At 44.7% G+C, this 55,235-nt stretch overlaps 1 protein-coding gene across 1 annotated transcript; it reads left to right on the forward strand.

The window, feature by feature from the left end:
• The first annotated feature begins 20,486 nt into the window (after nt 1–20,486).
• FSCN2 (fascin actin-bundling protein 2, retinal) lies at nt 20,487–46,146 on the forward strand. Its single transcript, XM_048492158.1, has 5 exons — nt 20,487–21,609; nt 35,546–35,702; nt 41,923–42,044; nt 43,194–43,361; nt 45,614–46,146. The coding sequence occupies exons 1-5, from the start codon at nt 20,790–20,792 to the stop codon at nt 45,817–45,819; spliced, it is 1,473 nt and encodes a 490-aa protein (XP_048348115.1). The 5' UTR covers nt 20,487–20,789; the 3' UTR covers nt 45,820–46,146.
• Nucleotides 46,147–55,235: the final 9,089 nt, after the last annotated feature.

A 55,235-nucleotide genomic window follows, 5' to 3' on the forward strand; every position in this document is an offset into this window, starting at 1 on the left:
GTTCAGGGAGTCCAAAGTTATGGACTCCCAAAGGGGATGCCCCTATCCCCCATTGTTTCCAATGGGAGCTAATAGGAGATGGGGGCTACAGTTTTGAGGGTCCCTAACTTTGGCCCCCCTGAACCAAACTGCACCTAATTTGTATGCCATTAAAGGTTAAAATGAAAATGAAAATGAACCAAACTGCACCAAACTTGGGGGGTATCATTAGGGAAGTCTCCTGATGAGACTCCGAAAGTTTTGAGACTGTGCCTTCAGAAATGTGCCCCCCCCACAGCCTGCAACCCCCATTGACAGCAATGCAGAAAACTCAATGCAGAACAAAGATTCTTGGGCACATTTCTAGAATGTTCCTGCAGGGGGTGCATTTTTGGATGTATCGGCACCAAAATTTCAGGGTATCATCTGGAGATAATGGCACCCCCTAAGTTTGGTGCAGTTTGGTTCAGGGGGGCCAAAGTTATGGACCCTCAAAACTGTAGCCCCCATCTCCTATTAGCTCCCATTGGAAACAATGGTGGAATGAGGAGAACCAGTGGGATGCTGTTATCCCAGGTTACAGGCTCTACAGGAAGGATAGGACAGGGCGTATTGGGGGTGGGGTGGCCCTCTACATCAAAGAGAGCATAGTGTCACATAAAATAGACAATGCAGGGGGAGCTGATTCCTCTACAGAAGCACTGTGGATATCAATACCAGGGGTGAAGCAAAGTTTAACATTAGGAATATATTATGTCGTCCCCTGACCAAAGGGCACAAGAGGATTCTGAGATGGAAAAAGAAATTAGAGAGGCCAACAAAAGCAAAAATGTCGTGGTAATGGGCGCATTTTAACTATCCCCACATAAACTGGAAAAAATGCATGTCTGTGGCCATAGTAAGGGAGAGAACATTCCTGGATATGCTAGAAATGACTGTGGCTTAGAGGCAGATGGTTGTAGAACCCAACCACAGGGAGATGTGATCCCAGATCTAATTCTATGTGGGACCCAGGACCTGAGTAAAGCTTGGGAAGTCAGTGTTGTTGGAGCCGATAGGGAACAGCGCACCACAATGCTGTCAGATTCAGAGTATCTCTGCATGCGAACAAGTGACAACTACTGAACCGAAGTTACATTGCTTGCCTTCCAGAAAGGGAAATTTCTCAAAGATGAGGGGGGATAGTGCTTGGGAAGTTGAGAAGGGAAAATCAAGAGAGTCAAAATGTCCAAGGTGCTTGGAGGTTATTTAAAACACACAGTCTTAAAAGAAACTCAGCTGGAATGTGGGTTCCAAGAGGGTTAGAAAGGCAGCCCAGTCCAAAAGAAAGCCACCCATGGTTGGCACAAAGGAGGGAGGTTGAGGTAATTATTAGGAAAAAAAAAGATGCCTTTCAGAAAATGGAAGTCCAACTTAACTTCGATGAAAGAATACCAGAGAGAACACAAATGGTGGCAAAGAGAAGCAGAGTTAGCTGTAAGGGGAGGCAAAAAAAGGATTATGAGGGAACGACACAAGTAACAACATCAAGACTAGCAAAATAAACAGTTCTTCAAGTACATCAAAAGCAGGGAAGCCAGCTAGGGAAGCGGTAGGTCCGCTAGAGCGCATGAAGGAACAAAAGGTGTGCTAAAAGGTGACAGGGAGATTGCAGAGAAGCTGAATGAATTCTTTGCATCTGTCTTCACCCAAGAGGGGAGGTGAGGAAAATTCCTGCACCTGAACCAAGCTTCTTAGGAGGTGAACTGAGAACTAGCTTGAGAAGCTAGTGGTAGACAAGGGAAGAAGTTCCCACAGCCATTGATAAACTAAAATGCTACTCAAACTCTGGCCCAGATTGCATTCATCCAAGAGTTCTTAAAGAGCTCAAGCATGAAATTGCTGGGATGTTCTCCACATTAATATGCAACTGGTCCCTGAAATCAGGCTCCCATCCCCTGAAGACTGGAAGATGGCCAATGTCACACCAATCTTTTAAGAAAGGGTCTGAGGGGACCTGAAATTACAGGCCAGTCAGTTTGACATCTGTTCCTGGTAAATTAGTAGAATCTATCATTAAAGATAAAATTATTAAACAGGTAGGAAAGCAAGACCTGCTGAGGAAGAGTCAGCATGGCTTTGTAGAGGTAAGTCCCAGTCTTACAAACTTACTAGAGTCTCTTTGAGGGTGTAAACAGACATGTGGATAAGGGGGAATCCAGTGGACATTGTCTACTTGATTTCCAAAGGCTTTGACAAAGTTCCCTCACCAGAGACTGTTGGAGAAAACTCAGCAATGAAGGAATAAGAGGGGAAGTCCCTATGGATTAAAAAAACTGGTTGAGGAACAGGGAAACAAGGGTGGGTATAAATGGGAAGTTCTCACAATGGAGAGATGTAGGGAGTGGTGTCCCCCAAGGATCCGTTTTGGGACCAGTGCTCTTTAACCTATTCATAAAAATGACCTGGAAGTAGGGGTGGGTAGTGTGGTGGCCAAGTTTGCAGATGATACCCACTATGTAGGGGTGGTAAGAAACCACAAAAAGCGATTGCGAAAAGAGGCCCAAAGCGGACCTTGATAAATTAGGTCGAGTGGGCTAAGAATGGCCAAATGCAGTTCAATGTAGCGAATGTAAAGTGATGCACGTAGGGGCAAAAAAAATCCAAACTTCACATACACGCCACAGCAGGGTCAGTGCTATCAGTCACAGACCAGGAAAGGGATTTAAGGCCTTAGTTGATAGTTCCATGGGAATGTCAACCCAATGCATGGTAAAGCGGTGAAAAAAGGCAAACTCTATGCTGGGGATAATTGTGGAAAGGAATTCAGAATAAAACTGCAAAAGATTGTCATGCTGTACCTTATATAAAGCACGTGGTCGCGACCGCATTCTTGAGTACTGTATGTCTGCCCCTGGTCGCCACATCTTAAAAAGGGGATATCGAAGAGATAGAAAAAAAAGAAGTGCAGAGAAGGGCAACTTGAGGATGATTGGATACAAGTTGGAGCACCTTCCTTTATGAGGAGAGGCTGCAGCGCTTGGGACTCCTTTAGTTTGGAGAGGAGACGGCCTGAGGGGGGGATATGGGATTGGAAGTCTATAAAATTATGCATGGGGTAGAAAATGCTGACAGAGAGAAATTTTCTCTCTTTCTCACAATACTAGAACCAGGGGCATTCCATTGCCAGAAAATGCTGGGGGGGGGAAGAATTGGAAGGACTAATAAAGGAGTCACCTCTTCAATGCTAACGTGTGATTGGTGTTGGCAATATGCTGCCACAGGAGGTGCCGATGGCTACTAACCTGGATAGCTTTAAAAGGGCTTCGGTCAGATTCATGGAGGAGGAAGTCACTCCATGGCTACCAATCTTGATCCTCCTTGATCTCCAGATTGTTAATGCCTTAGCAGACCAGGTGCTCAGGAGCAGCAGCAGCAGAAGGCCATTGCTTTCACATCCTGCATGTGAGCTCCCAAAGGCACCTGGTGGGCCACTGCGAGTAGCAGAATGCTGGACTAGATGGACTCTGGTCTGATCCAGCAGGCTAGTTCTTATGTTCTTATGTTCTTATGGGGCACCCCCTTTGGGAGTCCATAACTTTGGACTCCTTGAACCAAACCTTACCAAACTTGGGGAGTAGCATAAGGACAGTCTCCTGATGATATGCTGAAATTGTGGTGCTGATATGTCTAAAAATGCACCCCCTGCAGGCACCAATGTCCTGGTGCAAAACAATTTTTGGTCGTGGTGGAGTGGCCGCCCATGGGGGGGGGGCATCCAACTCAGGTTTTGCCCAGGGCTACAGTTTGCCCAGGGCTGCCTCCTTACACCCCTGCAGAAATCCGTAGATCTGGTTCTGGAAAAAGACCACCAAAGGAATATTGGAAAAGTCTTAAAACTTAGATCTACCAATTTACTTCCCCCTTCATGCTATCCACTTGACAACACCAGCAGGGAAATCCTAAGCACCCTTCTATGAAGTTCTATGGAGTTTTAAAACTGTACTTCTGTTCAGGACTTCCACTGCATTGCAGACCTCTAGCTTTTGGCTGTTTGTTCACTCTGATAGCTGAGTTCCTAGTACTCCAGAGGTAAACCTAATTCATGCTGGGAGCTGAACACCTCAGCTTTTCCAGCTTGGAAAGCCATGGCCAGTGAAAGCACCTCAGCACTTGCCAAGACCCAGTCTGGTTTTGGCGCACACCCAAACAACAGCATGTTGCAGAATGGATTGCACCGTCATTTAAGATGGGGGTGGTGGGGGTGGTGGTTCTCAGACAGTACAACAATTCAACAAGATTAAAAGAGAGAAAATGATGACCACAGTCTGGTAGCACATGCATCAGTGCACACCCTATCCTGTACTTCCATCTCCCGTGGGGACATAAAGCAAGGACGAGACAGGGCCCAGCGACAGTTTCTTGCTTAGGAACTCCAAACCCTTAACAATAGTTCTTCAGAAAGCTTATTTGAATTATATTACTTATATGGTCCCAAACTCATGATTTCTCCAGTACTACATTTTTGTTGAAGCTTCATGGCAAAAAAAAGTACATGTAAAAAAGAGCTTATTGTGGAATTTTTGACTTGGATCCAGACTAGCACTGCTGCATGTACAAGGATTTCTGCCTGCAGAGTGCAACTTCTTTACCTCTTCTTTCCTGCAGCTGCCCAAAATGCCGCTTAAAATCCTGCTCCTGGGCATCCCCTAGGAACAAGATATCAGGATCACATTTCAGACTGCCATGAAGGGGGTAAGAAAAGTATGGTTTGTGGGAGGAAATCCTTGTGTCCACAGAAATACTGATATTATCCATGGCCTAACACCAGGGTTTCGTTTTCAGCAATTTGATTTCCTCCTATCCACGCATAAGGGACTACCAATATCAGAATAAGAAAATGCATGGTCTGTGGGGAACATTCACATGCCATTGTTTAGAACATTGACTTCAGACATAGAAGATGTGAGTCACATACCTGCTCAGTCAGAGGGAACTACTCAGTTGCACATTACTGTGCTTTTGCCATGGGACCTTGCTTCTACCAGGTGCATTGCTTTAGACGAAGCCCACTCACAATGATCAGCTGGTAAACCCAGAACAGCATGACAGGGATAATAATTACCCAATTCTCAGAATTGTTGTTAAAAGTAATTAGATCATTCTTTTCATATGAAATGTGCTGTATGTATTATTAGTTACATCATCATTGTCTCCTGTTGCCTGAGAATTCATTCTCTCCGCAGCTATTGGTGAGCATCTGAGGCACTTTGGCAGCAATTTTCTCCTTGCCTGGAGGTGCTGCAGTTTCTGTCCAATCCACAAGGTGGGTCCAGGGACTGACAATGCTCAGTCCAGTCCATCATAGAAGCCGTCCTCACTGAGGTACATGTCACAGCCTGATCTGACCTTCCCACAAGCTGAAGAGAGGAGGCAGATATAGGTGCTTGTTCCATCTCAGTAGATGGGATGTAAATGACTCTAGACTAGCTCTGGAAGGGTAGAAACAAGCAGAACAGGACCAAAAGGCAGAGCAGTGTGTAAAGGGAATAATCTAATGCCAATTCACAATGTGAGTTTATGGTAAATGAACTATGGTAGAAATAATGGAAGATCATAAGGGATTAAATGTACAGATGGACTGTTAAATATATAGGACTGTCTCTTAAGAATGGCTTCATATACGACAAAAATAACAGCACACGATAGTTTAGGTTAAGAACTCGGAGTAGTGGGAGATTCAGCTTTCTTCGCTGCAGTTAATAGTGAGATGCTATTTTCTCAGCATCAGCCCTCTCAATCTGTAATATGAGGAAAATTGCACTGGTCTACCTTGCAGGACAGCCGTAATGGTTACTGACATAAAATATGTGATTTTATTTACGTTATTTATTTGTACTTTGAACATCTCATTGTTTTAAAAATAACCAAGTTCGTTAATGGATTTGGACTCAAAACAGTATTATCATATTTTCCTTAAATGATATCAGTCATCCTGTGATTCTTATAAATAACATGTTCAAAAATTGGACTTGCTAATGATGGCCACAAAACTATTGTATGATTTGTATGTATTAGCTACTGCTAAGTGATTAAAACCAATGGTATGATTTCTGTGAAAAGCATTAATATACAATAGACCACACATTAGAACATATCCTGACTGAACTAGTATGTTTAACCTACTACTCCTGAATTTTTATTGTAAGTTAAGCTTAAAGAGTTGTAGAAGATTGAACTTACTCTGCTCACATTTGTTTTCTCTCATCAAGCACCCCCTGTGCTTGCAACAATAACTTCTTCACAATTTAAAACAAGCAATATTACACATGTCAATATTTTATTCATTTATTTTATTAGATTTTTATCCTGCCCCTCCCTCAGAATGGTGTTTGGGGAGACTAACAATGCAGCAATACAATAACAATAAAACCACAGACTCAATAAAATCCAATTAAAAACTCAGCACACAACAAACTGACTCCTTGGATATAAAAAAAAATCAGCAGCTTGGATAGTAGAGTCTACCAAAATTATGTTAGTGGAATGCTTGGTCGAGTAATTCTGTCTTACACTCCCTGCAGAATGCACACAGCTACTTCAGGGCCCAAGTCTCCTCAGACAAAGCATTTCAACCAGTCGGGGGGCCTTTAACCTTGCCACACTCAAATGGGTGACTGGAGGGCCAGGCCCCACCAAAAGCCCACAAGCATGACACACAGGAGGCCATGATGGGAGAGGTGATCCTTTAGATATGGTGGTCTCAGACCATTTAGGGCTTTAAAGGTAAGTATCTGGTGTTATTCATTATCACACAAGCAGCTGGATGGGGGAGCCTGCTCAGAATGGATTGGATTGCTGAACATGTTAGAAACTGTAACTTTCTTAATTTCAGTTAGCCTTAGTAGGAAGTCATGCTGGAGAAAACTGGGAAGGGTTATTTGCTGGATATAATAGATCCCAGTAGAAACCTAACCTCTTACACAGTCACTCACTGCTCTCTGGTGGGTTGGGGCAGGAGATGAGTGCACACGTAGGTACCCATGAATAGGCAAGCACATACAAACATTTTACAAAAGTTCCATTGAGCACTTGCAAATCCCTGTCAAATATTTTTCAGTGTTTGACAGGGATGCTTCTAAAATACAAGGCTTCAGGTTAAGCATGACGTGACTGATTCATCATTATGTTACATGGGGAGGCTTGTAGAGGCATCTTAGTTCCACTATAACTTAGGAGATGAGCCAGTGGATAGAACAGAAACAACAAAGCAAATATTTAGGTCAGCATTAATACTGACAGCATGTGTCAGTTTGCCAGCCTGACTGTGTGAGAATTGCATTAGTAACAACGTTTGGGGATCTTGACAATTGCACTGGCTTTGTGAACAAACACTTCTTTTGAATCAACATAAACCTTTTGCAGAGGATCAGAATATAAAGCTGTGGGCTTTTTAAAAGTGCAATAGAGGTTTCAGAGTACAAAGAAAGCATAAATGACCACAGTGTGCTGTCCTGCTTCCTATTAAGATTTTTTGATCCCTTTCTGTGGCCCATAAAGCATTTAATGCACAAGACAGCATAACAATCCATTGACAGAGAACTGTTCCAAGATTACAGTTCCTTTACTTCCCTAGGACCATTAACCTCTTGATCACACTGTCGCTATAAAAGTTACACCTAGCCCAGCCTGTCCTTGCTCCATCCCTGGAAAAATAATCCATGTGTCATGTATCTATTACAGTGCTCACTTAGGTACATTAAGTGTTACAGGAGGCTGTTATACTACACCATAGCTGTGCTGTCCAGGTAACCTACACCTGCCTTCAGGGAGGAGATCAGCCAGTCTCAGGCGACTGTAAGTGGAGCCTGTGGAGAAAGAGAATGCTCTCGAGCATGAAAAAATTATTAGGCAACCAATCCTCGGGACCTATTTTCAGCAACAATGCCTGCCTCTTGGTACCAATGAAACTTGAACTGCCCCTTCAGGGAGAAATCAGAGCCTAGGTCTTCCTGAGTGCCCACCTTGGGAGATGGGCCTACACAGGAAACATCAGATCACAAGCCCAACCTTATAATTATTTACTGACCTCTTGGGAACAAAATAACAGTGGAAGTTTTCAGTTCAGGGACTGCTTGAATTCTTTTTGTACTAGTAAACTAACCCTCAAATGTGCAAAACCAGAAGTACGTGGAAGCAATTTCACCTGCACCAGCTTTAGTGTCTTGGGGCTTGAAAAGTTTAGCATGAATCACAAGCTAACAGCTGCAATACATTTTGCTGGCTTAGCACCTTTCAAGATACCACCACATGGCTCTTTGTTAAGAGACATCTATTTCAGAATTTCACAGCTGACTAGCACAGAATACACACATGCATCACAGTCTTGGTATATATACCAGCTTTCCAAATATGTCCACCAATGGTACTAGGCCACAAAAAGGGTTTGCTAAGCAACACACGCATAAGACTATAAAAGACACCCTGCTGAATCAGACCAGTGAGTGACCCATCTAACTCAGCATACTGTTTTGCATGATAGCCAAATTAGTTATCTCGGAGGGCTAACAAATAGGGCATAGAGGCCAAGGCCTTCCCATGATGCTGCCCTTCTATCACTGGTATTCAGAAGTTTGCTGCCTCTGCTTATGGATGTTCCCTTTAGTCACCATTGATGGTCATTTCTCCATTAATCTTTCTTCGACACCTATGTTCATGGCCATCACTATCTACTGGCAGCAAATTCCACAGTTTACTCATTGATCTAAACCATTCCTTTTCACTCTCTTGAACCTAATGCCCAACAACTTCATTGGCTTCTTCTGAATTGCAGTATTATGGAAAAAAGAACAGGTTCTCTCTATCCTGGTTCCCCCTGCCTCAATGCATAGTTTTATAAATCTCTGTAATGACCCCAAATGTCTTAACTCCCAGATTATTTCGCTTTTCTTAATAGGAAAGGCTCTCTAACCACTTAATCATTTTACAGATTAGCAATAGCTTTTTTCCAATGTGATGACCAGAACTGTACACAATATTCGAAATGGGGCCTCACTATAGAGCTAAACCAGGATATTAAAATATTGGCTGTTTTATTTTAAATCTGTTTCCTGAAAATCCAAAGAATGGTGTTTGCCTTTTAAAACTGATGCTACACTGAATTTACATTTTCATCAAGCTGTCTGTTACAACCCCAAAATCCCTTTCAATCTCAATATCAGTCAGTTCAAACCCCTTCAGTTACTTAATGTTATGATTTTTTTTGTTCCAGTGCATCACCTTAATTGATTAACACTGAACTTGATTTACCACATTTTATTTATGTAATTTATAGTGCACCTTTCTCCCCAGTGGGGATCCAAGCAATTTATACAATTTTCCTTTCCTCTACTGCCACTCACCCAGTTTAAAGAGATCCTCTTAGATCTGTTGCCCAAATTATTTTGGCCAACTTTATTGTCAATTTACATTTGCTTTTCCAGAACCTATGCTTCTTTCTGTTTACCTCACTTCTACTTTTCAAAGGGAGCATTTTTTCTTTATGACTTCCTTGACTTGAATTGTTGACTATGTAGGCGTCCTTTTTTGCTTGGTACTGCCTTTCCTAACTTGCCGTATGTGTTCTAGCTGAACTTGAGATATGTGTTCTAGCTTAAATTAGTGCTGTTTTAAATAATTTCCAGGTATCCTGAAGGGATTTCACTTATTCTTCCTTTAACTTATTTCTGAATAGTCACCTCATATTTGCACTGAAATTGTACTCCTCATTTTTGTGATGTTCTCTCCTTTGAAAACAAATTGATTGTTTTAGACTTTGGGGCAACTTTCAATTGACAGGGATGCTGAACTTTAGCATTGCGGTGACTATCTCCAATTAGTGCAACAACATTCCCATCTTGTACCAGGCGTGAGCCCTACCTAGAACCAAGTTCAGAGTCACAACACCTCTAGTTGGCTCTGTGACCTGGTTGCTCCAATGCACAGCCATTTATGAGGTCTAGAAACCTCATTTGTATAGCATGACTTGAATAACCATTTGCCCAGTTAATGCGTGGATAATTGAATTAAGATAGCATTTTCCACTTTAGTCACCTCCCTTATTTTCCTTCTCCATCTTGATATCTGCCTCATGGTTTTGATCAATTAGGTAATAGTACGTGCCCACTTTTAAGTAATCCATAGGGCCTAATAACTTCACCAAAGCAATTCTGTGGGGAAGTGTATTCCCCTGATGCTTTCTAGCTTATGTAACTCTATGCTCTCTTAGCTATACAGATCAACCCTGCTCCAAATAATTCAACCTTATCTTGTCTATAGAGTTTATATACAGAAATAACTATCCCATTGATTTCCCCCATTCCATCAACTTTCTGAAATGCCCATTGTATCTAAATCATCATTAATCACCAAGCACTCAGTCTTTTGGCTCGGAGGCTTCTAGTATTGGTATTCCCTCTGTAAGGGCCTCCCCTCTAGACTTCCTCACAGCCTCCCCCCACCCCCCAAATAATGTCAAGGACAGATGGTGTTTAGCCATTGGCCTGAGGCCTAGCCATCTGCCAGAGAGCCAGCAGCCACAGCAAGTTGACTGACCATTCCTTTGTTAGGTTAATGGTTCAGAATGGTCAGCTGATCTTTCTTCAATGAGCTCTAATTGTTAAGGGATATTCCTCTTATCGCCCTATTAAGTGCCTTGGTGAGAGGACATGAAATAAATATCTATGTAAATAAACAAGTAGGCTTGATAAAATTGTCGGTAGCTAGCTGTCTTTGGGGAGGGGAAGAATCCCCCAAACAAAAAATAATGTACTACCTGTTTATTAGAACCAATCAAAATGTCACAAAATAATGAGTACAAGGCTCTAAGTTTCCCAAAACTCTCCATAAGGTTGGATGATAATGACACACATGAAAAGGTAGAGGGATTAGGTTAGTCATAACAGAAAAGCCCAAAGCCTATTTGCAGTTTGTAATTTTCAGAAGATGAGAACTGGGAGATGCTGCAGACTTATTGTGATAGGCATAAATCAGATGTCAAACCTTTTCTGTTTGGAAACCGGCAGAGGGAATGCTGTGAGCTGGCAGGTTGTCTTGGCGTTGCAGGATGTTTCTCTGGGTCTCGGGAGATCTGCTGTGGGCTAGCAGATCTGCTTCTTTGTGTGAGAACCTCTCTGCCTCCATTTGTACATTGGTAAATCAAGTGACTACTACAAATACACCAAAATTCTCCAAATGTTCCTTTTCCCAAAGGGAACCACACACCCAACTGTTGCTGAAACTTCTCACCTCCTGGAGAAGCGGAGAGCATTTGAAACACTTTCTTCCCCCTTCCCTACCAGAAGAACTGTGTTCTATCTGCTATCTGCTATGGGACTACAAAAGCAGGAAAGTCAGCACAGTGTCGTAGCTAAAGTTGTGGACTGAGACTGAGGAGACCTGGAGTTAAATCCATGCTTGCCTGAAACTTTTCAGTCATTTTCTCTCAGTTTGACCTACCTCACAGGGCTGCTGTGAGGATAAGTGAAGGGGTGAGGTCCGTGTATGCTACCCTGACTTCCTTGGTGGAATGGTAGGATAAAAATGCACTGAGGAAAAAAACACACCAGAGGACTACAGGCTAATTGTACCACCTCCTTCTTAACAAGAACCTCAGTGCAGGAAGGCCAGCCCAATCCCCAACTGACATTGACACGGTCAAACTCATTTTCCTCTTCTACTCCCCTTCATTTCTCTTGTATGTCTTTCCCTTTTTATTTTGTAAGGCTGTGAGCAGGGCCTTTGTTTCTTGAGCCATTTTAGGAGAACTGTCTGAAAAGCAAGATATAAATATAATAAGCAAATCAAACAACTTATGTTTGCATGCCTTGCAGCTGGAGTTCCCAATCTTGTTGGTCCTGAGGGCACATTTGGAATTCTGAAACAGGGAATGGGACCTCAGTAAAATGGTTGCCCACTGTCACAAAATGGCTGCCATGGAATGCTGGGGCCAGTCATAAAATGTTGGGATGTTGCAAGCTGAGTTTCCTATGATGGAGGTAATCGTTTTCGAATGGCTGTTCCCTGAAGACACAAGTTAAGTCTTCCTGAGTTCTTTCAAAGCACATTCTGCTCCAATAAGATGGAGGAAAGCCAGGATTTGTTCTTCGTTGGGGGACGAGATACTTTGTTGAAGAAATAAATCAGACCAGGAAGCCCACTGGAGGATACCATGTTGGAGTTCAATCTTATGGTATATGCAATGAGAAGATCACTACCAATGGTATATGTAAAAAGGGCTGCTGCATTACTGTCTTCAGCCTCTGTTCATTTCATACAGCTGTTCATTTTTAAAGGCAGCATCTAGGAACAGCATCTAGGAATTCCAGGAACAGTAGCGTTGTGTGGCTTGAGAAGAATGGGGATTAGTAGCTGAAAGGTCCATTCCTGAGTTGAGGTACCAAAAAAAAGGAAATTGAGGCAAGGCCAGCAGCTGTTGAATTTGTTCAGAATACAGAATCAAGACTGCAATTAGTAGCAAAGCAAGATCTGTCGCTGAACAGGTAGTCCAGCTGTACAGGTTACAGGTGCTGGTGGAGGACAGGCCAGCATTGATCCAGAAAACCCCCCACCAATGACTGAAACACAGGTACAAACGAAGGAGTGAAGGAAAGCAAGGCTTAAGAACTAGGCAAGGCTACCTGTTCTTATGCACTGAATGTAGACTCAAGAATCAGGCTTCAAGCTGGTTTGCAATAGGCTATATGTCAGGGCAAAAAGCCTTTGATGGATCTACTGTACACAGCCAAGAAGATTTACACATACTTTCATCCATTCAGAAAACAATTCCAATCCTATCAATTTCCTGCCTCTTCCAAAGTAAGGGGTCAATATATTTGTAGTGGGGAAAAATTCGTTTTCCATTTTCATTATTTTTCTATTCACCTTTCACAAAGGCAGGCACAGTTACATATTGTCGGATGGGAGGGAGAAATCCTATTAAAGGGACGGAAACAGGCGCTGCTGGCAAAAATAACTGTGGTTTCCTTCAAGCAGTAACTGAGGAAGCCACAATGGTTGAAACAAAAGGCTTCCAAGCTACCATTGGGAAATGTCTTCTGTGAAGATTAGGTTCACATGTCCCTTGGAAACTTCCTGTTTGTTAACAAAGACAATGCTCACTTTTTACAAGTCTGAAGGGGGCTGGGGAGAAGGCTGGGTAATCAGTATGTGGAATAGGCCTGGACTGGGAGATGCTCAAACATAAACATGCTAAAAGAATTGTAAACCAAACTTGATGCTGGACTTCAGCAAACTTTTTAGAATTCAGGTTGACAACTTCCAGGTATAGCTTGTTGATTTCCTGCAATTGCAACTGATCCTGCAATTGCAACTGACTACAGAGATCAATTCCCCTGGATAAAATGGCTGCCTTGGAAGGTAGAGCAGCAATGGCGTAGGAGGTTAAGAGCTCGTGTATCTAATCTGGAGGAACCGGGTTTGATTCCCCGCTCTGTCGCCTGAGCTGTGGAGGCTTATCTGGGGAATTCAGTTTAGCCTGTACACTCCCACACACGCCAGCTGGGTGACCTTGGGCTAGTCACAGCTTCTCGGAGCTCTCTCAGCCTCACTCACCTCACAGGGTGTTTGTTGTGAGGAGGGAAGGGCAAGGAGATTGTAAGCCCCTTTGAGTCTCCTACAGGGGAGAAAGGGGGGATATACATCCAAACTCTTCCACCTCACTCCATAGCTTCATACCCAGAAAACCCCCTCCTCAATCCACCAGTCCCCTTTCCCCAGACCTCACCCTCAAATTTCCAGGAATTTCCCAACCAGGATCTGGCAATTCTAGGTTAGATGTGGGCCCTTCTGGAATGAAGAACTATTTCTATTTTTAGACAGAGATCAGGATGAAATAGTTGGTGTATCTACCTGTATTTACTCAAAAAGAGGAAGATCCTAAATATAAGGTAGTTTCCTTTTTAAAAGGTTACAAAATAGGTTTTTTTTAAAAAAAAATTGCTGTACATAATTGGAACTTGTCTGCAAATTTAAAATGGCCCTCTCTTGCTGGCACATTTGGAACAATTTGTAGTTTTTCAGTTAAATAGGACACTAGTACATTTTTATTCTGGTCCTTCTCCAAGGAACTCTGGGTTACATACATGATTGCCTGTTTTTGTTTCATCCTCCCATTGCCACTGTGAGATCAGTTAGGCCAGGGGTAGGGAACCTGCGGCTCTCCAGATGTTCAGGAACTACAATTCCCATCAGCCTCTGTCAGCATGGCCAATTGGCCATGCTGGTAGGGGCTGATGGGAATTGTAGTTCCTGAACATCTGGAGAGCCGCAGGTTCCCTACCCCTGAGTTAGGCAGAGAAAATGTGACTGGCCCAAGGTCACCCAGCAAGCTTTGTGGCCGCATAGGAATTTGAGCCCAGGAACTCTTGAATCCTAGTCCAATGTTCCACTCACTGTATCAGACTGACCGATTAGGCACAAAGTGTCTGCTGCGCGATGGGGCAGCAAGATTACTTGTACAGATGTATTTCCTCAAGCCCCACTTTCACTTTCCATTCTCTCCATGGTAAACGAGACCACTTGTAGCACGATTTTAATTTTCTTCACCTCTAGAGCAGGACAGATTTGCCACTGAGCGTACTTTGCCCTGGAATTCTTCCCTCTGCCCACAGCCAATATGCCTAGCTTTACCCCTCCCACTGCTTTGCATGCCTGCCCCGTCACCCCCTCCCTGTTGCCAACTTCTTCCTGCTTCTTGTCCTGCTCGATCATTTTTATTTCCCATGACCTCCCCCCTGCTGTATATCTTTAGATCTTTTTTAATTTTAAATTTCTCATTTCAATATATCAATATCTCGATGCAAACATAACAACACTAGTCAGTTCCTCCAAACACCCGATTTGCCCTTGCATTGTCTCCCATTGTCCCTATTCCTTCTCACTGTTCAACAGACTGGGACGTCTCCAGCCCTCCTAGTTTCATACATAAGCAATCAATTATTTAAGACTACAGTGGGAAAAAGTCGTCGGTCTCAATGCTTGTGTTTACAGCACATCAGGAGAGGAACGATTGAGTCTTCCAGAAAAAAGCGGGGTATACATGTAATAAATAATAATAAATAAACCTGAAGAGTTCAGCAAAAGGTGGTTCGGGTTGTCCTTTTGCTGTTTGCACACCGCCATTACTCCCCCACCATTTTCTGCCATAGAAAACTATCAGTGATCGGGCAAAGTGTGCAGATGCCATATTCAAAACTTTTCTGTAATGGTTCACCTTTTTTATATCCACATATATGAGAACCTAAAGATTACATTACATAAAAAATTAATGCACATATGTGCGATAGAGAACCTGTGAAAACAAGCATAGATTGCCCTCCCTTGGACACATGAAAAAACCAGCCAGTAGGTAATGCTTGCTCCACTGTAAAGCGGGTAGTAGGTAATAATGCTGAATAATGCCAAATATGCTTCGAAATAAAGATTCTGCAATAAATTCTCGTTGGGGTCACAGGAAATTCTGCCACTGACTCTTGATGCAGAACGTCAGATCCTCAGTAAATGGTACTGATTACCCTTGATTACGCTAAGAACAATAATGATGCAGTTTTGTAGACTGACCAGAAGCAATGAAAGGCTTTTATGAAAGAAATCACAGATGTAGTTATGAAAAAGTTATGAGGAAGTGAAGACTACCTTTCTCAGTGGCTCCTTTTAAATGTACAACCAACAGACAAGGAAAGCACCATGTAAGTTTTAAAGCAACTACAAATTAAAGCTGTGCTGAAAAAGAAGTTGACAATTGTTTGATCCAGCTATTTGTATGTGTTTATTTTGAATAGAGAAGGTCTTGAGCAGAGTTTACAAATGGTAGTTCAAAAAAAAAGTGTGACTTCTAACGGCTTACAAGCCTTTTTATTTTGGCCTGTAAAAAGTCTCATTCAGAATTTATCATAACACAGTATCCAAAGAAGGTGAGCTTTCCGGATAAGAACCTGTTCTGATATCTTCATCAGGAGATCAATTTTTACCGTTCTTAAAATTAGACATTACAAAACCTCGACACCTGACACCCAGTCCTCAGGCACACTCCTAACCTTATCAACTTTTTACAATTCAAATAAAAAGTCTCCTTTTAAATGTGTGAATTATATGCCATCAAGCCACGTCCAAGTTATGGTGACCTAATGAATTAATAATGACCTCCAAAACATCTTATCCTTAATAGCCTCTGGTCTTGCAAACTGAAGGCCATGGCTTTTTAAATAGTGCTTGAATTCTGCCTTTCCATTTCTTCCAAATCTGAGGAGCCAGCTCTGGAAACTCTAGGAGAAAGAGGCAGTCAGCCATAGCTCCACCTTCTCAGGTGATCAAATAATCCATCCAGCTGCCCTTCTGCTAGTAAGCAGGCCTTTAGTTCCACCCAACAGCAGTACAAATGGTCTGTTTTAGCTTTGGGGCAGAATGTGCTGTTTTTGCTGCATCTGACAAGGACCTACCCAGTTGTTACATTTCCCCCCTTTCCATCTCCTTCCTTATTACATGCATTCCAATTGTACATATAAGTATGTATATTTTCCATCACATTAGCGATTCTCTCCAGTCACGCTCCAGCTTTGGATGTCTACTGAGGCGATTCATTATCATGGTGCTATCCCGGGTTTCCTTTCAATCTGGAGTGTGCTGCTTAGCTTCTTTTGAGAAGAATTTACCTTGAAGCTTCAGCTACAGCGTGGGCGTATCAGTAGAACAGACTAAAAATAGTTTAATGTTCATTCCCTCTCCCAAACAATCACAGAACTGTAGGTCAGTGACACAGACCTAAGGCTCCCTAACAAAAAACCCACAAGAAAATACAATTCCAGGAATTTTTTGATGAAAGTCAAGACTATTAAAGTGGTACAAAAAAGGGACAGGCTGTGTTTCTTTGCTTGATGTTTGTTTTGTGTAGTGTGTGTAAAGAAAAAGTGCTGATATTTGTTACTCCGTTGTCTACTTGTCTGTTCTTTGCTAACGTAAAAAAAATTGATATGTTTATAATGTACCTATGCCCTCTGGATCTGGATGTAGCAACCCCATTCGGTGTTCATATCTGAGGGTAAAACTACACATTATGGTTTTTTAACATGTACTTTCACAGTTCCTCTGACTTGGTTGTGACACAAACTATGATTCCGTGTATGTAGACCAACCTGGACATCCAGTCTTATCCAAGGCCTGAATAAGGACCTCCTTTGGTGAACCTTGCCCTCTGGTAGCTTTCCCTTGCTCTTGGTAAATTCCATACACCCATACATCTCCAAATGTGAGTTGGTCCCCAAACTTAAATGGATTGTAATTCTCTTATAGGTGGGTTGCAAGCAAGCCATAGCCCGAAAATTTTCATTCGGTGGGTAGCTGGGGGAATGACTATAGAGGTGGTCCGCCCATTATAATTTATTATTATTATTATTTATTTGTGTTTTATTCTTTATTTACCAATTTTGTACTTGAGATTTAAGGTGGATTCATGTATAAAACAACATAATTGAATTGCATGAGGGATCTAATAAGCAGTGCAGTAGATCTTAGATTACAAAAGTTAGAAAAATGCAAAAACTTTCAGACATCCCATGTCACCTTCCCCACCAAGGTTTTTTTTAATTAGGGCTCTTCAGTCCTGCTAATTCTGTTCTAGCTGATTGCACAGAGAATTCACATTTGGAAGATTTAGGATAGGATTCACACCTTGTTACCTCAGCTCCTTCCTTTTTAACATGGAGAATTTACATTTGAAAGGCTTGTGATGGGTTTCATACCAACCCCAGTGCTAATTGGATGGGCTTGACAAATGATTGATGGGACTCATCCCCCTTTTGCACACCCTGACTACAGGCCTGGTTACAAGGCTAGGTGAAAGGACAAGGGACAGGGTAAGATGGTAATGAAGGCTCAGGGCTCATCTCCTCCCAGTGAGTGGCAGGAGATGAAGTGAGGGAGGTGGGGCTAAGTGCCCTCCTTTCCCTCTCTCTCTTTTTTATCTTGCCCCTCCCACTCCATTTTCTTAATAAGGGAGAGAAAGAGAAGGGGCCTGGCAAGGACTAAATGCAAAGTGAATGTCCCACATGCTAAGGTGAGACCTGGCAACTTGGAAGGAGATGAGCACTGCAGACAATGTCCTCCCCCCCACCACTTGCTGCCTGTTATATCCAGATTGCTACCATGGCTGAGTCTGAAGTGAGCCTTGATGGTGGAATTAGAAACTCTCCCCTCAACTAGGGTAACCAACCTCTAGCTGGGACATGGAGCAGAGGCGTAGCTGGGCCAAACTGCGCCCGGTGTGCATTCTAATTTTCCGTGCCCCATTCCCCTCCCGTGCCCCCCCCCCCCCGCGGCATCCCCCCTTCCCACACCTTTCTTAGTTCCTTTCCTTTTTCAGAACTTTTTCAGGCTGCAAAAGTAAAAACACAGTAAAAACAGCCTGATGGGAACTATACTTCCCAGGAGACTTTGTGAGCCCCAAGGTCTCCTGGGAACTGTAGTTCCTCAGGCCGTTTTTACTGCAAACAGGCCTTTTGCAGCCTGAAAAAGGAAAGGAACTAAGGTAAGTGTGGGAAGGGGGGACCTGGGGGTGATTTTCTGCACCCCCAGGCATGTGCACGATGCACCCTCCCGTCCCCTTGTAGCTCCGCGACTGACCTGGAGATCTCCCAGAATTACAACTGGTCCCCAGATGACACAGATCAGTTCCATGGAGAAAATGGGTGCTTTGGAGGGTGGACTGTATGGCACTATACTCTACTGAGATCCCCAACTCCACCTTTGAATCTTCAGAAATTTCCTAACCTGGAGTTGGCAATCCTACCCTTAGCCCAAACTACTGTGTGAACAGACTGCTGGACTTGATAGGCCTTGCCTGATTCAGCGTGGCTTTTCTTATGTTCTTACTTCATGCAGTTGGCTTGGGATAAAATGGAGATGGAAGAATAGTGTGTGCTCCTTGGGGTGGGATAGGTTTACTATATGACAAAATAGTCAGTTCTGTTCAGGTGTAGCTCAAGACAACTTAGATCATGATGATCAGAAAGTTATGATTGTCTGCAGTTCCTTTCGAGTGTATTCCTTGAGACCTTTGTGTAGCCTATTGCTCAATGTTATTCTATAATTACAAATATTAAAATGAAAAATAAAATATGAAATTAGGGTGTTGTGTGGTTTCCAGGCCCTGGTGATTCCAGCCATGAAAGCCTTTGACAAAATATGAAATTGTTCAATGGTAAACTGATCTGAATGAGAATCAGATGTTTAATGTTGTGGAGGGATAAATGAGTTACTTCGCAATTGGTTTCTCTGAAAGAAGTACTTAGTAAAGGGATTAAAGATGTGGACCCAAACAAGAAACCAAGAGGAGAGAAGGCTTGAGGAGACCAATGGCACACCACTGTTAGTTGCTCCTAGACACACTAATGAAAAGGACTGATGGTGCTTATAGCAATTTTAAATCTTATTCCTGCTTGACAGATCACAATTTGGTCTTCATCATCCACTACCATGTTTTCCATGGCCCAGTTTTTGTTGATTGTCAGTGTGGCTTCATCAATGGAGCCTTTCTGTATGTCAGCCTTTTTCTGACTAAGTGTTGCCCAAAGAGGCATCTTACATGTCAATCTCAAAGTCTTGGCAGGAGAGGGAAAGAGGCCTCGCTACTATCAATGATGAAACAAGAGACCTAAAGTATTCAACATGGCCTCCAAATTGTTGTTCAACAATTGTTCAACAATTTTTGCTTTAGCAGAGTTTAGATGGCTGTGTTTAATCTTCATTCATTCCCTCAACATACCCTCAGTGGAACAGACCTGGCTCCATTTTCCTGGCTGCCTGCCTTTCCTGGTTCGATTCTTGGCTGTGCTGTTCATTGGCTGCCAGGATCCATTCAATTATCCTTTAATAGAACTGTGGATTTGGGGCTACAGGACAGATGGAGGCAAAGGGGCCAAAGAAGGATCAAAGGTTTACACTAATAGAAATGCCTGGCTAATTGTTAAGGAGATTAGAGGCTGGACTGGAAAAGCATGTGGCTCGGAGGTGACCTACGCACGGAATCAGAGAGCCATGTAGCTTTACCGAAGTGCAAAAAGGGGAATAACTCCACCATCCAGGGTAGTCAGCAGTGGGAGGTGGCAGTTTGGGTTGCCAGGCAAATTTTCAACCTTGGCAGGGAGGATCTGTCAAGCATGAGAGGAATTGAGACTGGCAAAGGCACAAGAGATATAGATACAGTATAGAGCGCTACAACCACGGAGAGGCGAGCTAACCGGGAAGAATAGACCTCTTCAAAAGACCATTGTGTTGTCTGTCAACCCCCTTCTCTTTGTAGCTTATGCAGAAGCCCCACTATTGGTTACAGGAAGCTGGCAGCTCATTGAGAGCTTTGTAATCCTAGCTGTGCTAATTAAGCAAGGCTGCGGAGCCTAAGCAGCGTGCATTTTCTGAGCTTTCTCCCCACTCCCGCCATGTCAGAGAAGAGGAGGAGGAGGAGGAGGAGGAAGAGATCAGTGTGAGTTGTACAGCAGGCAACAGTGCTGCCAGCAGGGGGGAAGACACAACCGAAGGAGATTGGCTTTATGGGCTGCAGATTAAATGAAGGAAGAGCCGGCATTGAGAGACTGGGAACTGGGGCAGCTGCACGTCACTGTGGCTTTGACTGAGGTGTAAGGTTCATTTTGCATTAATCCATTTCTCCCGGTCGTGAGGGTGTACATATGTACACACACATTTTTGTACCTTAGAAAGGACTGGGGGAAAAACTCAACTTTCACCCAGATCCTTAGGGATATTTGCTCTCCCAACGGAAGATGCCAACGAATGGGATCCACCAGGTCCTGAAGATCCAGTTTGGCTTAATCAACTGTGACAATCGATACCTAACGGCAGAGAGCTTTGGCTACAAGGTCAATGCCTCTGCATCCAGCCTGAAAAGGAAGCAAATATGGACCTTGGAGCAAGATGGAGACAGCTCTGTGGTCTTCTTGAAGAGTCACCTAGGTAGGTACTTATCTGCTGACAAGGATGGCAAGGTCTCATGTGAAGCTGAGAAGCCGGGAAGCGACGAGCGTTTTATTAGTATCACTCAGTCAGATGGTCGCTGGGCGCTCCAGTCAGAACCACACAAGCGTTTCTTCGGTGGTTCTGAAGATAAATTGTCCTGCTTTGCCCAAACCATCACTGAAACAGAGCTCTGGACGGTCCACTTGGCCATCCACCCTCAAGCTAATCTTTTGAGTGTCAGCAGGAGAAGATATGCCCATCTCAGCGCCCAAGAGGACGAGATCTCCACTGACAGCAACATTCCCTGGGGTGTGGACTCCCTCATCACACTCACTTTCCAGAACAAGAAGTATTGCCTGCGAACCTGCGACAATCGCTACTTGCGTAATGACGGTACCCTGGTAAAGGAGCCTGACCTTCATGCTGGCTATACACTGGAGTTCAAGGCAGGCAAGCTGGCCTTCAAGGATTGTGATGGGAAATACCTTGCTCCCATGGGTCCTACTGGCACTCTCAAATCTGGCAGGAGCTCCAAGCCAGGCAAAGATGAACTCTTTGACCTGGAAGAGAGTCACCCACAAGTAGTTTTCATTGCCTCCAATGGCAGATACGTCTCCATCCGGCAAGGTAAATCCATGACCTTTTTGCTTTTTGGGACTATGCGCAGCTGGGGACAGGCTCCTCACCCCTCTTGTCTCAGTGATTAAAAAGCCAATGTCCCACTGTTTACCTGTCTTGTAAAACAGAAACTCCTACCTAACTGTGAGTAACTGTATGCATATTAATGGAGTGATGATGATGGGGAGGGGGCATTATCTTCAGTTTCCTGGTGCTTCTGTGAGATTTGTCTACCTTTGACGTTCAAAAGCCTTCCCAGCCATTGCCATCTTGGTAGTCATGTCTGTTTGCTGAGGGGAATAGAGAGAAATTTAGTTTGTAGGGTATGTAACGTAGCTTCCCTTTCGTTCCCATCAACTCCGTGTCTGAGTATCTCAGCCCTTCGAGGACAGGAGAGATAAGGACAGGACTCTTGCCCCAATTTACACAGACAGCGGGTGATAGTCTTAGAAAGAGACTGTAGCAGATGTTCATTCTCCTGATTCCAAGAGATGGACACTAATCCCCAGGCCAGCAGGTCCCTCCTCTTTGCACTTGGGCAGCTCTTCTGTTTCCAAATTTTCCACATTCTGCATGCCTCTGCAGTGTTTGAGTTTACCCAGCATTCATTACATATTCAGGTACTGCGGGGGCGGGGAGAGAGGAGAGGAGCCTATTGGCTGTGTGTGTGTAATGGAACAGTGGTTCAGATTTCTTGCTGTCTGTAGGGCTATGTGTCCTCCTCGAGAGTACCTCCCTAGTCCACGCCTGAGAGCCACTGTTGAGCTCCAGACCACCACAGAAGCAGTAGGCCAATTCATGATTAAGAAACAGGGACAGTTGTGGACTCCTTCATACCTCAAGAATGGGGCACAGAATGCAGTGAAACCCACGACCTTAGTCTACACTGAGGCTCATTCCGCACATGCAGAATAATGCACTTTCAAACTGCTTTCAGTGCTCTTTAAAGCTGTGTGGAATGGCAAAATCCACTTGCAAACAGTTGTGAAAGTGGTTTGAAAATGCATTATTTTGCGTGTGCGGAAGGGGCCTAAGACTTGTTATGGTGTCTGCCAGTGATATGCCACCAATCGGGGGGGGGAGGGGGGTTAGCACGAAAGACCTCCCACATTTTAACTAACTAGCTGCTGTTTCCCAGCATATACCACACCACATTACACCACATCACACTGGAAAACTGTGCCCCTCCACCAATGAAACACAACTGGAGACAATCCACAGCGACATGTTTCTACACTGATCCTACTGAAGAGGCATGGGATTTTTTATGAGTGCTCCCACGTAATTCCCATCGATTTCAATGGCATCTGTCCAGAGGATGTGCTCATGATATTTAAAGATTCTTCTGAACCATTAGGCAATGGCCCTTGGATCATATCATCGAAAAACTGTCTTCCTTCAGTATATAAAAAAATGTCTTGTTCCATTTGGTAATCCATTTCTGATCAGCCACAGTGCAGCAACAGCTCTTCCGTTCTTTCCAGGTTGACTACTGCACCCTCCATAGGTGGACATCAGTATTGCTCTTATCACTGTTGGATAAAGGGAAATGTAGTTCTTGTCCCTTTTCCCTTCGTGCAAAGCCATGATGGGAGTCACCTTTATTCTTTATCACTACGCTTGACTGGTTTCTTTCCTGTATTCAACAATTTGACATTCTTCGTTGCTCAGGGGTTTTTCCCCCCTGCAAATTCTTTAGGAAGAAGTGACCCCATCAGGAATACTGGATGTAAACTGTAAAACATGATGTAATTTTTCAAGGAATTTTAATGTTAAAATACAAGGGTAACTCAACTTTTTTTTTACCTGTTCCACAAAAGCCTCACAATCCAACTCTACTGTTTTTAGAGATACTGCTCAATTAGCCCTGAGTCCCCTCTAACTGCTGTCATAGATTTTAAGCAAAATGTTAGGCAAATATTTACAATAGTAGACATTTCTTGATGGCTCTGTTGTTTCCTTTGTCCTGCCCCAATGGCTGTATAAAAATAGTATAAGTGTGAGATTAAATTGACCACTGTTTTCTTTTAATATATTGTTTTATGTAGCTCAAACTGTTTGTAAGAGATTGTTGAGGGCTTTCATGGCTGGATTCAACTGGTTGTTGTGAGTTTTCCAGCCTGTGTGGCCATGGGCTGGTAGATCTTGCTCCTAACGTTTCGCCTGCATCTGTGGCTGGCATCTTCAGAGGTGTATCACAGAGAGAAGTCTGTTATAAGAGAAGTCTGGACACAGTGTATAACAGACTTCTCTCTATGATACACCTCTGGAATTGCCAGCCACAGATGCAGGTGGAAAGTTAGGAATAAGATCTACCACAGCATGGCCACACAGCCCAGAAAACTCACAACAACCTGTTTGTAAGAGAGTTTATTATCTATTATATGCCAATATAATTATTGGATGCTCATCATTTAAAAAAACAAGAATTTTCCTGTAAATTCCAAAAAGTCTCCAATTGCCTACATCATTAAATCTAGTAGATGATTTGCTGTCAACATGTTAACAAATAAAATATCAAAGAAATATATATATATATAATGTATATATATAAAAGGAATACTGGATTTGAGCCCATAGACAACAAAGTGTCAGTCATTTTTCCTTACTGGGGATCTGCTTTGATTCTACCAGCAGGGGACATGATAAGGCCCTGTTTCAATATAATCTGCCCAACATTATTTCAAGTGCAGTTCACATTCCTTGCTGAGGTTGCCATCTCTGGCTGCCTGTTCCTATTACCATCCCTAATCATTTCTGAGTCAGTCCTTAATTAAATAGCATGGGAGACTTCCCACATCCTACCAAGTCCAACAGAATGGCTCCTCACTTTCAGACTGTTTCCAACAATCAGTCTTCATGGAGCACATTTCAATCAGTTCTGTCCAAAAACTATAGACTAATGCCTCAAGGAAAAGAGGAATAGGTCCAAAGGTGCTGTAGCAGTGTGGTTCTGTTTCTGATCCATTTTGAGTTTTGCAGTTCTTTTTTCGAAGGCATTTCCTCCCCCCCCCCCAACTTTTTCCACAAGAAGCAAGTTCTTCTGAAAATGCGCCTGTTTTCTTGTCCTATGAAAGGAAGAGAGGCCCTTTTGGCAATGGTAGAATTCCCAGAGTTTGGCCCTTATGAAAACAAAGCACCTTGGTAGCAAAACTACATTAGCAAAAGGATGATGCTCGTAGCAACCCTTTAGAGCAACATGGGCTGCCATCTCTTATGTAGACTCCTACATAAGAGTGTGCCTTATCATTCCAGGTAAACAGGCTCTTCTCCAATAACAGTATTTAATTTAACATGTGAAACTGTCCTCATTGTTTTTCCTTATCAAGGAAAGCTTTACTTGCGTCTAGCTGATATTAGCACCATAGGAGCAGGGTAGTAAGAAAGGCACATGAATCTAAAGCAATCACTGTTGTCTGCTTCTGCCCTAAGGTTGCAGCCTGGGTTTACTGGCCACGATCCAGTGCTTTCACAGTCACCCAACAAATAAATTGTTTCCTGAGACAAAGGAAACTGCACTTGATGGCAGTGTGTTGGTAAAGGCTCAGGGTTCAGAGTGGCAACCTTGCTTAAACCATAATATAGTTCAGAATTACAAACCTATAAGAGAGTAGAAAAAGTCAACCATTATTTAATTTAACTCTTTGACTGGGGTGTTCAGGAGGGTGGCGGACCTGATTTAGTGGGCAACTAATCCACGTTAAATGATCTTGAACTCCTGCCCTAAGTTGCTTATCTGGATTTCATGACTGTAATATGGCATGAACACTTATTTCACAGTAATTAGAGTAATTGTTTTCTTAGCCTGTAATGGAGTTTTTGGTTCTTACAAGAAAAAGGCCAATTTCTATTCATTAAAATGTATGCAAATATAAATTGTCCATTGCCTAGAACTGAGAATGAATCTAAAAACCAAGTCTACTTAGCTGAAATTGGAAAAAAAAAAGATTTACAGTGCAAGTCTAAACACTTACATTCTCCTAAGCATGGAGTAGCATAGTGGTTAAGACTCTAATCTGGAGGCCCAGGTTTGATTCCCCACTCCTCCTCATGAGCAGAGAAGTCTAATCTGGGGGACCAGGTTTGTTTTGCCGCTCCTAACACGTGAAGCCTGCTGGGTGACCTTGGGCTAGTCACAGTTCTCTCAGAACTCTCTCAGCCCCACCTGCCTCACAAGGTGTCTGTTGTGGGGAGAGGAAGGGAATGAGTTTGTAAGCCACTTTGAGACCCCTTATGGTTGAGGAAAGCAGGATATAAATCCAGACTCTTCTTCTAGATGGCTGTAACTCTGTTTAGCATTGTACTGTAAAAGGGTCTAATTAGATGGTGAAAAATATCTGTGTTGTCTCAAACCAAATAAGACTGATTTAAGCCCCTTCTGTCTCCCTCCTGGGGAAAAAACCGATCCTTTAATTGGGGCTCTTTTCATATCCCCATGTCATTCACATTCTATGAGAGCAGGCTCTTGACCAATCTTGCTAATGCAATGAAGACTCGGAATTCTGTGCCTAAAGTAAAACCACAATTCTAAAATCAGAATATAGGCTTTAATGGTTGGCCACATTTGAATCAAAATCTGTAGCAATTAGCAGGTAATTATGTTTAGCTCCCATATCTGGTGTGGGACATGAGAAAACAGAAATGCAAAGGAGCAAAAGGTCTCATTTTATCTGCCTTAGTAAACTAAGGAAATTTCTGTTATTCTGGAACTTGGCTGTCTCTAGTTTAGAATGGCTGTCGCTGAGGAGGAGAAAGTGTCTAGTCAGCAATATTGCACATGCATCTTAGCTCCCAAAAGGAGTGTGCCAATAGGTCTGCTTTTCCAAGTGATGCTAACATCAATCCCATTTCTCGTTCACTGGCTGGGGGAAGCACTATTTGTTTACTGAGCCTGTGAGCAGAACATTGGCATATATAAATAAATAAATATTCTGTTTTCCATGGTGCTGCACCCGTTAGCTAATGGGAAAACATGATGCTTGCTCAACTTTGCCTCTAGGACAGACTGAAGATGTGCAGGTTATGGTAAATGATATACCTGCCACCTTCCCAGCAATAGGCAGTGCTCCAGTGCGTGAAACTCCCACTCCCCACTCCCAGAGGCGTAGCAAGGGGGGAAAGCGCCTGGTGCACTGGTGCATCCTCCACCCCGCCCCGGAACGCCCTCACCACACCCCCACAGGGGCGCACGCCTGGTGCATCGCGCCCCCATCCCCTTGGAGCTACGCCTCTGCCCAACCCCCATTCAGGATTTTTGCTAGCATCAGAGCAGGGCTGGAAGAAAAGGTGCGGGAGGGGGCAGGATTTCCCACTCTAGTCACATTCTTTATTTCTTAAATTATAAACAGCAACAACTGTCACACATATAGTGGTTACTTCCATGTGCGTTTGTCCTATAATAGCACATGTGCATCTTTGTCTGTTAGTGGGTCTGTGGGCCTCCCCAGACAACCTGTTTATAGCACAAAGAGCGCCTGATTTAGTGCATGAGATCCAGTTGTCTCCCCCTTGGTAGCCTGAACTCTCCCTAGAAGATAAATTGAGCAAACTGAGGCTATCACATTTTGATCACATTTTAAGACAAGAGTCAGTGGAAAAGACAATAACGCTAGGAAAAGTTGAATGCAGCAGGAAAAAAGGAAGACCCAACATTGACTCAAAGGAGGAAGCCATGGCCCACAGTTTGGAAGACCTGAGCAAGGCTGTCAAAGATAAGACAGTTTGGAGGTTATTAATACATAGGGTCCCCATAAGTTGGAAGCAACTTGACGGCACTGAACATACAGGATAGTATTTGTGGTGGTATTGTATTTTTCCACCATTAAAATCCAGTCTCTAGTCTGTGAAAAAGTGATCCTTCTTTTAGTTGGCATATGCATTGCTGATTTTTAAATGTGTGTTGGAAACAATGTTATTAACGCCTATCAGCCTTGGTACATAAATGGAACCTTCATGTTCAGAGGCATAAATGGAACCTTCATGTTCTCCAAACAGCAATTGGAAAAGGACCAAACAGGGAAGGCTTTCGTACTCCACTTGTAGATTTCCCAGAAACATCTGGTATGCACAGTGTGCAACACAGTTTAATGCCATGGCTAGCGTGTTGGATTGCGACTGGGGAAATCTGGTTTCAAAGTTCCACTCAGCTATGAAGCTCTCCAGGTGACCCTGGGTCCGTCATACTCTCTCAGCCTTACCTACCTCCAGGGTTGTTGTGAGGGTAAATGGAAGTGGGGATTGTGTACACCACTCTGATCATCTCAGAGGAGTTGTGGGATAAGGGTATATATAATAGAGCAGGATGATTGATCTGATTCAGCACAGCTCTTCTAATAAGAACCTATTGGATATAGTCTGTGATGTCATGACGAGGGCAACGTAGCCCTTGCCATTTCATGAGCTTTTGGAACTTTGGTGTCTGTGCAGTCTGCTGGTCTGCATTCATTACCACCTATGCCTGCCATGCAAGGTTACTTTCCTTGAAAAGTTTTTTTAAAAAAAGATTTCACTGCAAAAGAAGAAGAGTTTGGATTTATACCCCCACCTTTCTCTCCTGTAAGGAGACTCAAGGGGGCTTACAATCTCCTTTTCCTTCCTCTCCCCACAACAGACACCTTGTGAGGTAGGTGGGGCTGAGAGTGTTTCAAAGAACTGTGACTAGTCCAAGGTCACCCAGCAGGAATGTATGCATGCGAAAACCCATCTGGTCCACCAGATAAGCCTCCGCCACTAAGGTGGAGGAGTGGGGAATCAAACCCGGTTCTCCAGTTTAGAATCCACCTGCTCTTAACTGCTACACCAATGCTGTCCTCATCCCAAAAGAGAAAAACAACAACAAAATAGGTAGCCTCACTTAATGGCTAGCCCTCATTGATTCCTCAGGGATGGAGTATTGTGCTGTTATCATAATCACCAAATCAAACAAGAAGCCAGAAGAACTGTGATTAGATTTTCCATGCACTTTGAGCAGCAAACATGGAGGGGCCCATTTGGATCAGGGCAGCTGAATGGGTAGGGGGGACAGGAAGAGAACTCAACTCTTCCTCCTCTGTCCTTTTCTGAACCTGAAATGGCTCCTAGGTGCTGCTGTTTGCTGTGGGAAATGGGCAAGCAAAATATACAACGTATTTTGCCCAGTTGAGCAAATACAGATCAGAGGAAGGTGATACTTGAGCTCAGGAAATGACCTGGGATAAAGTGAAACTCCTCTGAAACCCCATGTTCAGAGCCCCCTCCCTCCCCCATAGCTGCTATTTAACAATTCTGAAATGTGCTCAAAAGCCATTCATGGATCTTCCAATGTATTCTTTGGTTTGCTTCTTAAGATGCATGCATGCAAAGGAGGAAAGAGGGATGCCAGGTGGATGGCTGTTCCAATGGTGCTAGTGCAGTGTTTCCCAACCTTTTTGACGTTGTGGTACCCTTGACCTCGCTCTTCATATCTCAGAGTACCCTTGAGGTTCATTTGATTTTTGCATTTTTAAGGGTTTTTTCTGTTTTTGGCTTGTAGGTGGGGGGAGTGGCAAGCAGGGGAGGGGAGGGGAGGGAAAGCAGCGTTGACAGCCGTGTTGTTTGTTTGCCTAAATTCGGCATGGATTGGCGGGATTTAAAGGGAGAGCTCCCTTTAAATCTACCCTCCCCAATCCACACCGAATTTAGGCAAATAAAACAATGCCGTTTTTCAATGTTGTTTAAACATTTAAACATTTGATTCTGGTGGCGGGGGGCAGGCGGTAGCATTGTCATGGTACCCCTGGGACGTGCTCATGGTACCCCAGGGTACCACAGAACCCTGGTTGGGAATCACTGTGCTAGTGCATGAGCAGGGGATTGTTCCTGGCTCTGAATCAGGGACAGTGTAGCACTAGAGGTAAAAGCCCTATGAGTTTCAAAGGCTCTGTTAGTGCTTTGTTGGTCTGTTTCATTTATGCATTCGTATCCTCTTGTACTTAAAAATTAATACCTGTGGCTCTGAGTATATTTGCCCTTAAACCCTGATCCAAACCTCATATACAACAGTGGATCAGGATCCAATTTTTAGGCGTGAGAATGAGCAGTACTGAGCTCTCCCTCCTCCAAATACATTTCTTCCTGCTGGGTTAGGAGAGCCTGTCTGAGAAATAAAGATGAGATGTCAGAGGACAAACTGCAAAGAAGTAAACCTTGGGCAGTGGGAGGGTTCATCACTGCTCGCTTGCCCATTCGTCACAATCAGACAGCCCCATGCCCTAGTTTTGAAGTGATTAGAGTTGATTGAGTCAGGTAGATGAATCCCAACACAAGTGCAGTTCTGGTCTTATATTTTTTGAAAAGTATCTGGTTACCGTAGTTTTTCTGTCTATCAATTAGCATCTGAAGTTGTGACACAGGGAAGATTGCAGCAGCTACTTCAGTGACTAGGAAAAGACTGATAATAGCCATCGTATTCCCAATCATGACATATGGTTGTGAGACATGGACACTGTCAAAAACAGGTAAAAGAAAAGTAGATGTCTTTTTGCTGTGGTGTTGGAGAAGACTTTTACAAACCCCATGGACAGCTAGAGTCACCGACAAAGCTGTCCTGGAGCGTATTAACCCAGAGATGTCCCTGGAGAGCAAGATCACTAGACAGAAGCTGACCTACTTGTGATGAGGGCAAATTCACTGGAAAAAGAGATGCTACTCGGAATGGACAGTGGTAAACAGAAACGGGGTAGGCCAATGACACGTTGGTTGGAACCATTAAGAGGGACATGGGCATGAACATCAACCAATTGAAAGACGTTGTGGCAAACAGGGAAGCATGGAGGGGACTGGTTTACAGAGTATCCAAGAGTCGGACACAACTAAACGGATAAAGAAGAAGAAGTCAGAGAAGTAGTGTCTGCTATCCTCTATGTTACCACACTGCAGACAAGACTTTGCTCATGCAAGCAGATCCCTTGTAGTTAACTGGCTGCAGTAATGTCCATACCTGCTCCGAAACTTGGGACAACATGAAAGTATCCAAAAGAACCCTGGATTGGCTTGACAGTAATCCTCTCTGCAGCCCGTTAATCCCACCCTGTAGTTTCCTTCTCTCTAATCCTGTTGTGCTTGCTTTGCCAATAGCACTTAGCTCCATTCAGCCATTGGAAAAGGCAAGCTGTGGCTCAGTTGCAGAGTGCTGGTTATTTCCTCAGCATATCTCAGGTTCAAACACCAGCATACCCAGTTAAATGATCTCTTTTAGCAGGTGTTGGTGAAAGACCTTTTTCCTGCCTGGAAAACTGAGCTGCTTCCAGTCAGATAATCAGCTAGATACACTAACGGTATAACTCCGTATAAGGCAGCTTCGTCTGTTTAAAGTCCAGCATTAACTGATATATAGTGATGGCAGCATGAACAAGGAGCAAAACGATACTCAGAGAAAGGGCTAGCTGAACGCTATCCACAAGCTAGGATGCCAGCATCTTTCACTAGGATTATCATGTAGTCACACACTGGTGCCGCCTCTGCCCACCTGGCCCAAGGCACATAAATATGCCTCACTACCTTCCCCCCAAATTCATGCCACGTCCAGTTCATACCCATGGGGAATGCAGGATGGCAGCGACATCAACATATTTGGCAAGAGCGCCAAATACGTTGGCAACAAGCAGTAACCAGAGCAGAGCTGCCTCTTCCAAACCACTTAGGAGCTGTTGACGTTGGCTGGCAAGTTATTAATAGGGGGCTTGTGTGTCAGCCAGATGGAAACAACAGCAGTCAGATTAATCTGGCCAATTAACACAATTGTTTGGGGATTTGCTGTTAACTCAGCAGTAAGAGAAGGGGATGCCCATAGATCAGTCCTACAAGAGTGGGCCCTGGGTGTTGGGGGAGTTTGATGTGGGTATAATTTTAGGTGGCTGGCAGGGGAAGTCACATCCCCTTCATTTTGGAGGCTGAATCAATTCTTTTTTAGTCTGTAAACTGTTCAAAGACACTTATGTGGATTCACATATATTCCCCCCCACCAACTCATGTGGTCTTTTGAGCAGCGTCTCCCCCCCTCCCCTTGTTGTCAAGTTGCCCTTTAGGGTTTCAAGGCAAGAGACATTCAGAGGTGGTTTCCTGTTGCCTGCCCCTGTGGAGTGACCTTGGTATTCCTTGGTGGTCTCCCATCCAAATACTGACCAGGGCCAGCCCTGCTTAACATCTGAGATCTGACAAGATCAGGCTACCCTGGGTTATCCAGGGCAGGGTCACATGCATTGGGGATGGAAATCTAATTAATTTGCCTGAAGGGGTCCACTCTGCAATGTTCTTTAAAGCAGTTAAGACTGATCGGATGAATGGACAAAATCTAACTCACCCACAGAGGCAAATCCCTTCAGAGTAAAAAGGCCAGCCATGGCTTCAGGGAACAGATTCCAGAGATATGCTAGTTTTGTCTCCAAGGACATATATGTCATTAGGGCGGAAAAAAACAACACATTCACTTGCAGGATATTTGTTCATTTATTATTTTCCCTTATAGTCTGCCTTTCCCACTGGGACTCCAGGAAGACTACAAGTGCTATAGACTTATTCAGTTTATCAGCTGATTACAAAATATGATAATATTTCAATGATATCATTTGAATCTAGCCACAAAGGTTCCCAATAAAAGAAAACTATCCAAGTTAGGTCCATTTGATTGATAAAGTTGTGTTTGATGATTGCAGAAGGATACTATGGAGAGCTATGGCTTGGACCAGGAAGGGAGGGAAATGGGGAGATATTCAGGAGGAACTATGGAGTCCAAGATTATGTCTGCATCTTGGAGAGTAAAGTATACAGTTGAGATGTGGTTGCCAGACTGACCGCCCCCTCCCCAGTTGCTATTGGGGGATTGAGAAGTAGAGTTGCTGCCTCAAAACGGGGCAGCTGCTGGAGGTTTGGGAGGTGGGGCCTGGGAAGGACAGGAACCTCACTTGGGCACAATTCCATAGAGTCCACCCCACAAAGCATCCATTTACTCCAGGGGAATCGAGCTCTGTAACCTGAAGATGAGGTGTAATTTTGAGGGATTTCCAGGCTGGCATCCATAGGTTGAGATCTCAGGTGTGAGCTACTAGCAGTCCAGCCCTCTGAATATTCCCTCCAAAGAAGGACAAGTAATAAGTAAAAGTCAGATAGTAAGTATAAATTTTGTGTGTTTTGTGTTTATGTTTTATTTGTTTTGTTTTGTAAATGCTTTTAAATATTTTAATGTTTTCTGCCTTTGGGACCCTGAACTGTGTGGAATTGCAGTAGAGAATTTTTTAAGTAAACAAATAAATGTTTCCTGCCTGAGTTTGGATTCCCACTGCTATGGAACTTGCTGAGTGATCTTGGGGCAATTGCTCGGTGTCAACATAACTCACCTCATGGGTTGCTGTTGTGAAGGTAAAATAGAGGAGGGGGAAATGGCATTGTAAGATGGAGAGAAAAGAAGGGTATTAATATCTTTTTAAATTATGGTTTAATGTGAGGAAGGGCCAGGGAATTCTTTTAAAATGAAAAACAGTCACTGGAGGCAGGTGTGGAGGAATCAAGTGTTTAACCTTTTTTTGGCCAATTGTCTCCCCTCTCAAAATTACCTTCCAGGTTGCTCCCTTTTATACCTCCATATGCCCAAGCAAAGCACTTGGGATAGGGAGAGAAAAATAAAAGCAGTTTTTAAAAATATGGAAGGATTCAAGAAGGGAACAAAAGTGGTGAGTAGAGAAATCCAAAGAAAGATCTATAAAAAGTAAAGAGAACTAATAAGAGAAGGAACCAATGAGGAAACAAAGGGGTGAGCCAGGATTCAACATCTGAGGCAAAATGTGAACGGGAAGCAGGGGAAGATTTGTAATAAGTTAAACAGACAATAAAGACAGATCATGGGAACTTTAGAAGCAGAAAATATATAAGAAAGTGGAAACTAGCCGAGGGCTGCAGTCCCCCACAAGTAGCGCAGCCTCTGCTGGGTACACAGTTTAGTTTCCTGAGAATTACAATGTTAATTTAATTCCCCTCTCCTATGCTTTCTGGGTTGTGATATGTGTATAAACTTGTGGGCGAGGGATGACGAAATGTCAGAAGCTAGAGTGGGGGTTTCAGTGCCCTGCAGACCTACTTGCCCCTACCTCAGGGCCAGGAGAAACAGAATAGAGTGCAGAATAGTAAATCTTGCAGAACCAGTTATGCAGCCAGATAGGCAAATTTGCTTAATATCTGTAATTCATAGAAGTCACATCATTCAATATAATTCTTAGCACAATAAGCTGTAATCAGTGATTCATCAGCAGAACGTACAGGTCCCGGTCTTCCCTGACCCCCCCACACTCACATAGTACTCTCTGACCCCTGGAAAAGTTGATCATGGGTATTGGGGGCCCTATGCAGAATTATGGCATTATAGGTCAGTGGGATTACTTTACATGGGCCCTGCAAACCCAGTAATTCACTTTCCTAGAGCTGGACAGTACTTCTGGCAGAGGTGGGAGCACGGAGGATCCACAGTTTTTGCACAAGTGGATTGCTGGATTCAGCTGAATATTTTTATTTTAGTTTTTTTCTGGAGAACCTAAGGAACATTGTGCGTAGTAGAACAGTCAAATAGCACTCAATAAACACATTACGTTTTTAAAGTCAAAGAACTTCCTCCAAAGAACTGAGGGAAGCATATGTGCCTCTTTCCTCCTCCATTTTATCTTAGGATGGGTTAAAGAAGCGGGATCAGGGCAAAGGTCACATAGCTGAGTACAGATATGAACTCCCAGGCCTAGTTCGAAACTCAAATGTATTTCTTTAATTTTTTTTATATCCAGCCTTCTTCCCTGGTGGAGACCCAGAGAGGCTTACATTATTCTCCTCTTATGGCTTTTATCTTCACCACAGGTCTGAGAGGTAGATTAGATTGAGTGCGCATGATTGGCTCAGGGTCACCTAGAAAGTTTACGTGACAGAGATTCTCCCCTGGGTTTCTGAGATCCTTGTCTGACACCAACCACTCTGGCTTTCCCCCCTTATACTGCACTGGTTCTCCCAACAGGCCGAAAGTCTTGTTACCCAAGCTTCAGGCATGTTGTCTTAGAAGACTGATTTCTTCCCAAAATAGCCTGTGCCTTTTGTCTGCAACCTTATGTACTGAATCAGTTTGCCTCTCGTATGCATTTCTATGATAAGGATTACAAGCTGACAGGAAAGATATGAGAGAGGTTAAAATATATACCAGTATGCCAACACACATGAATCAATTGTGGAATTATGATCAAGTGACATAGTACTTCATTTGGTACCTTGCCTCTTGCTCCCTCAAGGTAACACTGACAAGCAATAAGGAGAAGGCATCATTTCAGTTATGTGTACACTCCAGGAAAACTAGGCGAACTGTTCAGGGCAGGTCTGAACCACAAGACTTGCTTGAGAGTTCTGTGCTAAGATAAGGACTGATTTAAATGCCAGTCAAGCAAGATGATTTGACACAGTGTATGTCCAGTATTTGTTGTCTCAAAATGTTGTCTCACCTGCATGCGCACTGATAGTACATTTGGTCCCAGGCAACTGAAGCTGTTTCCTGGAAGTTCCAGTTCTTTGCCCCAGCGACCTCTGCCAGTGTGCTGATGAGTCGTCAAGGAGATACAGTTTTCCACACGCAACCAAAGAGGTCAGAATAGGATCCAGTAGGTGGCAGAGTAATCAGTTGAGTGTGCGGTTGAGAAACAGAGAGAGAGATCAACCTTAATCCAGACCTGCTAGTTTATGTTTTGGGAGCCCATTTGCCCAACAATGGAATCTATCATCAAGTGGAAAATTAGGCAAATCCTGCATGTCACACACCCAGAACTAATTGCAAAATTACAAAAATCACACACATATCCTTCCTTCCAGTGGATCTGAGCCAATTCCTCCTGTCATGGGGTTTTGTGAAGGTGCTAACGATGCATCATCTGTCAATCAGCATCTCAGATAAGAATGTCCTCTCTTCTAGGTGTCAACATCTCAGCCAATCAGGATGAAGAGACACACCACGAGACCTTCCAGATGCAGATTGACAAAGAAACGAAGAAATGCATCTTCCATTCCCACACAGGCAACTACTGGACTCTGGTGTCACATGGTGGGATTCAAGCCATGGCCACAGAAGTGTGAGTTGGACTGCATGCTTGTTTCCCTTGCAGGGCCTTAAAATATTCAGGTTCTTGGAAGTCAGACTAAGCTTTCACTAAAAATCATGGCCAAAGGAGAGCCTGAACATAGAGAAAACAGCTGTAAGAGTCAGCACAGGGCATCAGGGAAGGGAGAGGGTGGATTTAGTACATTCCATATGGGAATTTTCAGATCACAATCAATCCAAGATATAACAGTCTTACTACAAGACACTAACCATAACTGAGGCATGCTCAGGACAGTGCTACTTTTGGAATTGACTTTTTTGGAAGAGCAGCAAAACTTTATTTCTACGATGTTCCTACTATGGCTGGTGAATTTCAGCTGAAAGTGTGCTGGTTGCAAGGGAGGGGTTTTTTCCCTACTGTGCTGTAACACCAGCTCCTACAGCAACAATTATATATGACTAAGTGATTCCCTTCCTCTCATTTTGTCTAGATTCTCTCCCCAACCTTCACTCTATAAAAGAGTTTTGTTCAAAATCAAAAAACAGCTGGAGTTGTATAGTGTCTATATAACTGGGGAAGGTTGAGGGATGAGCAGCACAAACAGTTGAAATTGCGTGTGTATAAGGCAAAATCTGTCTTACTTCCCAGTGCAAAAAGTTAGTATGGGGGGGGATGCATTTCAAGATGGCTGTGGCTAAAGCCAATATCATAGGCCAAGAAATCCAAATTCTGTGTTTCCAGTAAATGGTAAACATATGAACAGTTTGTTCTCATTGCAGTATCTGTCATTATGCAAGTCTTACTATATAAACGAGCAGTGTGTTCCTGGCAACGAACCAGAAAAAGCAAAGGACTCTGGGAAATGTAGGCCAGACTCCTCCTCACTCAGCCAGTAACACTTCTTAAGGCTCTGGGTCCTCACAGGGCTGTCCTATTCCCTGTCTGAGACAACTTTTGAGTAATTCAGCAGCAAGCCCAGTACTAGTGGCCAGGACTAAACAGGTCACCCCACCCCAGGTTGTTTGGGGGAGGGGAAGGTCTTGCCTCACCTGCAGTGGCTCGAGGTGAGGTGGTGACAGTGGAGCTGTGGGGGAAGAGCCCTCACCACACCCACCAAGAGCACTCCAGGGAAGCTACCAAGAATTGGTCTGAGGGAGGGGAAGAGAGAAAGAGGGAGAAGAAGCACAAAGAGAATGAATGCCAGAGAGAAGCAGAAAGTGAAAGAGACAGCTAGAGTAGATGGTCAGAAAGAGAGAATGAAAGCTGGGGTAGGGTGGCAGAAAGATAGAGAATAGAGAGTTGGGGTAGGGAGACAGAAAGTGTGGGCTGAAATAAGTGAGCAGACAGAGAGAGCAGGGGTGGGAGGGGCAGAAAGAGAGTTGGGATAACAGGGCAAAAATGGCGAAGACTAAGAGAAGGGGTGGCAGAATAGAGAGTGAGAGGCAGAGAAGAATGGGGAGAACAGAAGAAAAAAGGTGGGAGTAATGTCCTCTTGAGTCCCCACTTGCTAGAGTCCATTGTATTGTTTCACACAATGGGCTCCCCATCTTCTCAGGTAATCTGCTGGCTCCCCTCCCCTTTGTGAAGCCAGGATCCAGCTTTGCAAAAGGGGGCGCTATGAAGATGGGGATTGCTCTCTTCATCTTTACAGGCAACCTGCTGACTCCTCCCCGCTTTACAAAGCCGGGATCCAAAACACTGCTGCCCCTCCTTGGCAGAGCTGGGGTGTTTGGAGGGTGCAATTTCAGTGTTTGCACCAGGTGGCATTTCCAGTAGATATGCTGTCCACATCTCTTATCCTGGGAGGATTAGTTTTTTAGAGCCCTTTATATTTTTTCACACAGTGGGTTTTATTGCTATTTTGCAATTATCGCTATAAATTCTAAATGTGGAATAATAACATGACTGAAAGGAACAGGTCAAGGGAAGGGATTTAGGATAGATAAAGACTAACCAGAAGGGGAGAGTTGTTTAAGGGCTACTAAGAGAAAAAGAGGCAACTGTGCGACACCAATGGAAGCTCTGCCCAGCAGCTGCCTCTTCCCCCAATCCCCCCTCCCTGCTTGTTAATAGACACTGTTCACAATTGCTCATGTTTATTTCAATGTAATCATAAGGGCTAACAACAAATGGCAACATGAGATTATATGTCCAGTTCCAGGTGAACTCGTTGCTGGTGAAAAACCACTACATTAGTAGGCAAAGAAACCCTGAGATTTCCTTTTCTTGAGAACATTAAAAACCCATTTGAGCTATTTTCAGGAAGCATGATTTGGGTTTGCCATCCTGTGTAATGGAGAGGAAATTAGCTTTTGTGTCATTTGATTTTTACCACACTTAACTGGTTCAACTTCATTCAGGAAGGCTGCCAAACATATGCCCCAATCTGTTCACCACTGCTTTCACCAGCAAAGCAGACAGTTTATATCTTCTTATATTAGCTAGCATAATCTGCTAGAAATTACCAGGAAGTTTCCTCGCTCCTTTTCGGTACAGTTAAGCAAGACCTTGTTCCCAGTGACAGTCCTCTCAATTGTCTGCACAACAAAAGCCCCAGTAGGCAGAAGAAGCATGCTTCAGTTTGTCTGCTCAGAAGTTGGTTCCATTTTGGGTGCTGTGTGGTTTCCGGGCTGTATGGCCGTGTTCTAGCAGCATTCTCTCCTGACGTTTCGCCTGGATCTGTGGCTGGCATCTTCAGAGGATCATCTTCATCATTTGGTTCCATTTTATTCCATGGGGTCTACTTCAAAGAAACTTCTTTAAGGATTGCAGCCAGAGGTGGGATCCAACCAGTTCTCGCCACTTCTCTAGAAGTGGTTACTAATTTTTTCTGAGTGCCGAGAAGGGGTTACTAAAGCAACCTCCCTGCCCATTAGGGACTGGAGGTGCGTGTGTGCGACGGCGCCACTGTTTGAATCCCACCACCATCGGAACCTGTTATTAAAATGTTTGGATCCCACCACTGATTGCAGCCTCCCTTGACTATGTGGATAGGCTTCAATGCTGGCTTTGCAGACCTGGATCAAAAGCTTCCAGATTTTCATCTGATCATCAACCCTGGTTTCCCACCCTCTTGCTGTTACTGTCCCTTTTTAAAGAAACATTCCTAGCATCACTTCTAGTCACTTCTGGTCATCACGGGTGCATGGCAACATTTCACACTCTGCCTACATAACAGAGCTGCTGATTTTTAAACTGGTGCCTCTAGCTGCCCCTTTAATATTTGTTTGATTGCCTCTATTAAATGGACAGGACATTTTCCTCCTAGCTTGTTGGCAACCGCACTACAGTGCACACACACAAAAAATATCCCCACCATAATCAGAATAGATTCAGATGACCTTTTAGACACTGATTAGCAAGTGAGGCAGAATAAGATGCTTTTTAAGTTTTAACAGGAAGGGGGTTTCTAGAAGGAGCCTTTATATATGACAGCGGCAGAAACCACTTTTTCTGTGGGTTCATCTCATGGTGCCACCGTAACATTGAAAGGCCCTGCACCACATGGGGCCAGTCATATAGATCCTTACCGTTCAGTCATTCCTCAAACAAGATCAAGGGTCACAGTCAAATGGAAAATGCCTGTCAACATGTTGTCAGGCTTTTAGGAGACTCCTGCACAACTGTCATTACTTCTAAGAGGCCCTTGCATATTAATTTAAGGTGACTTATTAATAATAGCTAAAAACATTTTCAGTTTAAAAACAAAATTAAAATAAACTCTAGATCCTCTCCTTCCACCCTACTTTGGAAGATAGCTGCCAATTCAGACTCCCTCAAAATGCCTGGCAAATAGCCAGGCCTTGCAGTGCCTCCTGAAGATCTCCAAGGAGGGGGCCCCTTATGTCTTTAGGGAGACCATGCCACAAAGCCAGAACCTCAATGGAAAAGGCCCAGGCTCTGGCCAATCCCTGGCAAGCCACCCTGAGTGGAGGGATGGCCAACAGATGGCTGCCATGACTGTAGTTGGTGCTCAGGGACATAGAGAAGGAAACTGTCCTCCATTTCTGTGGCAAGTTACACTCCAACACACGCCAACTGGGTGACCTTGGGCTAGTCACAGTTCTTCGGAGCTCTCTCAGCCCCACCTACCTCACAGGGTGTTTGTTGTGAGTGGGGAAAGGAAAGGAGTTTGTAAGCCCCTTTGAGTTTCCTTTAGGAGAGAAAGGGGGGATATAAATCCAACTTCTCCTTCTCCTTCTTCTTCTGGTAAAGGGTTATCTGCAAAGCCCCAGACACAGCTGCACTTCTGATTTAGAGCAGTGTTTTCAAGCTTTCTAGCATGAACATAATTTTTCCACACTGACACTGGCAGAGGAATCTTTGTGTGTTGCAGATGATTTTGGGATCCAGTCTAGGATGCACTCTTGGACATGTGGAGGGCCAAACCAGCCTGTTGGATCTAGCTGATATGCCACCCAATCTGAGATTGAACCTTAGAACAGGTATCCCACTATGACTGCACATAGTGGGCAAATCAGCCATGGTGAGAAAGCTACCTTCCCAGGCAAACCTATTAGGTGGTTGCAGGAGGCATAGCTGCAACTTTCCAGGGTTTCAAGTCACCCTGGGATGCCAAGCAAGCTGCTGCTAAGGATCACAACGAGCATCTTGTGTATGTTCTGATCAAACCTCTAGAACCCCAGGAATCTCTGGGAAATTATCTTGGATTTAGAGTGCATGACCATTCCTCTCTCCTGAGCATTCAGCCACTAGGATATCCCACGAAGGGTAATTTGGCAGTCTCACACAGAAAGCCCTCTTGTGTAAAATGTCTGTGCAATGTCTGATGAGCTGTGGATCCTGAGGTAAGCTGGCACAAAGAACTCCTTGCCCACATGTCATTTGCCAGATACTGCGGGTTTTGTTGCCAACCGTACTGCAGTCACCAACAACAACCAAAATAGTCATAAGTGTGAGATATGTAAATGTGAAAGAAATCAGGGTCCTTGCAATATACGAGGGGCAGTTTACAAATATCAGATTTTATTTTAGGACAGTATTATAATTTCTCAAGCATTCGGACTCTATGATATATTTTATTGGACTCTCTTCCAACCACATGACAGCATCTTATGTCAAATCAATATACTCACTGCAGATGTCATGAGCAAGTCTACCCCACCCCTCAATACAGTTGGGCCTTTTAAATATTCTCTCATGGTGACACAGCTGTTAATGCAATTGGGAGAAAAAGCAAGGGGACCTCAGTTTAGTGGAAATACTTTTTTGAAAGCTGATTTTGTTGTGGGAAGGAAGTTCCAGAGCACTTAAGGAACACAGTCTGTCTAATAAACATCACACACCATGGATCAGTAATGACCCAGTATTTGCACAGGGACCTTTACATTTTTAAGGATTCTCTAACCCAGGAAAGCATGAACCAAAAGGTGATAGTTAATACTGAACAAATATTTATCACAGAGGAACGGGGATTTATTTTAGAGGGAGAGAGTAGTACATTGAGCCTTGAGAAGGATTTTCAAGCTACTCTAGAAATAGACACTCAGATTATCACAAAAATTGTGCCATTTTTCACCATTTGTAGCAAGGCTGCCTGCTGCAACATGCCTGTGTGAATGAATGTGTGCCACTGAGCATATAGAGAGTGCTTTGACTTCCCAATGAATAACATCATCAATCGTACTGCCAATGATCTGGAGCATGTCAAGCCCCAAAATTGCATCAGCACCCTCTTGGTTACACCACCCCAAACGGTCGCTTGCTCAGCTGCAGAGCCTGCGTTCTCCTTTCTCCCACACTTCTTATCGTTAACTAGAAAAACCTGAGTTCTTCTGAGATTCACTGTTTGTGAAGGAATTCAGGACCACCTATTTCCACTTCTCCATTTACGGGCCTCTCAATTACCTTTTCATCTCACCAGATGGAATATTATTACAGCCATGAATGAGATTGTGGATTTTATGTTTGTGAAGTGAAAAATTGTTTAGTTGCACAAGGCTCCTTTGGACAGATATAACCCCTCCTGTTTGGTATGGAACATCAATGTGTTGCCACTGTAAAATCTAGAGCCGGAGTACCTGGCACTTAAAACGCAACTCAGATTAAGCTAATGTTAGGTGACTTGAAGCATGTTGTTCTTAACAGTTAGAGGTTTGTTGCTATTACAGGTTGACCTACAATTTAGGCCCCATCATCACTACATGTTTAGGTGTGGGCTTGAATGAACATCTCTTCTTTGCTAATATTTCTACCTGATATGTGCTCTCCTCTCTGCCTTGGGCCCCAGATCAGCAAACACTATGTTTGATATTGAGTGGCGCGGTCGGCGTGTAGCCCTCAAAGCTGGCAATGGAAAATATATCTGCACCAAGAGAAATGGACAAATAGCTGCGGTCACTGACACAGTTGGTGAGTTTTACTGTTGGATACTGGGATAAACATTCCTAGTGCCTTAATTCCAGACCTTGATAGACTAAATATTGTGATAAAGCTTCATATTGTGATAAAGCTTGATACAGCAATGGAAGGCTAATCCTTTTTTCTTTTTTTTTGCTACTGCTATTCTTATTCAAAATGATGGCTGCAAAAATTAGGAAGGACACGGCTATGCTTGCTAGACAATCAGGAGGGAAACCTAAGCAGTTGTATTTTATGGTACTGGGGCAAAAACTAGCAACTTCGTCACAGCATAGGTTGGGGTATCAGAAATGAGAAACTGAGTCAGGAGGAAAGACTGTATGTGGCTGGGGTGGATCTAGAGGAGCTATCATGAGGCTGCATGGAAAGAAAGAAGGGCAGACAGTGTGGGGAATGGAAGAAATGTATAGTACGCAAGCGAGTGGGGAGAAATTCACTACTCTAAATTTTAGAGATGGTGACTGGGTGAACATCAGATGGCCATCCACTAGGGAGGCCACAGTTTCTCATCTAAAAGTTTATCAGTTAAGCCGGTTGCAAAATATGATAACATTTCAATCTAGCCACAAATGTTCCCAGTAAAAGAAAGCTAGGTCCATTTGATTTGTAAAGCTGGGTTTGATGATTGCAGAAGGATACTATGGAGAGCTATGGCTTGGACCAGGATGGGAGGGAAATGGGGAGATATTCAGGAGGAGCTATGGAGTCCAAGATCACGTCTGCATCTTGGAGAGTAAAGTATACAGTTGAGATGTGGTTGCCAGACCGCCCCCTCCCCAGTTGCTGTTGGGGGATTGAGAGGTAGAGTTACCACCTCAAGATTGGGGAGCTGCTGGAGGTTTGGGGGGATGGAGCCTGAGAAGGACAGGAACCTCACTGGGGCACAATTTCATAGAGTCCACCCCCGGAAGCATCCATTTACTCCAGGGGAATCGAGTTCTGTAATCTGAAGATGAGCTGTAATTTTGAGGGATTTCCAGGTCCTACCTGGAGGCTGGCATCCCTAGGTTGAGATCTCAGGTGTGAGCTACTAGCAGCCCAGCCCTCTGAATGTTCCCTCCAAAGTAGGACAGGTAATAAGTAAAACTAAGATAGTAAGTATACATTTTGTGTGTTTTTGTGTTTGTTATCTGACCACAGGGGAGGATGAGGAATTTGTTCTCAAGCTGATCAACCGTCCTATCCTGGTTCTTCATGGGGATCATGGCTTTGTGTGCTACCATCGCAATTCCAACTTGTTGGATGCCAACCGCTCCACCTACGATGTCTTCCAAATCATCTTCAATGATGGTGCATACCAGATCAAAGGTAGCAAGCTAGCTAGGCACAGAGGAATTGGGGGTGGGTTTGCTAACATTCTTCCTTCAGTGAAGTCATTTTGGTCTACATGCTGGACGGATGATAGGTTTACACCAACATTCCAGCTGGAAACACAATCGTGTGGTCTCTCCAAACTCCTTACAGCTCAGATGTAGCTTTCTCCAGTGGTACATACCTCAGACCATCACAACAGTAGCCCTGATCCCTCCCCTGTGCAGTTTTTACACGACGACATCCTTCTCTTTCTCAACTAACTTGCAGTAGCTTACTGTTCCCGCAGTCAGATTCAGCCTTTTGTGCATACCTTCCCAGTGGCCTAGATTTTGTTTTGGAAAGGCCCATGCTAGATTTTTAAGTGACAGATATATTTGTTTGCACTCCAGACTCCCTGAATGACCCAGAAGGCAGAGAGTTGGGTGAGGGTCTGATTTTTAAACACAAACACCTGAAACTTCCCCTGCTAGTACTTTATTTCCCCTACAGGCTGTCCCAGTTGAACCCATCAGACCATAGGTCTGTTAAAGTATGCACTGTTTATTTTGGCTGGAGATAGCCTTCCAGAGTTGTGGGTCGGCAGGACTTTCACATTACCTGATCCATTTAACTGGAGATGCCAGGACTAAATGTGAGACCTCTCTTACATACAAATTAGATGCTCTGCCACTGAGCCACAGCCACTCCTGATCTATATGTTTCCTTCAGAAAAATCCTGATACTAGATATTAACCTATCTGGCATAAACATAGCTGGAATGACAGATGGTGAAGAGATAAGGAGGGGGCTGTTCATTTCCCTTACTGCTCTTAAAGAGAGACCCTCCATGCTACTTCATATATGACACTCAGGCATGCTTAAATTGAAATAAGCAGAGCCTCCGCCACTCCATCTAGTTGAAATCTCAGATTGGATTGCACCGAGGCCTAATTACATATGCAAATTGCCACATACAATCACATTTATTTTATTTTGTTACATTTTTACCCTGCCCAGTCCTGGTCAAAACCGGGCTCAGGGCGGCTTACAGTAAACTTAAACGTACCAACAGCATAAAAACAGATTTAACATTAAAAGTCTAACATTGTTGATGGTGCAATTATTTGACAGAAGCCAGCCTCAAAGTTCATTTTGCCCCCTATCCTGACATGAATCGTTTCCTAGTTATCAGGAGGGGGAGAGGAGAGGGTAAGGGATGGCGCAAATAGAGATGTGTAAGGTAAGGGAGGGTAAGGGAGGCTGGCCTATAAATTGGAATAAGCGGACTTGTAGGCCTCAAACAAAGGCCTGGTGGAACATTTCTGCCGTACAGGCCCTGCAGAACTGGTTAAGGTCCCATGGGGCCCTGGTGTCAGCTGACAGCATTGTCTGCCACACTGGAGCCAGGGCAGGAAAAGCCCTGGCTTTTGTTGAGGCCAACCGAATGTCCTTGGGGCCAGGGACCACCAGGAGGTTACTACTGGAGGATCAAAATATCCTCCCTGCGCAATGTGAAGAAAGGTCCATGTGACAAGCCCTGTTTGTGTGAAGCCTCTCACAATACCAACCACACCAACATCACCTAATACTTTTAAAGCTTTTATCATGTTTTACGTGCTCTACAACATTTGAAATTCTGTGAAAACCCTGCCTGTTGGCTCACAATCTTTTATTGTGGCTTGTGCCAGGAGCGGTGAAAACTACGCAAACCACCTGGCTTGTCTCCTGGAACTGTCTTCATTCAATTTTAAGTAGCTGACAAAGTGCAATTTGCAAGTGAGAACAGAACTTCAGGAATGCCCATATTTAGATTTGGAAAACTTCTCCATTGGGTAAAACCCCTGGCATTTTGTTGCATTTTTTTTGCCTTGTGTGGTTTATCTTATTTGCACCCTGCAGAGCTGTGTGCTCTCTGAGGCTCACTAGTTCTGTGCTAAAGTCTGGATTCAGTTGGTGGGTGGATGAGCCTGGCTTTTGTTTGAGGAAAGAGAACTGAACTAGAGCCAGTTCAACATTTCTTTATGGTTTGTGGTTTGCAGTGGAAGGTTCCATTACAACCTGCCTATTCTCATCCTAACATACATCACCTTCTCAGAATTAGTAAGGCTGAAAGTGTGTTCAGCTATTATTTCTATCTTTCTTGGATTTCTACCAAAGAAGGAACTACCAAACTAGTTCTACTTTCGTGCCTGAGGCATGAAAAGGGAGGCATGAAAAGAGAAATTGAAGTTTTCATGAGAATTCATGGGTCTCTTTGGTGCTTCTAGGCCTAACTGGCAAGTTCTGGTACGTGGCCAGCAACGGCACGGTGTGCAGTGATGGCGAGAGGTCGGAAGACTTCTTCTTTGAGTTCCGTGAGAGCAGCCGCGTGGCCATTAAAGGGAAGAACGGCAAATACCTTCGAGGCGACCAAGCGGGGACCCTGCGTGCTGATGCAGAGACCTTGCACCGTGCTACACTTTGGGAGTACTGAGCCCCCACATCGTCTGCCATGTAGCACTTTAGATGCTCTAGGACCCACCATGGCCAAGCCAGCTCAGAGTGGACTCAGAGGTGGGGAGATCACAGGCAGCATAGTGCTCCCACCTGGACTCCAGTGGCATTATAATATTCCTTGGAAAAGGACTTTGCTACAATGGGGAAGGGGGTGGGGGGGCAACCTCTTGCTGTATTCCCTGTTGTCTTATCTATCTAGGTTTAGAAACAGCAATCTAGTAAGACTCCCAGGAGGGAGAAACTACAGTGTACCAGTCAGGATTAAAATGGTAGAGGTCCCATTTTAAAGCCAGCTATGACCCACTATGTCCGTGACCAGCTTCTCTCTCTTTCTCCCTTATGAAATAGTGTGTGTTCCAACCCTTCTCCCATGACACACCGCCAAAGCTCCAGATCATGTGCTGTGATACTTGCATCACCTGTTCTGCACCTCAGACAGAAAAGGCAGGGCAGGATGCTGAACCCAACAGAGGCTACGGCAAACTTGGGAATGCAGCTTACCCTTTGTAGATGCTGTGGCCTGGCCTCAAGGGCTCCCAGCTTCGCTAAGGGCACAAAAAAGCCAGAATTATACAGCCCAGTTCCTAACCCAACCCAGCGGAAGAACTTAGAGCCGAATTTGTATGTGTGTGTGCATGCACATGCGTGCTCCCCTATTTCTGCTCTGCCCATATCGCTCATCTTAGATGTATTTTCCATGCATTGCCCAAAAGTGGTACTTGCATTGCCTCCCCCCCACCCCCCAAAAAAAAAAAACTGGTGAAGAAATTCAGGGCTGTTGTTGTTGTTTTGGCCCAGCTGTGCTGCTCCTTCTCTTGCCCCTCCTTCTGCTAGAGAATGAAGTCCACATGCAGAGGCAGAGGCCAGGTGCCCTTTGGAAGCCAGTGCAGACAGGAAAGACTTGGCAGGAAAAGAGACAAAGTGCTGCTTAGAGCAGTGGTTCTCAACCTGAGGATCAGGACTCCTTTGGGGGTCGAACGACCCTTTGACAGGGGTCGCCTAAGACTCTACATCAGTGTTCTCCATCTGTAAAATGGATATTAGGGTTGGGGGTCACCACAACATGAGGAACTGTATTAAGGGGTCGTGGCATTAGGAAGGTTGAGAACCACTGGCTTAGAGGGAATGCAGGAGTGGGAGGTGATGAGCTGTGGATTCACCTGGAAGGACATGAAGAGGGCAGAGGTGAAATAGTAGAGGCCTTCACTGGAAGGTTGAGAAGGGCGTTGGGAGCCCATGGCACGGGGTTCTCTAGGACTAAAAGTCACGATTCCCCAGACTTCATACCCTTAATTTTCACAAGACCCGAGTCTGCTTGGCCCCCAGATCAGCCTCCATTCTACCACTTCGCTAAAAGCATCTTCACTACAGTCTACATCCCTTCCACAAATAAACTGAAGAGGAAGGAAGTTGTTTCAGTGAACTTTCCTGTTCCAACAGCTGCATATGGAAGTCAACATGAGCTCCTTTCTGTATATGTGCTTTCCCTCGATTCCGTCCGCTGATGAGTTCGCTTTCCAATGTTCACGGGAGACAATGCTCAGCTTGAGATTGGTAAGACTGAACAAGTAAAAGCTGTGAAATTTTGCTGGGGAAAAAACCTGTTGATGTTTTTTGCAAGCGCACAGAGTAGCCTGCACATTTTACACAAACTGCATCTGATAGAATTGCCTGTCTGCTGTGAGTCACGTTAACCAGGTTATAGACAAGGTAGAGATCTCTGTGTACTTGAGAAATTCCACAGGTGTGCAAAAAACAGGGCTTTTAAACATTAACCAAAATAAAAGGATGCATATCGCCCCTCAAGAAAGGACCCAGGAGGACTGAAAATGCTCCAGAAGGGGCAGAATGTTGAGAGCCACCAGATGAAGGGGAAGAAAGACAGAGGAAGGGAGGGAGACACCAGATTACCTCAGCCCCTGTGTGAAATTGTTATCCAACCTCACTCTCCCACCCCCTCTCTCCCTGATTAGCCCATTTCTAAAAATCTCTCCTCTCTTGGACTGGACTCCTCAGATTATAATACTAGCCACACTAACATAACGTGCCATCCCCATCAAAAGGATGGGAGGCAAGCAGATTTTCCACTGCTCTTCCCAAAGAGGAAGGTGTCGTATCCATGTCGGATGGGGGAGAAGCACATAACCACCAGAGACAATCGCTGATGTGGGTGGAGGGATGGGTAACCTGGCTAGGATTATTTCCACCCGAGGGCTTCATGAGTGTTTCTGCACAAACTGTATTTGAATGGTCTGAATCTCTTCAACTTCTGCAGCAGGGGTAGGTAATGCTTCTGGGCCCATGTGCTGAAGAGCAGCTCACCAGTCCATTTCATTTGGTATGGAAGGCCAGCTCTCTGCTCAAGCCACCATGGCATCATTGCTGGGGCCAGAAGCATGAGAACAGGCACCTGGCAGGGATTATGCCTATCATTGGCTGCTGGAACCACATGGCCACCAACCAAGTGCAAAACAAGCTGTTGAGACGCTGGCAGCCCCATCATGCTCATCTTGCTCCCAGGATATTGGACCAAATGTGACTCTCCCCTCCCCTGCCCTCCTTTTTGCCCTCACACAATCGTCATAGATAGCACTTGTTTTGGGGAGCAATTAAGCTGGAACAATTGCCTTCTCCAGCTATAAAGATTTTTTAAAAACAGATATGAGTAAACCCTCCTGGAGGAAACATGCATGCACACATCTGAATCACCACTGCCCGTGTGGTGTAGTGGTTAAGAGCCGGTGGATTCTAATTTGGAGAACCGGGTTTGATTCCCCACTCCTCCACCTGAGTGGCAGAGGCTTATCTGGTGAGCCAGATGTGTTTCTGTACTCCTCATTCCTGCTAGGTGACCTTGGGTTAGTCACAGTTCTTGGGAACTTTCTCAGTCCCATCTACATCACAAGGTGTCTGTTGTGGGAAGAGGAAGGGAAAGGAGCTTGTAAGCCACCTTGAGTCTCCTTGCAGGACAGAAAGGGGGGGTGGTATAAATCCAAACTGTTCTTCCATAAGCACACAATTGCTGTTTGCACTATTAGCATTGAACACGCCTTTGTGCACGCAAGATCCATTTGCTGGCACAGTGTAACATAGGAGGGTTTTCCTGCTAGGTAGCAGTTGTCAAACAGCACCTGGTTCTTACTAGGTCTGGGTGGAGTTTTATACTGATGATGTAAGCCAATTATATTATTAATCAGTGGCAGCAGCTGAGGCATTTTCTTATGCCCCAGTAACAACCAGTGCAGGGAGGGTGTGTGATGTTAGTTCCACACAGGAGCAACTACCTGTTCTGCTCTAACAGCTGCTGCAAGTACAAAGGCCTTCACTGCAGCAGTGATGTTTCTGCACCGACACAGGGTTGCCCCCTGCCTGAAGAAGAAAACACCAAACATGTCCTTTCATTTTACCAGAGGCTTATAGGGTGGCTATTTACCAGGTGAAGTTATTTATTGCCATACCCTGAAAAGCATCAGTTGCCCATTTCCACATATTAAGCCTGAATTAAAGGGACAGGACATTTTCTGCTAGGTATTGCTAGTGCGGTGTAGTGGTTAAGAGCGGATGGATTCTAATCTGGAGAACCAGGTTTGATTCCCCACTCCTCCACCTGAGTGACAGAGGCTTATCTGGTGAACCAGATGTTGGTTTCCCCACTCCTGCATTCCTGCTGGGCAACTTTGGGCTAGTAGTCACAATTCTTTAGAACTTTCTCAGCCCCACCTACCTCACAAGGTAGAGGCACACAAAGGACAAATGGCACCTGGAGACAACTAGGTCTCCCAGCACCTCCCCCCCCCCCCAGGAGTGGAGCTCAGGGGCATGGCCTACCCGCAAGCCCCACCCCTCCCTGAAGCCCAGCTACTGGTCTACAAGAACCCAGCGAGAAAGCACTTACAGGCCTCCAGCAACATGCTTTCAGAGGGCAGGGATGGGGCAGCCATACCCCCATGGGGCCGCAGGGCCATACACCCCCACCTACTGGGTCAGGAAACTTGTGCCCCAGTGTGCACAAATTAGTTCTGTTCACTGAAAACCTGGCCTTTTTGCAGGCCTAGCCCAGCCTCTCAACTATCTTTTCAAATTATGATGAGCATATTTCAACCACACACTCATGAGCCATTAGCAAAGGTTCGTGGGTATGTGGTTTAGCAGGCCTAGTCCTGCCTTTCAGCTATCTTTTCAAGCATATTTCAACCACATACCCATGAGCCTTTGCTAAATATGCAAATTACTAATTACTAATTTGCATATTTAGCAAAGGCTCATGGGTGTGCGGTTGAAATATGCTCACCATAACTTGAAAATATAGTTGAGAGGTAGGACTAGTCTTGTGAAAGGGTCAAGGTCATGCACAGAGTTACTTTGTGCAAGCCGGGGAATGGGTGCCATGTTTCCTGACCTGGTAGGTGGGGTGTGTGGCCCTGCAGGGGATGTGGCCCCATGGGGATGTGGCCATTCTACTGCCCTGCCCCTGGTCTTTTATAAGCAGGTTGCTGGAGGCCTGGGGATGTGCCGTAGGCCACAAGATGTCTGTTGTGGGAAGAGGAAGGGAAAGGAGCTTGTTAGCCACCTTGAGTCCCCTTACAGGAGAGAAACGGGGGTATAAATCCAAACTCTTCTCTTCTTCTTCAGGCCTCCTGGCAATCCTACATGGAGTTCTTCTCCTCTCACTCAGTTCTTCTCCTCTCACCCAGCATCCTTGCCCCAATCACAGATACACTGCTAGCAGGGGGAGTGAGAGGGTAGGTTATGCCTTTTATAATCAGTAGTTGGTCTCTCACTGGAGTGTTTCAACAATACAGTAAGGTCACTCCTGCCAATCATTAAAAACTGGCAAAAAGCTCATTGGCAGGCTGAGGCCAGCATGGTATAGTGCCAGAAACTGGTGGAGATTTGTGGAAATTTGTCCCTTCTGCTTCACTTACCCAAGGCCACTTTTGGCATGATCTTCCAGGACAGATCATTCCAAAACAGAGTTGGGGAGAAAATCTAATTGGAGCTGGGAAAAAGCCAGAGGGAGCACGGCAGTGTCACGTGGAAACCAAAACTAAATCTGCAGCAATCTGACCAAGGTGAAAGACTGCTGAACAACAATGCAGCAGCATTCTAGACGTGGATTTATTTCAATAAGCCCCTGCAGAGTAGCTCTCCAGAGGCAGAACTCCCCAATCGGTTCCAAATTCTGTTTTAATTTGAATTGTGGCACCCAAACGTGGTAGTGGTGGGGGAGGTAAGTTGCATCACTCATCCCTAGTGAGGCGCTAGGCAGCACATGAATACAGAGATGTTTGCAGCACCTGCCCAACCACATTCCTCATTTTCAGGGCCACAAAGATTCAGCTTCTCTAAGTTAGACTCTGGTGCTGAAGAACAGCTTGGCTCCTCCTCCTCAACAGCTGTGCATTTATTGCATAACAAACGATCTTCCCATCACTCCCCTCTTGGGAAGAAGTACAAAATACCAGAAAGGAGATGTTAGGGAGAGTTAGTCATTTCATCGCTTCCTGCTTTAACTGGTTGCGTTCTCAGATGAGGGCCAGTTCTCCAACAGACTGCAATTAAGGGATTCCTAGCATGCTTGGCTCATAGCCGCCATGGGAAGTGGTGTGGGGCCCCAAGCTCTCTACATCAGACCACAAAAGCATGATTTATCAAAGCTACCATGACTCATAACATTTTAGATGCCCAAAGGCCAAACCTAATTGAAAGCATCATTCACGGGAGCGGCTGTGGCACAGCGGGACAGCATCTTGGCATACAGAAATCCCTGGTTCAATCCCCACCAACTGAGTTTGAAAACTAAGGCAGCAGGTGTCATGGAAGACCTCTCGCAGAGAGCTCTAGGGATCCAGGATCAATCCAAGACCCCAGATTTTTCCTATAGCAGTGCACTTGCTGTTCAATAGCTCCGTTGCCTGACCATCTCACAGAATCATTAACCTTGAAGAGTAAGAACTGGTGTCATAATTCTTGAGAGAAGAATCCCGAGTTCCTTGCAAGAAAGGAGGAATAAAAATGTACCACATAAATAATGTCCCTCTGTTGCAACAAAACGAAGCCGGAGGCACCTTAAAGAACAACATATTTTTATTCCAGAACAAGCCTGTATTTTACACAAGCGTTTTGTGAGCTCAAGTGTGCACGGTGGGGTGATCAGGGCACTGGACTACGATCTGAGAGAGCTCAGTTCCAGTTCCCACTCTGCCTCAGGACCACGCTTGGTGACGTTGAACAGGCCCCTCTCTTTCAGCCTAACCTACCCCACAGGGTTGTTGTTGTGAGGATAAAATGGAGGACAGAATGATGTTGTAACCCACTTTGGGTCTTCACTGGGGAGAAAAGCTGGATATAAATTCCTAGATAAATAAAATGCTAGAATAAAAATTAGTTAATAAGGTAGGGAGACCTGGATAGCCTGATCTCATCAGAGTTCAGAAGCTAAGCAGGGTCAGTCCTGGTTAGTATTTAGATGGGAGATCCCCAAGGAAGCCCAGGGTGGCTATTCAGAAGCAGGCAATAGTAAACCATCTCTAAACATCTCGTCTTGAAAACTGCATGACACTTCTACAAGTCAGCTGTGACGTGATGGTGCACTCTCTCTCTATGTGTGTGTGTGTGTGTATGTGGTGTCACAAGATTCCTGTTTAAACCTGTACAATGACACAGTGATGTCCCAGTCTCCACATATGCAATCGGTGCTTCCTGCATGAAAATACCTTTAGTTTCCTGGGACAGAGACTCATGTTTCCCAATGAACTCTCTCCCCAGCCTTTTGCAGTCTAGGAAGTCTGTATTACTCCCTTCTTGAGCCGCCACCACCCTCAGCCATGAGTCATGCTGCTGCAACCATGCAACAGATATGTATCTACTGCTGTGTTAATGTGTGAATGGGTGGCACACCCAGAGAAGTATAGACATCATCCTAGGCATGTTTATTCAGAAGTAATTTCTACCAAGTTTCCCAGTACATTAGCATATGGCTGCAACCTCCTTGCCAACAGGAGTCCCACAAGATAAAAGGGGGATGGGATGGGGTGTGGTGGTGGTGGAAGAGACACTTGAACTGAAGTACAGTAGAAAGGTATTGCCAAAAGTAGAAGTACAGTAGAAAGGTATTGCCAATTTCCTGAAAAAAAAGATACCCTGTCTGTTTAGTAGAGGCTTAATGGGATGTTTTTTACCTCTAAGCCATCAAGAGCTTCAGCTGACCAGTTCTAAACATTAAGACGTCTTGGCTATCACAAGCCAGCACAGGAGAGTGAATTGGGCTGGCTGTGACATCTGCAAAGGGAACAGAACTACTGGGACCTTCTGTGCTTTCACAGACAGGGATCTTCCCACTCCGAGATGGGAAGGAAAGGTCATAAGCATGTCTAGCACAGTCTTCAGCTGCAAAGGTGCCTCAGCGCCATGTAATCATGTGGGACGGGGAACAGAATCAGGAGAGGGGTCCGACACAGTGGTGGGATTCAGCAAGTTCGTACCACGTTGGCAGAACTGGTTGTTAAAATGGTGCTTGTAAACAAAACAGTTGTTAAATTATTTAAATCCCACCACTGGAACCGGTTGTTATTTGAGTCCCACCTCTGGTCCGACATCCCCCTTCCCTCGTAGTGACCCTTTCCCCAAGATTTGGGGGTGGAAGCAGGCTCAGAAGGGTGAATGACCAACCCAAAGGATGCATTTCCTTCCTAAGGTGATTGCGACAGAGCAGGATTAGACTATAATTCAAATATTATGCACCTTGCCATTACAGTGCATTCTTCCCCCCACCCCCACCCCCACCCCCCCCACCCCCACCCCCCCAAACGGCCACTTGCAAATACATGACATTTTTATACCTTCACGGGGAGGGAGGAAACAATAGCGAGGAACTGTAATTAACCATCATACCCCACAGGCGCCTGCATTTACGGTGTGTGTTTGTGTGTAGGGATTTCAGCGTTATAGGGAGAGAGAGTGGGTTGGGTTCTCCCCCCTCTGATGGCTCCAGGGAGTTCCCTAGAGAAAAGGTTCATGGAACCAGCTTGGACAAGGCCATATAAGGACACAATGGGGATAGCACTGACAGAGCCTGAATCATCAGAAGCAAATTGAACCAAGTCGTTTAGAACAATCATCCCTGCCCAGTTCAGCCCCGTAGCGAAATGTGCAAATGTCAGGCAGACTCGTCTTGCCTAAGGCACGCAAGAGCTTCAGTCGAATGCCCAAGCACCCGGATGTCAGCCCTGCTGGACTCGGAAGGGACCTACTCCCAAATAAACAGGGATCAGATGAGGAGGCACTTGTCTTCTGAGCCGCCCACGCAGGAGAAATGCCGGCGCCCTCTTCTGTGTCGCGAAGATTCAAGGCGGACCAGCTGCTCGGAACTGGGGCAGGGGAGGGGGAGGAATTGCTGGCGCTCTTGCAGCCGCAGACGTCTCCGCTGCACATGAACGACAAGACGCAGGCTCTGCTTGCAGCACAGGAGCTACTAAAGGGCGCCACTCGGCCCTCCTCTCCCGAAAACCATTCCGGTTGCTAAAAGGGTGACGTTTGAAATTGCATTTCAACGTGCAGCAGAGGAAACCGCAGACCTCGCGGGCAAAGCGCGCCCTAAATCTTGCCGGAAGAAATGCGCGCTGCCCAACGGCAAGAAACACCTCCCGGAGCCGGGTTCATCATCCGCTGCATGAAAAAACTCCCCAGACTCAAGCGGCCCCGTAAACACCGCAAAGCATCGTGGCACCCACTCCGAAAGACTTCCGCAAACTCCTCTCCCCGTGAAGTTGATGAAGGGAGCTCCAGTCCGCAGAAGATGCCGCAGAAAATTTGCTACTCTTTCAAGCGCCGTCACATGCTGCGGTTTATTGCAAACCGCTTTTTGGACTCTAAATCGGCTGCGACGTGACGGCAATTTGCATACACCGTGTAGATTTTACATTCTGCATTGCAGATCAAGTTAAGCTGCCATGAGGGTCAAAACGCAGGATGGGGTATCAAAGCCAGGACTATCACAGCGTAGCGGTTTTAATGGTCAGATGCAACTTCCCAGCTCTGCTTCAAGATGCAGGAGTGATAATTCCCAAGAGGTAATCCTCTCCATCTGTTGCAGCCAGAACAAACGAGACACTTGGGCTGTTTTATTCTGACAGAAACGGTGGACTTGAAAGTAGGCTGCTTTACATAGCTGCTGACATAGAGAGTAGGCGGTTTGCTTTTATAATCACAGAATTGAATTCACAAGAGACATGAAGCTGATTAGGGTCCAGTGCAAATTTTCTGGCGTTGTGGGTTTCACGGGGAATGGAAACTCTGCTCTCAGTGGTGGCTGTGCAACCGCATTTTCAAGCTACTTTAGAAACAGACACTTAGATGATCACAAAAAAACTTAACTCTCAAGAGGACTTTGGT

The sequence above is a fragment of the Sphaerodactylus townsendi genome, linkage group LG03 (assembly GCF_021028975.2).
Source record: "Sphaerodactylus townsendi isolate TG3544 linkage group LG03, MPM_Stown_v2.3, whole genome shotgun sequence".
NCBI classification, from domain to species: Eukaryota; Metazoa; Chordata; class Lepidosauria; order Squamata; family Sphaerodactylidae; genus Sphaerodactylus; species Sphaerodactylus townsendi.

What these genes read in the sequence shown, in the direction of transcription:
- FSCN2 (XM_048492158.1), top strand. Translation starts at nt 20,790, where the DNA reads ATGCCAACGAATGGGATCCACCAGGTCCTGAAGATCCAGTTTGGCTTA. An exon ending in CAAGCCATGGCCACAGAAGT is followed by an intron (nt 35,703 to 41,922) that starts GTGAGTTGGACT and finishes CTTGGGCCCCAG; the next exon opens with ATCAGCAAACACTATGTTTG. An exon ending in TGCGGTCACTGACACAGTTG is followed by an intron (nt 42,045 to 43,193) that starts GTGAGTTTTACT and finishes ATCTGACCACAG; the next exon opens with GGGAGGATGAGGAATTTGTT.